Here is a 61,803-nt window from a genome sequence, read left to right on the forward strand (position 1 = left end):
GCAGAAAGCAGCTTCACTCCTGAATCCTGCAGGTTGTTGTTGCTCAGGTCCAGCTCTCTCAGACTAGAGGACTGGGAGCTGAGAACTGAGGCCAGAGCTGCACAGCTTCTCTCTGACAGATTACAGCCACTCAGCCTGAGGAGGAAGTAAAGATGAACCCATTATTTACTTAGATATTTTTTGTATACAAAACACCAGGTTATGTCTTAAATATATCCAGTTCTCTATGAACCTACACAGATTTCTTGGAGGCTTTCACCAGTGGCAGCAGCCCCAGAAGAGCCTCCTCTGAAGCAGAATATTTCTTCAGGTCAAACACCTCCAGATCTTCTTCTGATGTCAATAAGATGAAGACCAGAGCTGACCACTGAGCAGGGGACAGTTTGTCTGTGGAGAGACGTCCTGATCTCAGGTACTGTTGGATCTCCTCCACTAGAGAATGGTCATTCAGCTCATTCAGACAGTGGAACAGGTTGATGCTTCTCTCTGGAGAGGGATTGTCCCTGATCTTCTCCTTGATGAGCTGGACTGTTTCCTGATTGGTCTGTGAGCTACTTCCTGTCTGTGTCAGCAGGCCTCGTATGTGAGTCTGATTGGTCTGCAGTGAAAGACCCAGGAGGAAGCGCAGGAACAAGTCCAGGTGTCCATTTGGACTCTGTAAGGCCTTGTCCACAGCACTCTGGTAGAGGTGTTTTAGTTGGGAGGTTGATTGTCCTTCTGACAGCAGATTGACTCCAGAGTTGATGAATGTCACAAAGACATGAACAGCAGCCAGAAACTCCTGAACGCTCAGATGGACGAAGCAGAAAACCTTGTCCTGGTACAGCCCACGCTCCTCTTTAAAGATCTGTGTGAACACTCCTGAGTACACTGAGGCTGCTCTGATATCAATGCCACACTCTGCCAGGTCTGCTTCATAGAAGATCAGGTTGCCTTTCTCCAGCTCCTCAAAAGCCAGTTTTCCCAGAGACAGGATCATCTCCCTGGTCTCTGGAGTCCAGTGTGGATCTGTCTCAGCTCTCCCATGATACTTGATGTTCTGCACTTTGGATTGAACCACCAGGAAGTGGATGTACATCTCAGTCAGGGTCTTGGGCAGGTCTCCTCCCTCACTGGTTTTCAACACGTCATCCAGAACTGTAGCAGTGATCCAGCAGAAGACTGGGATGTGGCACATGATGTGGAGGCTTCGTGATGTCTTGATGTGGGAGATGATTCTGCTGGCCTGCTCCTCATCTCTGAATCTCTTCCTGAAGTATTCCTCCTTCTGTGGGTCAGTGAAGCCTCTCACCTCTGTCACCATGCCAACGCACTCAGGAAGGATCTGATTGGCTGCTGCGGGTCGTGTGGTTATCCAGAGGCGAGCAGAGGGAAGCAGGTTCCCCTTGATGAGGTTTGTCAGCAGAACGTCCAATGAGGTGGACTCTGTAACATCAGTCAGGATCTGGTTGTTGTTGAAGTCCAGAGGAAGTCGACACTCATCCAGACCGTCAAAGATCAACACAACCTGGAACTGCTCAAACCTGCTGATTCCTGCTTCTTTGGTCTCAGTGAAGAAATGATGAAGAAGTTCCACCAAGCTCAACTTTTTCCCTTTCAGCAGATTCAGCTCTCTGAAAGTGAATGGAAATGTGAAGTGGACATGCTGGTTGGCTTTGTGTTCAGCCCAGTCCAGAGTGAACTTCTGTGTTAAGACTGTTTTCCCAATGCCAGCCACTCCCTTTGTCATCACTGCTCTGATTGGTTGATCTCTTCCAGGTAAAGGTTTAAAGATGTCCTCACATCTGATTGGTGTTTCTGGTCTGGCTGGTTTCCTGGATGCTGTTTCAATCTGTCTGACCTCATGTTCCTCATTGAGCTCTCCACTCTCTCCCTCTGTGATGTACAGCTCTGTGTAGATCTGATTCAGAGGTGTTGGGTTTCCTGCTTTAGCAATCCCCTCAAACAAACACTCAAACTTCTTCTTCAGGTTAGATTTGAGTTCATGTTGGCACCCTGCGAGAGTTCCTGAGTGAACAAACAGTAAAAAAACATCAACAAATGGATGTTGTATTAAATGTGAGATGTGAATATATCCTCATAAATGTATCTATTGGCCTCCTTGACTATAATAACATGGCATGCCCTGAAAGCTATTTCAGTTGTTCTGTAATAATTTCCATTCCAATTTCCTGCTTGAAACCTGATGTGGACCCTTCTCAGAAGGTCATACTAAAACCTGAGTTCCAGAAACTTTTAGGAAGAGCTAAGAGGGCTGCCCATCTTGATTTGTCTAAGTGTTTCCTTGACAACACTCCTGTAAACATGAGCTGTCAGAGGACGACAACACAAAGCAGCCGGCGCCAAACAACAGACTGCAGAAACAAAACAGGAGCCTGTTTTTTGTGAGGCAAGCACAACAAGGAAAAGCTGCCCCCTGCTGGCTGGGAGAGAGATGTTCATGTGTCAAAAGTGTCAGGATTTGATGTAATTTAATTGAAGGTCTATGGTACTCTGTGCAGCTTAGGAGAGCTGGGCATCGAGTGCACAGCCAAACAGAGGGACAATTAAGCAAGACTACAAATAGTTTAACCCGTTGATTTACTAAAACTTTGTGGTGGCACTATTGGCATTGCGAATGTAAAAAGTAACAATTCTAGGGAGTAGTTACATGGCAGGGCAGAAGGCAAGACTGCTAGAACCCCTATTTTGGGAACATAACATCAATGAAACACAGGACCAAGGCTGGTGTGTTAAGCTTCGCCAAGAACCCCCCAGACAAGCTTTGGTTCTCAATCGCTATAAGGTTTGGTTCCAGAGATCCTATCCTGTAATCCTTCCTATTACTATAATTGGAGAGTCGTATGTGTATATTTGTATGTTTGTGATCACTGATCTCAGTGTTGCCTTCTGGGGGTTTCAGGGGCATGGAGTCAATCAAACTTGGTCCTGAATCAACTGGACCATGGGAAAGCTGGAACTGGGCCATGGGCTGGAACCAGAACCCATCAGTCAGGAGAAAGGAAGCTCAGAGAGACACTGGACCAAGACTGGTGTGTTTAGCTTCCTCAAGAACCCTCACATGAGCCTTGGTTCTGAGACGCCATGAGGTCTAGCTCCAAGGTTCCTGCCAATATTATTGGAGAGCAGTTTGTGTGTGTGCTACCCCTTTGTCTTTCACCCAGTGATCCCAAAGACAGCCCCCAAGGGTTTTGGGAGTCGCTGAGTGGACTGGACTCAGTCACAAGTTGATTGGACCACAGGAAGTAGTCAGAACTGGCCCATTGGCCAGAACTGGAACCCATATCTCAGGAATGGAACCTTGTAGAGACATAGGACTGAAAACCCTTCACGTTTAAATTATTTATGCTACATGAACACTAACAAGCTTTACTTTTTTTGGACATCAGAACAACTGTAACTCGGACTCATTCTAACTGCAACTGTTTTCTACTGTACCACCATCTTGGCTGATCATGTGGCATGCAAATGCATTGAGGGATTGTTTTGGGAACAAACAGTGAGACAGCAGTTTAAATGGCAGCTCTGCTATTCTAATTGGCAAATTGTATCAGAACTGCAGCAGAGCTCATTATAATATCAGATGTTAGTAAATCACTGGCTAAACTGGTACCAGTTATTTTGTAGCTCAGGCAGCTGGTTTGCACCTGCCTTAGTAAATCAGGAGGTAAGACTAAGATTTTTTTATGAAGCACTTCCTGTCCTTCACGGTTGGTTCTTCATGAAGTGGAAAAGGAAACAAAAGGCAGAACCTGAACTTGACGGGTTCTGAAGAGTCCCAGGTTGTGGAAAGTTCCAGGTTTCCCTTGACAGTGGAAAAGGGCCACATGACAATTTAATTCAATTTATCTCATAACTGCTGGTGGAAAAACGAGTCCTGACTGTGTGCAGCCAAATGTGAAAGGCAACAGCATTCATGTGAACTTTGTGTTCAGCTTTTTACACAAATATTACAAATCAACACTTTAACCAGGTTATCTGTGGGGATTGTGCTCATTTCACTTCCAATCTGGAATGATGAGATCTTGTTTTAGAAATGTCCGTATTTACAGCAGAGGGTAGAAATGCAAACATTTCCATTTTCCCATCATTCCTCCTTTCCATCCTGTTAAAGGAGTTGAAAGCCTCTTACTGCTCTGCAGACGCTCAGCCAGCTCCTCCTGCTTCATTCTCCTCAGGAAGTGCAGTGTGATCTGCAGAAAAGCCTCTCTGCTGCTCCTCCTCTGCTCTTCCTCCTCACCGTCCAACACCTCCTCATCCTCCCTCTGCATCTCTAAGCATTCTGGGTAATCTGGCCTCAGAGACCTCTGGAGGTTTTTCAGCTCCTTCTTCACAAAGGTGACCATGTTCTCCTCCAGCAGCTGCAACAGAAAAATCAAAGAATCAGACTTCCACATTAAAATCTGGACACAAAACACCAAATCAAATCCAGGTCAAAGAGGCTGAAAGATGTAAAGAGAGCAGCACGGAGACGATTCTGAGCAGAATGGTTGTTTTTCAGTTGGTATGTTGTTGTACATTTACACACCATAAATATGGAGGCCAGGTCTGTTTGATGCTGCTGGGCAGACTGAGCACTGGGAACCTCTGAGCTCTGCTGGTGGACTCTGTGGAGGACACTGTCAAGAAGGAGTGAGATCCCAAAACAGCCTCATCATGGTGATACAGGAACAGTCAGGTACTTTCCATCAGGACAGAGGTAAAGTTTGGGACTTTCCAATGAACTGCCAGCACTGAGAATGGAGCTGTAGTGATTCATGCTATGCTATGTGATGCTGTAATGTCAGAAGTAATGTAACAATGATTGATCATGATTAATGTAACAATGGTCAATAATGACATTGGATGTAACCAGGAGAAGTAATCATAATGTAATATGGTCTGAAACAAGATGAGGCAAGTCAGTGTTTTACTGTGCTGCCAAGGCCTGGGAGAGGATATGAGTTTGTGGTGGCAAGTTGGCTCGTATGAAGCAATGTTCATCCTAGAAAGAGCCGTCCAGGAAATGGGAGAGACAGAGCGTATAAAAAGGGATGTTTTAGAACTATGTAAGGTCTTTCCTCGTGGTCAGATCTTGGAGGCGAAGTTTGTGGACTACATCACCATCAGAGGGACTTCTGAGGATCAGCAGTGGAAACCAGTGACCACACAACGGAGAATTAACCATTTCTTTCCAAGCAGCTGAGGATTACAAATTGGACTTTGGATTTACCTACGTGGGACTTAACCGCTGAATGGAGCTGGGAACTTTGTACCGAGTCGTGAGTTTTTCCAGGGTTTCAGACTTTGGCAGACTCTGCTTCTCCCTTGTCCCTCTCCTCTGTCCCTTCCTCAAAACTTGTCAAAACTTATCATTTTAATCTGCATAACCAGGGTGTTGTGATTAAATTTGGACTTTAAAGGTTTTATAGATTTATAGCTGTGCTGCTACATGCAACTACATGTTGAATGTTTTGCAAGAGGGTCTGAAGGTTGGAACCAATTCTGTATCTCATGACTGTGAATCTGAAAACAGAAAAAAACATCTGTTTTATCATCAGTTTGATACAATTACCCATAATCCACAGAGTGCTGTCCGTCTTTGAACTCATCAAATCGCTGTATAGACGCGTCGTCCCTCATGGACACACAGCTGGACTCAGGGGAGTCTGCTCTCTGCTGCTGGATCCTGATAGAAACATCAGCAACACAGTGAAGAAGATCTGTGAAGAACACTGTTTTACTTTCTTAGTGACACCATGATACTCAGATTGTAATAACTTACTTATTTTCATGTTTATTTTAAATTGTACAGGTCGATCCATAGACCAGTCGCTCCTCATGGACCCACAGCTGGGCTCAGGGGAGTCTGCTCTCTGCTGCTGGATCCTAATAGAAACATCAGCAACACAGTGAAGAAGATCTGTGAAGAACACTGTTTTACTTTCTTAGTGACTCCAAGATCCTCAGATTGTAATAACTTACTTATTTTCAGAGGCATGTTTATTTTTAAATTGTACAGGTCGATCCATAGACCAGTTGCTCCTCATGGACACACAGCTGGGCTCAGGGGAGTCTGCTCTCTGCTGCTGGATCCTGATAGAAACATCAGGAACACAGTGAAGCTCATGTGGGTTTATAAAGAACAACATTTTACTCTCTTAGTGATGCTGACATGCTGAGATGATAATGACTTACGTTTTCTCAGTAGCATCTTGAAATTGTACAGGTCGATCCATAGACCAGTCGCTCTTCATGGACTCACAGCTGGGCTCAGATTCAGGTTCAGGTTCATGTTCATGTTCTCCAGACAGAGTGGTTCTAGAGGCAGGGAACCTCCTCTTTCTCTTCCCAGCCGGTTCCATAGCAGAGCCAACACCTTGACACAAACACAGCGGCTGATTGATGACGTCAGACTGGTTCTGCAACTTGCTGAGTGTATCATGGATGACGTGTTGAGATTACAGATTACAGTGTACATGGCACTGACACAAAAAATATAAACTGTGTAAAGCACTTTGGACAGTATTTGTTGTTGTTAAATGTTTATATATATAATCTGTATACATGATCACATACATATAGACAGAATGATAGATAGATAAAACATATATCTATATATATATATATATATATATGTATATCTATATGCATAAAAGAGTTAGTATGGAAATAGTGTCTGTGAAGATTCTCAGTCATCCAGGTCATGATATGTAGGTTCTTCAGTTCTGAAGAACTGAAGAAGCTTTTTGGAGGAGAAGCGAAACGTCTTCTGAAATCTACGTAAAGTTCAGTTGACTTGCTCTACGCTACCTACATATGGAAATATTATCTGATCATAGTGTAACAAATAATGCAAATAAAAACAGGTGAACCTGCTGCAGCTGAAGGTGTTATCCTCTCCTGGTGTGTCGACAGCAGAACAAAAGAACTTCAGTCAGGTTAATCCGAGCTGTCAGACCGGTTGTCTCTACATTTTTCACTGATGGAATGAGTTCAGATCACAGTGTACCCGACTCTGACCATGACAACAACATTTTAACACATTTTAGACAAAGCTGAGTTTGCCCTCAATGTCAGACATCAATATTTATTATTATGACACAATGATTATTTAGATGTGGAATCACAGAAATCAGGTTTGGAAAGACTTCCCAGCTCCTTGTGGTCCCAGTCTGCTCTCAGTCCTCCAGCTCTGAAACACAATGTAGGAGCCTGTTCATCAAACATCTCTAATGATCCCTGGTCGGCTCTTTACCTGCTGAGTCACATCCACATCAAATCCAAGAGACTTTCAGCTTCACCTGGAGAGGAAACCCAGAGAGAGAAGACGCTGCTGACTCTCTGCTAACAATCTGGAGTGTGTGTGTGTGTGTGTGTGTGTGTGTGTGTGTGTGTGTGTGTGTGTGTGTGTGTGTGTGTGTGTGTGTGGCTGATCTAAGGGTGACGTCACTTTGTCTCAAATGACCGCACATGCGCACTTGATTCGGCACAATGGCGCTTACTCTGCACGGACGGTAACCTTGGTACCGTGAGCGGAGACAGTTTCGCAAATCTAGGGTTACCGTCCGGACAGGCGAGAGAGAGTGAGGGAGGGGCAGTGAGAGAGAGATGGTCGAGCGAGGTAGACAGTGAACAGAGAGAGCGAAAGTAGAGAAACAAACGTCTTGCAACCAGGAGAGGTTCACACACACACACACACACACACACACACACACACACACACACACACCCCGAGCGGCCTGTCCTCACCTGCAGTGAGAGCGGGGAGTCCAGTGGAGTCCAGCTGCTTCACAGTCTCTGCTCTGCTCTCCTGTTCACTTTCTGACTGCTGAGCACTTTCACACAACTCCCATTAAAAAGAGTCAACTTCCTGTTTCCACACAGCGGCTGCTAACACAGGACACTTTGGAGTCAACTGGACAATCTGCACTTTGAGCACAGAGGGAGCGGCACGGCGGATTCAGAGCAGGATGAGGCTCTGCTTTCACTTCCCCATTCTGTTTACGGAGCAGGAGCGCCACCAAGTGGACATGAAAGGAACTTCTCTCAATCCTTTCCATCAGTCCAGACAATATAAACCTGAACACCACGCCTCTCACCTGGGTACGACGGTGTCCCGGAGTCATTGTAAGGGGACAAAATGAAGCCGGTGGGGTGGGGGCTAATATTTATAAAATTGTGAAGCTAGAAAAACTAAAAAAAATTGTAAGATTATAAAGTCTCAAATTTACAAGAAAAGATATTTTTCTGTCCACAGCAGAATCAACAGATTGTTTTCCTCTGAAAGGAGAAGAAAAGAACAAACAGCTTTCACTCGTTTTTTTTATTTTATTTATTTATTTTTTTATCATAACTGTCTGACTTTATGATGTCTGAATTTCCATGTTTTTGTGTCATGAATCTGATTTTTTTGTTTTGTTTTGTTTTTTTTTTAAATAATTTTTTAATAGATTTTTCTCTTAAATTTCAAATTTCCACATGTAGGCCACCCAGTCCTGCAGAAAGTTTGGTGTGTGTGTGTGTGTGTGTGTGTGTGTTGGTGAACTACACACGTGCTAGTATGTGCCAAGGCCAGGCAAATGTGTCTCTCTGTGTTCCCAGTTCTCTGGCAGCAGACAGTACTGACCCGGCTGGGACGTCCTGTAAGCTGTGCCTGGGAGTGTTCCCCTGGAGCAGGTGGCCACCGTCAGGCTGTGCTCTACAACAGTCTATCAGGGCCACCGTACAGTCCTCACCTCAGTGCTGAACTGGACAAAGACGTTTAACTCAGCGGAGTTCATTTCTCTCTCTGCACAAAACTGTAAACGGAAATATATCTTTGGAGGTTTTGTCTCTCTCTCTCCATTTATTTAACGAACGAAGTTACACTGTTCCAACATACTCAGATCGAACAGAAAGTGCAACATTATTTAAGCAATAAGCCCCGAGAAGCCGTGGATTACAGTGATTTTACAACGGCTGAGGGGCGTTCTTATCTAAGGCACGACGCCCAGCGGAGCTGTAAAATCACTGAAACTCACGGCTTCAAGGGACTTATTGCTTTTATAAATCGGTTACCCCAATATAGCCCATAAAAAACACACAAGAAAAACTGAGAACTATTCATTCTTCCACCAAGCAAGATAGAGTGGACAGAACGGTTGCCAAGCAACACAGACGCTAAGATTGCTTTTTCATCTAGCGCCATCATCATGTCACATCAGGCTCTTTGGGCTCGTTAATGTTGAATTAGATATTCCCATTAATAGTGCAATTGTTAAAATAGTGCTTAATTATGTTTGGACTCCTCTTTGCAGGGACGGTGGTGTGCGTTTCGAGCCAGGTGCGTTTTTGCGCAGCCGTATGCCTAACGTCGGATGTAACAATAACAATTATAATAAAAGTATAGCCTACTGTTTATTTAGGCCTACCATACATCGGCGCTGTCACACTGTGTCTGCTTTGGGTGGAGATAAAAGGCAGGTTTTCGGCATCATCTTTGTGATTTTTTGTGCATTCAGGGTGACATATTTTAGGTAATTTCGTCGTGGCGAATGCTGAAGGAGTTGGCCTTTAATTAGCGGTTGCCCTCGTCGCCCTGCGTCCCATATGAAGCTGCACATCAAACCAGACTTTACAGACAAGCCCCCAAGGTGTGTTTGAACTTCGTGCCTGAAAGTGCTTCATCTTCTGGCAGTCTGCCTCGGTTATGGCTTGGTGGTGGGAAGATTTGTCACGTCCTTCTTGGCGGAGTTTCTTTACCACACCGGCGAAAACATTGTTACTGGTGGTGAATTCAGCGTCTTTTAACAGACACCAAGCAGCTCCTCCAACCACTCATCCAGGCTCAGGCCACCCAGCAAATCAAAATTCACCACCAAGTCTGACATTTTGTTTACAAAAGTCTTGAAACAAATGTGACCAAACGAGGAAGTGGAGCGCAGAGTAGTTGGTTGCTAGGCAACAGTAGCGGTTTTAGACATGGGCGAAGCGGGCAGCCGCCTGGGGCGGCATTTTTTCATGTCACGTGGGGGGGCGGCACCAGCGCATAAAAAAAAAAAAATCATCAGCGCTGCAAAGCAGTTTTCTATCACCGTATTCATCTGAATATAAGACGATATTTTTTTCCATTGAAAATGCCCTGAAAAAACGCCCTCCTCTAATATTCGGGGTCTAAGCAAATAGCCTACACATGTATTGTACTTGCACATGTAAACCAGAAGGTAGGCTCTCCTATGCCGCAATTACCGACGAATGGCCGCATTGCGCAGTCAATAATCAACCATGTTGAGCCCTTCTGTAACACAGAAGGGCGCAAGGCAATAGTTTCGCCCAGGGCGGCAACATGGGCAGAACCGCCACTGCTAGGCAACGCTATGTCCGTTTACACTGGCGCAGGGATATTTTGTGCTGCGGTCTGCCAGTGGGTTACACTGATTTTATAACGGCATGGAACGCGGCTCAGCCAATCACATTTAAGGATGGGAAGCACCCGTTTATAATAAAACGCACACACAGCCGGCGCCCCTCTGGCCGCTAGCGGTGCCCCTCCAGCAGATGGCGCCCTTAGCATTTGCCTATACTGCCTATGCCACGGCCGGCCCTGATTCTGAGAAAAAAAACTTGGATATTCTGTGAGAGTAAAGTCGGAAATTTATTATGGAAAACCTTGCAAATTTATGAGAAAAAAAAAAACTCAAAAATTCTGAGATTTAAAAGTGAGAAATTTTGCAAGAAAAAAAAAAAAAACCAAAAAAACATTGAAAACAGTTTGTTCTCCTCCTGTTGGATCCAGTCTGAAGGAAATCCTGCTGGTCTGAGTCCAGAACCCCAACCTCCTCCTCAGCATCTGGACTCTGAAGAGATGTTGCTGTGACTTGGGCCGATTCAGAAGAAAACAATCTGCTGATTCTGGGCTCAGATCAGCAGGATCTCCTTGTTCCTGAATCCCATGTCAGAGTAGAATCTGCTGAGGGGATCAGCTGCAGGCCTGAGACACGGCCAGCAGGGGGCAGCACAGGTGGAGCCTCGGACAGGAAAATTACCTACCTCTGGGGAAACTGGGATATGAAACACTGAAGCCTCTGTTGTTTCAGTCCATGGTGTGTGTGTGTGTGTGTGTGTGTGTGTGTGTGTGTGTGTCACACACACACACACACACACCAGCAGGGGGCAGCACACACACACACACACACAGTGTGTGTGTGTGTGTCTGTGTGTGTGTCGCCACAGCCCGCTGCCCAGCTGGCTGCCGTAACCCGTGGCAACAGCGTCTCTCAGGCGTCCCGAGAGAGCAGCACTGAGCGGCATACTGACAGTTTGGGTCTGACGTCCCGATGCTGATGGGCAGTGAAAGTGGACGGTGCCTGGCGGCTGAGGGGCGTGGTGTCATCCGGGCGGGGTGTCCTGCTGGCAGAACTTCTTCAATGCCTCCATATTTGTTGTCTGTCTTCTGTGTATGGCTCTTTTCAAGTCAATCCACAATCCGGTTTAGCACCGGTGTGACACACACACACACACACACACACACACCAGCAGGGGGCAGCACACACACACACACACACAGTGTGTGTGTGTGTGTCTGTGTGTGTGTCGCCACAGCCCGCTGCCCAGCTGGCTGCCGTAACCCGTGGCAACAGCGTCTCTCAGGCGTCCCGAGAGAGCAGCACTGAGCGGCATACTGACAGTTTGGGTCTGACGTCCCGATGCTGATGGGCAGTGAAAGTGGACGGTGCCTGGCGGCTGAGGGGCGTGGTGTCATCCGGGCGGGGTGTCCTGCTGGCAGAACTTCTTCAATGCCTCCATATTTGTTGTCTGTCTTCTGTGTATGGCTCTTTTCAAGTCAATCCACAATCCGGTTTAGCTCCGGATTCTGACAAGACAAGATGGCGGCGCATAGTGGTGCAGCGGCTTCTCGAGCTCCCGGGATTAAGCCTTGTTTACCTACCTTTGAGGCCACTTTTAGATACTTATATATCTTATTTTTTAATATTTACACTTGTTTTTGTTTGTTTTTACCTTGCTTTATTTATTTATTTAGGCTTATACCAGGACCTGAGTCCTAATTTCGTACCACTAACATGTAAATGTGAGCTGGTATGACAATAAAGTTCCTTGAATCCTTACTTTTTTTTTCAAGCTTTTCTTCAAGCTCTGTCTCTGAAACCATGATTGTTTTTCTGATTTCTTAAGCACTATCTGTGAAACTCAAGGCTATTTTTGCAAAACTCTACACACTAAACCACAAAACCACACACCAAACCTGCAAAACATAACACATCTCTTGCAGAAGCTGTTCATGTGTGCAATCATTTATTCCTGTAGAGTCCTAATGACAACAGTCCAGCAGTGCAGTGCCCCTCACACAGGAGTCCAACAACAAAGCACCACTCAGGTTAAGATCAGGCAGGCTGTTCCTTCAAGCTCCGGCTCCTTCCCCCCCAGAGAGGTGACATTCCACGTACCAAAAGCCAGTTTCTGCACCGTAGGTCCTGTCTGTCAGGGGCTCCACCCCAACCCACGTCCTCTCACAGGTGGTGACCCGTGGGAGGGCGCTCCCCCGGAACGTCTTGGGGCTGAGCTTTGCCGGACTGCATGGCCAACCAGCATCCAGACGTGAGCGCATGGTGGTGCACATCCATCCATCGGCTATGCATGTTTTCAAACTGGCTGCCAAGAACTTAAGAGAAACAATCTCAAGTCTTCACGAATCATGTGACGATCAAGTGTTTTGAACTTCCGCTGACACGACTCTCTCTTTACATGGCTCTGCTCTGAACAAATGCTTCTCTGGACGAATGCTGGAAATAGACATACGGCTCAGAGGGAACGCAAGCAGAAAAATATTGTGAGGTAACACAAAACTATTACTAGAGGATGTAAAATTTAATGTGAGAGAACCCAAAACATATTGCGAGTCTGCACAGCGTCTGCCTCCAGGAGTCAAACCTCTCTGGGTGATCAGGATATGGCTGCTGCTCTCTCACTGCTGTCACCTTCCTGTTGTCCTCAGACAGGACGAGGTTTCTGTTTGCTGTGTTTGTGTCCAGTTTGAGTTTACTCACTTGGAAGTGCAGCTCACAGGGCACCTTCTGAGTTTTCCTCATCTGAAAGGCACTGAAGGAACCTCTGTAAATCCCACTGTAAGGGCTCCTGTCCTGTAGTACAACATCATATTTTCTCCACTGGAGGCTCATCCATTCAGAAACTTCACACACACAGAGGGACACCCTTTACACCCCCACCCCACCCCCCACCAAATGTTTCTCTGTTTGTTTGCTTGAATGTGATTGTGTGAATTATACTATTTTATTTCTGTTTGTATTGTAGAAAATATTTTTTTTTTAAAAAGTACTTCTCCTCCTTGTACCATTATCCTAGCATTTCCGCTGATTGGTAGAGCTAGCGTCTCTTTCCACCCTTTTGATTCAAATATCTAGTCCCTCAGCTGATTTAACACATAAGACTCACATTCCATTCATGCATCCCATTCATACATTGCTAGCACACACAGTTTCTGGCCAGAGACGCCATCCTTAAAGGCCACTTAGCGACTGACCCTAGTTTGCCATCCCAGAGGTCCCTTAACAAACTTTTAGTTAAATTCTCTGTAGAGCCATAACTTTCCTTGTTCCCTAAAGCAGAAAAAGCTCTCTTATCCTCAAAGAGACCTCTTATGATTCACTTCCTCTGCTACAAAAGAGCGGTAAACAACAACAACCACAACTCTGCATACCTGAGAGGAATATGTCGGCACCAATCAGATAAATTCTTCAAAAAACACAATACATCAGATTTACCTTTTATTAACTTCTAGGTTCTCCGTAGGCTGAGGTATACAGTTTCTCATCTGTGGGCGGATACACTCAGTCTCCTGGATTCAACTGTCATGTGCAGATTTTAAAAGGCCCTGCTTACTTTATTACAGTGGCCACCGTTAGTTCAAGAGTCAGAGGTACAGTTCAAGCATTTGGCACCCCAACTCCTGGCTGGCTCGCCAACAAATGTGTTTGAAAATCCACCACTTAGGCAAGATGAGTGATGGTCCCCTTTACCCATTCAGTTCTTCAATAACTCTGTGAAATAACTCCAAGTGAACTCAAATCTGAAGCAGTGAAGTGGTTTATTATATCATTTTAATAAACTCTCACCCCTCAAATGTCACACAGAGACACTGAGGAATCGGGCCCAAACCTAATCCTAAACCCCAGGTACAGAGGCTCAGTGAAAGTGCTGTTGAAGGTGTGGAGGTGGATCAGTGTGTCAGAGGAGACGCTGTAGAAGGACAGAGAGCCAGCAGGCCAGTCCAGATACACTGCCACTCTGTTAGAGGAAGGACGAACAGGGATGACTTTTGTTCTGTTATTGTGTCTGACAGAGAAACCATCTTCAGAGCAGTAAAGACTCCATGACTTGTCATTATATCCAAGAACACAGTCATCTCTGTTTCCTTTCCTGCTGATTCCTCTGTAAGTCACTGCCATAGAAACACCTCCTTCCCTCTCAACCTCCCAGTAGCAGCGACCAGTCAGACCATCACTACACAGGATCTGCCTCCAGGAGTCAAACCTCTCTGGGTGATCAGGATATGGCTGTTCCTCTGTCACTGCTGTCACCTTCCTGTTGTCCTCAGACAGGACGAGTTCTCTGTGAGTTGTGTTTGTGTCCAGTTTGAGTTCACAGGAATCTGATGGAGAGAACAAGACACAACAGACCTGCTGTGGTTATGCATAAATATTAAAGGAATAAAAGATTGTTGTTGTCGGTCATTTTGTTTGGTTCAACAGGTAAAAGCAGCCGAGAAGAAACAGCATAAACTGCAGCTGCAGCATCTAAACAGCTGAATGTTTGCTGCTTTGTGTTCAGGAGTCAAACTAAATCCACACTTACACTTCCTCAGACCTGGTTTCAACCACTGCTCTCCACCATGGTCCACCCTGGAGGAAGAAACAGAGTCAGAGCAGCAGATTCTCTTTGAGGATGGAAACATGGGCAGTAAATAACCTTCCCTATGGAGGATTAACCAGACCCCATGACTTATATCCACCATTAAACATGAAGCAATATTCCTCAGCCTTCTGTAATGGCCCTTTTCCACGAGTACCTACTCGGCTCGACTCGGCTCGACTCTACTCGGTTTGAGAGCTTTTCTATCAGTTGGTAGTACCTGGTAGCAGGTCCCATTTTAGTACCTACTCGGCCGGGGTTCCAAGCGAGCTGAGTCGAGCCGAAATGTGAAGTAAACCTCGTGCAGGCAACTGATTGGACAGGGAGTGACGACACATGAGAGCGACTTCTGCATGAAAACCAAACCTGACATTTAAAAAAATAAAAACAAAACAAAAAAAAAAAACGCTAACTCTAACCCTAACCGTGCGCATTGATCATCACTGAAGTTGGCAAAGTTGGAAAATGGCAAGCAAACCGGTACCGTGGTCAAATGAAGAGGTGGAGACTTTTCTGTGCTTGGTGGCGGCCCAAAGAATCCAGAGGGAGCTGGACGGTGCGCCGCCTTTCTATGACGACTCCACCCACGGCGAGGTAGTACTCAATTACAATGGAAAACCACCGAAACCGTGTCGAGGCAAGTAGAGTCGAGCTGAGTAGGTACTAGTCAAAAAGAGCCAATAAGACATTGTGTGTCTCTCCATACCTGAGAGCCTCCAGTCTCCAGGTTGGATCCTCCAGTCCAGCAGAGAGAAGCTTCACTCCTGAGTCTCCTGGATGATTGTAGCTCAGGTCCAGCTCTCTCAGATGGGAGGGGTTGGAGCTCAGAGCTGAGGCCAGAGAAGCACAGCCTTCCTGTGTGAGCAGACAGCCTGACAGCCTGCACACCATCACAAACACAATCAGTCCACCACATCATCTGCTTTGTGTTTTCACAAAAACCTACACAGGTTAGGAATCTGATCAGTGACATGAAGCTGCATGTAAAGTGAGATTTAAACATTTAACCCTCATGTTATGTTCACATTTTTGAACATCTTTTATGTTTGGGGTCAATTTGACCCCTGCAGTTTAAATTTCCACAAAATTATTATAACTAAAATTGTTACCAAAGTTTATGTGTCAGGTACTTTATTTTTCTTTGTTGACGACCTAAATAGCCCTGTAAATAAAACATAACTCCACCCCACCCCCACTTAAACATCAAGTATTCCTATTACGCGAATACGGAAGAATATGCAAATCACCATAAAATCTCACTGATTGATCTAAAATTGGAAAGAAATATTAATTTTTGGTGTTTTGATGGCTTTATATTATTTCTATGTACAGATTTTTGTTATTTATAACCGATGTGTTACAAAGTGTGTACAGGACATTGAAAACATATCATCATGTCAATTTCATCTTTACCCAGTAGTGCCCATTACATTAGGAAAAGTCATTAAATATGAAACAAAAAAAAAAAAAAAGATGTTAATCATTTATTTAGAGATGGTAAACATTGGCTGGGGTCAAATTGACAGCAAACATAATAAGACGGTTAAGTAATATGTATTATTTTCCTTGGTGGTGCAAATGATCGTAACTCAGTAGTGGGGGCTCAAGTGCAGTTGATCAATAGCAGCGGCTGCTGAGATTTCAGCTTTGAAAACAGCCAATCTGATTTAGCACTTTATTTTGTTTTGGAGAATTAGAACAGACACTTTTGGAAACATTTTCCTGCTATCACAAAAACTAGGACATTTTTATTTTATTGACAACATGAATGTTGTCACCAAGTTCCATGGTGATCCACCTTAAAGCTTTGAAGATTTGCTGCTCTGGACCTAAGTGCTGAGCGACCGACACGGTGATGTACAGGCCTCTGTTTCACAGCAGGGCAAGAAGGGATGAAGAAAAAAACACTAAACAGATAATCCTGATAAGGATCTTACATGGTTACACTTTGCAGATTCAGGATTACTGAGCTGAAAGAAACTGCTTTGAGTGAATGGACCTTAGTGTGAAATGTGACAAACCAGTCAATCACTGTAAATGGACATTACCTGACAGTCTCCAGTCTACAGTGTGGACTCTCCAGTCCAGCAGAGAGCAGCTTCACTCCTGAATCCTGCAGCTGGTTGTCACTCAGGTCCAGCTCTCTCACACTAGAGGACTGGGAGCAGAGAACTGAGGCCAGAGCTGCACAGCTTCTCTCTGACAGATTACACACACTCAGCCTGAAAAAGAGGTAGAGATGAACACATTATTTACTTACTTATTCTTATGTATACAAAACACCAGGTTATGTCTTAAATATGTCCAGTTATCTATGGACCTACACAGATTTCTTGGAGGCTTTGACCAGTGGCAGCAGCCCCAGAAGAGCCTCCTCTGAAGCAGAGTATTTCTTCAGGTCAAACACCTCCAGATCTTCTTCTGATGTCAATAAGATGAAGACCAGAGCTGACCACTGAGCAGGGGACAGTTTGTCTGTGGAGAGACGTCCTGAACTCAGGTACTGTTGGATCTCCTCCACCAGAGAATGGTCATTCAGCTCATTCAGACAGTGGAACAGGTTGATGCTTCTCTGTGGAGAGGGACTGTCCCTGATCTTCTCCTTGATGAACTGGACTGTTTCCTGATTGGTCTGTGAGCCACGTCCTGTCTGTGTCAGCAGGCCTCGTAGGAGAGTCTGATTTGTTGGCAGTGAAAGACCTAAGAGGAAGCGCAGGAACAAGTCCAGGTGTCCATTTGGACTCTGTAAGGCCTTGTCCACAGCACTCTGGTAGAGGTGTTTTAGTTGGGAGGTTGATTGTCCTTCTGACAGCAGATTGACTCCAGAGTTGATGAATGTCACAAAGACATGAACAGCAGCCAGAAACTCCTGAACGCTCAGATGGACGAAGCAGAAAACCTTCTCCTGGTACAGCCCACGCTCCTCTTTAAAGATCTGTGTGAACACTCCTGAGTACACTGAGGCTGCTCTGATATCAATGCCAAACTCTGCCAGGTCTGCTTCATAGAAGATCAGGTTGCCTTTCTCCAGCTGCTCAAAAGCCAGTTTTCCCAGAGACAGGATCATCTCCCTGGTCTCTGGAGTCCAGTGTGGATCTGTCTCAGCTCTCCCATGATACTTGATGTTCTGCAATTTGGACTGAACCAACAGGAAGTGGATGTACATCTCAGTCAGGGTCTTGGGCAGGTCTCCTCCCTCACTGGTTTTCAACACGTCATCCAGAACTGTAGCAGTGATCCAGCAGAAGACTGGGATGTGGCACATGATGTGGAGGCTTCGTGACGTCTTGATGTGGGAGATGATTCTGCTGGCCTGCTTCTTATCTCTGAATCTCTTCCTGAAGTATTCCTCCTTCTGTGGGTCAGTGAAGCCTCTCACCTCTGTCACCATGTCAACACACTCAGGAGGGATCTGATTGGCTGCTGCGGGTCGTGAGGTTATCCAGAGGCGAGCAGAGGGAAGCAGGTTCCCCTTGATGAGGTTTGTCAGCAGAACGTCCACTGAGGTGGACTCTGTGACATCAGTCAGGATCTGGTTGTTCTTGAAGTCCAGAGGAAGTCGACACTCATCCAGACCGTCAAAGATCAACACAACCTGGAACTGCTCAAACCTGCTGATTCCTGCTTCTTTGGTCTCAGTGAAGAAGTGATGAAGAAGTTCCACCAAGCTCAACTTTTTCCCTCTCAGCAGATTCAGCTCTCTGAAAGAGAATGGAAATGTGAAGTGGACATGCTGGTTGGCTTTGTGTTCAGCCCAGTCCAGAGTGAACTTCTGTGTTAAGACTGTTTTCCCAATGCCAGCCACTCCCTTTGTCATCACTGTTCTGATTGGTCGATCTCTTCCAGGTAAAGGTTTAAAGATGTCTTCACATTTGATTGGTGTTTCTGGTCTGGCTGGTTTCCTGGATGCTCTTTCAATCTGTCTGACCTCATGTTCCTCATTGAGATCTCCACTCTCTCCCTCTGTGATGTACAGCTCTGTGTAGATCTGATTCAGAGGTGTTGGGTTTCCTGCTTTAGCAATCCCCTCAAACACACACTCACACTTCTTCTTCAGGTTAGATCTGAGTTCACGTTGGCACCCTGCGAGAGTTCCTGAAAAAAAAAAAAATGAGACAAATCATGAACAAAATGGATTCTCTACTAAATGTGAGAAATGTGAATATTTCATGGTAAATGTGTATATATACCATTTTCAATTGTTGGCAAAGGCTATTTTAATTGTTCTGCATTAACTTCCATACCAACAATTCAATGACATGGTTACAGATTAATTCTGGTATTTTTAAACGTGGGCTCTATTTTCCAGCTTTTGTGGTCCCAGTGGCAAATGGAGGATAATTTTTTTGGAATTGAGGAGACACTATTTAGCAATGAGTCGGAGGGTTGCGCTCCCCAGTAGCTCCTGTAAATTTTCATTACATTTGGCATTAATTTAACATTTTGCCAATTCCCAGTACATGTCAGGCCACTATATATCATAGGGAACAGCCCAGACATCATTTATGCACACGAGGCCAGGATGAAGGCAAGTTTGAGGATGCATTCCTCAAAGGACAAGAAGCTGAGAGAAAGGGACCCTGCCGCCCTGGACTCTCCTGAAGATAGCTATGAAACAGCTGATGCCACTATTCTAGAGGCCATCACTGCACTACCTGCTGATCTGCAAACCACCAAGATCAAGATTTGACATAAATTTGATACTCTCCATGATTAGAGGAGAACTGTCTGCTCTTAAGACTGAAACTCAGAGCCCCATCCAGGCCTTGTAAACATCCAGTGACCAACACGGCTTCACCATTACAGAGCTGGAACGTGCAGCCATGCACTTTTCAAATACAATAACCAAGCTGCAATCAGAGGGGAAACATTTATGCACAGAGTTGACTCAACTCACAGACAAGAGTACGGCTCTTGAAAGGCAGTCTAGAGTACAAAATGTGCACATTACAATGCTGCAGAAAAGGACTGAGAAAGGTCCTTAGACAAATATATTTGTGTCACAGCTTCTCAAAGATGTGCTGTCACTCCTGAGGTCACAAAATGCAGAGCAGCATTTAACAGAGCACAGGGATGCCTCAGGACAAGCCAGGAGTTTGGTATCTTGTATGCAGTGAAGCTGAGAGTGACATTCAAAGGCACTGAGACTGTGTTTACTGACCGAAGGAAAGCCTGCAAGTTCCCCAAGCTTCATTGTGGCACAGGCAAAGAGGATACAGAAGATCCTTTGATGACAATGCTGCAAATGCTGGGATTAGAATTTGGTGGTAAAATAGTGCAAGGTACTCTGGATAATGCCATAGCATTTAGTCACTTAATGTGTATATATTTTTTATTTATTTATTGTTTAACCGTCTAACATAACATGTCTTGTTAATGGAGAGACTAATGACGATGTCTTGTAGACAGCCAATGGTAGACCTATAGCTCATTGTTTTTTCATTCTTAGAGGGGTCGCACATAGGGGTCGGCAGAGGGAGATAGTAGGGCAAATGTTCTCTTTGCCCATGGATTTGCCCTTATTTTACAAACATGTTCTAGTTCAGATTCCTGACATTTCACAGACCAGTTTAATAAGAAAAGAAATCTTGTTGAAGACCCACATCTGGACCATTCGTCATCTTGTAGAGCACCAACCTCCAACTCTAGCATTTTCATGAGGGAATACTTTAAAAACATTCCAATTTTGTTGAAATCTTGAGGATTTTCCACCCACAAGAAAAAGCCTAATGTGTACACTCGAATTGACTACTCCTTGATGGATGCCAAATTGTTGCCATAGACTGGTAACATAAAATATTACAATATAGTAATTTCAGACCTTCTTTAAATTTAGATAATTTGACTTAGCCTGAAAAAACATGGAGACTTGATCCACAACTGCTAAAGGAGCCAGAGTTCAATATGTATATTAAAGAACAAATCTCATTTTTCTTGGAAATGAAGAACCTTTCTGAAACATCTCCCTCAATATTATGGGAAGTTCTGATCTGATTATTTGAGAGGATGCATTGTATCTTTCCATGCTGTGAGGAAGAAAAGAAAACAGTTGTGGATGATACATTAAACACTTCAACTAATTAAAGCTAGGGATGTGGTGTTCAGGTCTGGGGACACCAATGCCTACAGCACAGCCAGGTCTGCCCTGAGGAAAGGCATCAAATCTGCCAAGGACAGCTACAGGAGCTGCACTGAAGCCAAATTTATTGACTCTACAAACCCCAGGCAGGTGTGGGAGGGCATCAAGGCAGTCACAGAATATAAGAGAACTACATCTCCCTCAGAAACCTGCTGTGCCACCTTGGCTGAGGAGCTAAATCTCTTCTATGCCCGTTTTGACACGGATAACACAGATCCAGTCCCAGCCAGCTGAAAACAGCTACAATAACAACAATACAAGACACCTTTTCAATAAAATTTACTCAGAACAAGAGGACAAATGATCAGCCTGTCCTCTCTCTAGACACAGAGAATGCTTTCAAGCAATTGGAATGGCCTTATCTCTTTGCAGCCCCGAGAAGATATGATGATGGCGAACAATTTGAAAAATGGCTAAAAATGCTCCATCATGAGCCTTGTGCTAGAGTCGTCACTAATATAAGATTCTTTCTCAATCATTTCAACTTCACAGATGCATGAGAATAAGGCTGTTCCTTATCTCCTTATCAATGATTTTTGCTTTGGCCCTTGAGCCTCTTGCTCAAGTCATTACCGATCCCCACGTACATGGATACAGTACAAAAGATATAATAAGAAAAATCTCACTACATGCAGATGACATCCTGCTGTACATAGGAAGTTTATTGTCATTGTCATTTCTACAAGGAAATTGAGTTTGACACTAAAACTCATAAAAGCAGCAAGGCACAAGATTAAAAGACTAAAAGTATGAACAACAAAAGACAATTAGGTCTATAGGATGGTGTCATTATCAGAGAGATGTAGTCTGACAAGCCAAGGTATGCCCAAATGGCAAACCAATAGGGGGTGCCACTGACATAACATGTTAGAACTACAAAACCTATGGCGCAGGACACCTCTGTGTGTTGCAACTCTGCACAAATTGTAGTTCTGGTACCCCTCTTCTGGGTTAGGCTAAAAGTTTTGAAATTAGGTTTAGAAAACATACATACGGTAGTTTTTCAACAGCAAAAGCATAACCTTAACCTATGTAGCCTATGTTTATATCACGAGTAAAGATGTGTTATGAAAAAAAAAATATATATATAAATCTTTAGTGCTATTTTGACGTGTTTCCACGGTTTTTCCACCCGCTCTGTTTCGCTGACTGAAAGGGTTGTATTCAATGGTGTAACATATCAGCATATTATCAACTTTCATGCACTTTATTAGATTTTATTGACTTTATTGATGAAAGCTGTCGATTCAGACACGTCGCTGATAAACACTAGGATTATGGGTAATTTAGTGCTTCTCCGTGATATGATATCACAAATAAAACGTGTTTTCTTAAAATAAAGTTGATATTATACGGGACTTGTGGACTCGGTTGAAGCACATGCCATCGTTACACATCCTCATAGCTCGTGGTAAGTCTGCCTTGGATGGTTACAACGTTATGGCTAATAATCAGATCTTTTTTTCAGAATATCGATTAAATTTGCACTTCCGGGATCTATGAACCACCACCCACGGTGTGACTTCTTTGAGGCCGAGAACCCGGGAGTCATCAGGTTGCATGAAGCGCGTTGCCTTGGTAACGCCGGTGTTTTTCAGATTAAAATAAAATGTCATTCATTGATTTCAAAATGGCTTAAAATGTGATTTTTGTGAACTAGAAAAATATGAAAATGATGAAAATGCACTTTATTGATGAATTTTAACAATATAGCACCGCTTTATTCAATGTTGAAAACAAAAAAGCTGTTAAGACCTTTTAGTATTCAAACAAGATTTTGTCCATATAAAAAGTAGCCTATTTTTTTTAAAAAAAAAAAAAAGGTCTTGAAAAAGAGGGGTCATCTTAAAATCATCGATTTAGCTCATAACTGCTGGTGGAAAAACGAGTCCTGACTGTGTGCAGCCAAATGTGAGAAGCAACAGTTTTCATGTGAACTTTGTGTTCAGCTTTTTACACAAATATTACAAATCAATACTTTAACCAGGTTATCTGTGGGGATTGAGCTCATTTCCCTTCTTGTTTTAGAAATGTCTGTATTTACAGCAGAGGGTAGAAATACAAACATTTCCATTTTCCCATCATTCCTCCTTTCCATCCTGTTAAAGGAGTTGAAAGCCTCTTACTGCTCTGCAGACGCTCAGCCAGCTCCTCCTGCTTCATTCTCCTCAGGAAGTGCAGTGTGATCTGCAGAAAAGCCTCTCTGCTGCTCCACCTCTGCTCTTCCTCCTCACCGTCCAACACCTCCTCATCCTCCCTCTGCCTCTCTGAGCATTCTGGGTAATCTGGCCTCAGAGACCTCTGGAGGTTTTTCAGCTCCTTCTTCACAAAGGTGACCATGTTCTCCTCCAGCAGCTGCAACAGAAAAATCAAAGAATCAGACTTCCACATTAAAATCTGGACACAAAACAAAAAATCAAATCCACGTCAAAGAGGCTGAAAGATGTAAAGAGAGCAGCACGGAGACGATTCTGAGCAGAATGGTTGTTTTTCAGTTGGTATGTTGTTGTACATTTACACACCATAAATATGGAGGCCAGGTCTGTTTGATGCTGCTGGGCAGACTGAGCACTGGGAACCTCTGAGCTCTGCTGGTGGACTCTGTGGAGGACACACACACACACACACACACACACACACACACACACACACACACACACACACACGCGCGCGCGCAACACAGTGACGCTCGTGGGTTTATAAAGAACATTTTACTCTCTTAGTGATGGTGACATGCTGAGATGATAATGACTTACGTTTTCTCAGAAGCATCTTTACTTGTAAATTTTATATGGCGATCCAAAGACCAGTCACTTGTCATGGACACACAGCTGGGCTCAGGTCCAGGTTCAGGTCCAGGTCCAGGTTCAGGTTCAGGTTCAGTCCTTCAACACAACACACACAGAGCTTTTCCTGTGAATAATGCTGCTGTGCTGATTTGCCTGCTGAGCTCTGAGATGGAGAACAGTCATGGACAGTCAGAGATCCTCGTCTTACCTCTGAGCTTTGGTCTGGCTGTCATGTTCTCCAGACAGAGTGGTTCTAGAGGCGGGGAACCTCCTCTCTCTCTTCCCAGCCGGTTCCATAGCAGAGCCAACACCTTGACACAAACACAGCGGCTGATTGATGACAACAAGCTTTCCATGACAGGATGTGTGCTGTCTTCCTGTCAGCACCATGTCACATATACAGAGTGGACGTAACACTCAGAGCAGCCGCCCTTTACATCAAACCCACTGAGCAGCTTCATCTACAGAGGACTTTGAATCCTCTGGGACTCTTCACACATGGACTGACAACAACTGACAGGCAGAAAAGTTTCATTTCATCAACTAAAAAAAAATCCCTGTCATTTTCTTGTCATTTGATTTTACATGTGCATCTATAATAAATATAAATTGTTGTCTTGTACCTTTTGCTAATAATTCCCTGATGATTGTTCTTTTCATTTTCTGATTTCTTTGTGTACAACATTTTAAACCAGTTTTCAAAGATATGTTTCATTTAACTGAGTACTGATTTTTTTCTAATCAACCTTTTTATCCCTTGTTATTATTATTATTTTTTTTTAAGATGCAGATGCTCAGGATACAAACAGTTAGTACTGAAACAGTAGGTGATCGTTGGGTAAAAAATAATATATCAGGTGAAACAACAGGTCATAATATTTCCTCTCTTGGAGTGTCGACAGCAGAAAAAAGGAACTTCAGCCAAGTTGATGCAAGCTGTCAGACCGGCCGTTTGCTGCATTTTTCATCAGTGAAATGAGTTCAGATCACAATCTGCCTGACTGTGACTCTGTTCACCACTAAAACATGACAACTACAACAGTTTAGACAAAGCTGATTTTGTTCTCAGTGTCAGAGATCAGAGGTGAAGTGAGCCAGATGCAGCATCATTCTCTTCCATTTTTCTGTTCACAGGCAAAAATAAGAGAAGTCGCCTCCAGATTCACCAAACCTTCCCAGCCAGAATGATGAAGCCCAGCAGGATGTAAAGTGGAGGTGTGTGTCTGAGCCTGTCAGCAGCAGAAGGAAACGCCTCCTGAACACAATTTAACGGCAGCTGTTGCTCCGTGTGCAAACCCCCCTGGCACATGGCCAGGAACTAGAGACTGCAGGAACTCAGAGCCAGGTCACATTTCACATTTAGGGATGTTATGACGAGACACTTTTCACATTCTAACGTGATAAATCATATATTGTTATAACAAGAAAAGTGTCTCGCTAAAACATGAAAATATCTTGTTATAACGCGACAAACATCAATAAACTTTTCATATAATAACGTGGTACTAATACGTTTTTCTTTTTCTGGCGTGGCAGCGATACGCTTCTGTAATAAATCACTGGATCACTGACAAAAAATTAAAACTGTAGATAGGAAAAGAAAACTAGGAAGAAATGTGTTGGTATGTCGCTTCCTGTATCAGGTTCAGTTAGCGGGGCTTTTTTAAATGTTTCCACGTTTCCTCTGTACATAGAAATCCGGTTTTGACAGATCTTGTGGTCCCAGTCTGCTCTCAGTCGTCCAGCTCTGAAACACAATGTAGGAGCCTGTTCATCAAACATCTCTAATGATCCCTGGTCGGCTCTTTACCTGCTGAGTCACATCCACATCAAATCCAAGAGACTTTCAGCTTCACCTGGAGAGGAAACACAGAGAGAGAAGACACTGCTGACTCTCCTGCGACAGTCCTGAGCGTGTGTGTATGTGTATGTGTATGTGTGTGTGTGTGTGTGTGTGTGTATGTGTGTGTGTGTCTGTGTGTACTTCTGATCTATGACATCACTTCCTCATAACTTCAGCCTCAAACCTTCACACATGCGTACTTGATTCAGCACAGTAGCCCTTGCTGTGCTCTGATGGTAACCTTGGTACGGTGAGCAGAGACAGTTAGTATGGTGGCTGGCTCAGGTGTGACCAGGTGAGTCTCTGTGGTGTCGCTCAGGACGAAGAACGCAGCTCTTTTTCTTTCCCTTTACTCAACAAACTTGTGCATCCTTGGCAGGTGTGGTCTATGGAACAAATAAGGATATATGTTTGTCTTCAAATCTCTGTAATAACAAGGCCATTTAAATTACAGGCCATATTTGCATAATACTAACAGTACAACAGTAAGATAATAAAAAATGTTACTGTTGGATTGAGTTCATTATGTCTTCTCTTACTGAGATCTTTTATATGTTTTCTTTTTTCACAGACATATATGGTTTATTTACCTGACATGTTTCGGTGTTTGACTTCCGCCTTCATCAGAGTGTCACTTGCTGTTGGTGTGTCGCATCTTTATCAGCTGTTGTTTTCTGCTGACCGTTCGCCCCCTGCAGGATGCCGCTCCAGGTGTGGGAGAGCATATATGCTCCCTCGTCCCTGTTGATGGTCCTCGGGCCTCGCTTCCTGATCTCAGTGGCCTCCCTGATCCAATGGGAATGTTACTACTTATTCTGATGACAAAATGTCAAGGATATAAATTCTCTACAGGCAGGAATAACAGGCAGTGCAGTGCACCTCAAAGCTTATAGGCATAAACAGGCAGAATTATCCAGGTCACAGTGCCCCCTTGTGGCGACACACGTAATATAAATTCCACTCCAACTTAGCAAACAGGAAGGTGTAAATCAGGGGTCCCCAAACTTTTTTAGGTGGGGGGCACATCAGCTTTCCTTTCTGTGATGGGGGGGCGGGGTCAGTCTATAACAGGAAATGATACGGGCCAGGCTGACAACCAGTATTATTGTGGAGATTATAATGATCATTTGTTGCAGCTGCCCTTCATTTGGCTTTGGCGCCACCTGTTGATTTGCAAAAAAAAGTAAAAAAAAAAAAAAAAAAAAAAAAAGTCTTCACATGTATATATTTGAAGTACCACAGATACCCCATTTATTTTATAGAAAATAACAACACAAACTGATGGCATGATATAAAATCCCATAACTAATAACATTAGTCCAGAATAACTGTATTGTTATTATTGATAATTGTAATCCTGTGAGGATGCGGATCCTGCCTCCAGGGTGGGAGCAGTCAACCACAATCTCTCCTACTTATTTCAGGGTGATCCTGGAAGCATGCAGGCCCTTCAGGGATGGCAGATAAAAACAAACAGCCCATCAGCAGATGACATACTGCAGTGTAATTTTGTCTGTGACATCACTATTCAAGGAACATGCTGCCTATAAAAAAAAAACATTACTATAATGACATTTTTTAATATTCATTGCAATTGAAATCAGCAGGCTTACCATATCAGTGTGAGCTGTGGGCTTGCTTCTGACTGGTGAGAAGATGGATGTCAGGTTCCATTCCAGTGACATCCAGTCTCAGAGACTGATGCAGGTGTTGATCTGTGAGCTTTGATCTCAGTGGGTTTTTTATCAGCTTCATGTGTGAAAAAGTTTGCTCACAGATATATGTGCTCCCAAAAACTGTGGACATCTTCATTGCGTGCTTTCTTATGTTGGGGTAGGTCTCATTTGGGAGGGCAGCATAGTACTCAATGAGACAGTTGGGGCTGAATCCGTCTTTCAGCAGATCACAGGTCTGCAACTCTGCCAGTTCAAATTGAAGAGAAAGCAGGGTGTCATTAATGTCGGCAGTAAAAGGGTTCTGGAATATTCTTATTTTAGTCCAGTCATTTTATGAAAAAACCTAGGACAAATTGCAAGAGAAAAAACTCAACTGATTCTGTATCCTCAGTTTGTCCTGAGTGAGGGGAAAAAAAGTCCCAGGAAATCCTATTGGTGGAAAGTTTTGAAAATCACCTATTTATGACCACATATTACCAAAAAACACTGTTTTTAACACACAGGGGAAAAGGATCAAAATTTTACTTTCAGATATCACTATAAAAATTCACAAGTTGATTACACACACAAAGACAAGAAAAAAAGTCAGTTACAAGTTCTTTGAATTATTCTGTTTACACAGAAAACTGTGACCTGGATAATTCTGCCTGTTTATGCCTATAAGCTTTGAGGTGCACTGCACTGTCTGTTATTCCTGCCTGTTGACCACATGCACATGCATATCACACATTATCTGATATTTAAACAGTGAATTAAATGATCACTATATATATAGTAACCTTTTAATTCACTGTTATATAGTAACCTATTCATTCAAGGTTCCTATATATATAGTAAGCTTTTAATTCACTGTTTAAATGTCTCTTCTGGCATTTATTCCTTATATTCCTTCTTTCCCTTTGTCAGGAGAAAGGCATTGGTTTCGGATAGCAGGTCACAAAAACGCTTCGGACTTTGGTGTGGTAAAGCATGTCTCCGTGGGCTGTCTGTAGCTCAGAGAGAAAGGCTTGGAACTGCCTGTGTTTCAGTCCGTTTGCTCTGATGAAGTTAAATGAGGACACAACCACCTTCATGACAGATTCCCACCTCAGAACTTTGCAGCACAGTGCTTGCTGGTGAATCAGGCAGTGGACTTGTAGTGGGAGGGCGTCCGTTGTGATGCTAGCCAGCTTAGACCAGTCTAGACCCAACTCTTCCATCGTTTGGCGTACTTTACCAAAAATATCCTCCCATTGTAGTATCTGTGAGACTGTGGAGAGCCGCCAACTTCTCGGACACTTCAAAGTTTGAACTAACTCCCTGAATAGAAATCAGCAGTTGTGATGTGTCCTGCACGTCATTGCCCTCATGTCAATGAAAAAAAAAACACAAAATCTTTAGCTTTCTCCTTCAGCTGGGCATGTACATTATCCCCCATTTCTTCTATTCGCCGGGTGACTGTAGATGTGGATAGACTCACTCAATACTGCAGAAGAACATTTACACACCATAAATATGGAGGCCAGGTCTGTTTGATGCTGCTGGGCAGACTGAGCACTGGGAACCTCTGAGCTCTGCTGGTGGACTCTGTGGAGGACACACACACACACACACACACACACACACACACACACACACACACACACACACACACACACATTAAAAGTCAACAGAGTCTGAAGGTTGGAACCAATTCTGTATGTAATGACTGTGAATCTGTTTTATCATCACTTTGATATAATTACCCATGATCCACAGAGTGCTATCCATCTTTGAAGTCAATAGGTCGATCCATAGACTGGTCACTCTTCATGGACACACAGCTCGGCTCAGGTCCAGGTCCAGGTTCAGGTTCAGGTTCAGGCCTTCAACACAACACACACAGAGCTGTTCCTGTGAATAATGCTGCTGTGCTGATTTGCCTGCTGAGCTCTGAGATGGAGAACAGTCATGGACAGTCAGAGATCCTCGTCTTACCTCTGAGCTTTGGTCTGGCTGTCATGTTCTCCAGACAGAGTGGTTCTAGAGGCGGGGAACCTCCTCTCTCTCTTCCCAGCCGGTTCCATAGCAGAGCCAACACCTTGACACAAACACAGCGGCTGATTGATGACAACAAGCTTTCCATGACAGGATGTGTGCTGTCTTCCTGTCAGCACCATGTCACATATACAGAGTGGACGTAACACTCAGAGCAGCCGCCCTTTACATCAAACCCACTGAGCAGCTTCATCTACAGAGGACTTTGAATCCTCTGGGACTCTTCACACATGGACTGACAACAACTGACAGGCAGAAAAGTTTCATTTCATCATCTCAACAAAATTCCCTGTCATTTTCTTGTCATTTAATTTTACATGTGCATCTATAATAAAAATAAATTGTTGTCTAGTACCTTTTTTTTTTTTAAATAATTCTCTGACGATTGTTCTGCTCATGTTCTGATTTCTTTGTGTACAACATTTTAAACCAGTTTTCAAAGATATGTTTCATGTAACTGAGAACTGATTTCTTGATAGTTTTCTAACAACCTCTTGTTTGTTTTTTAAGATGCAGATGCTCAGGTTACAAACGGTTAGTACTGAAACAGTAGCTGATAGTTGGGTAAAAAATAATATATCAGATGAAACAACAGGTCATAATATTTCCTCTCTTGGTGTGTCGACAGCAGAAAAAAGGAACTTCAGCCAAGTTGATGCAAGCTGTCAGACCACATTTCACATTTTGGGAATTCATAACGTGAAACTTTTCATTTTCTTACGTGATAAATCATATATTGTTATAACGCGAAAAACATTAATATACTTTTCATGTAATAACGTGATACTAATACATTTTTCTTTTTTTGGTGTGGCAGCGATACACTTCTGTAAGAAATCACTGGATCACTGGCAAAAAATTTTAATTGTAGATAGGAAAACAAAACTAGGAAGAAATGTGTTTGTATGTCGCTTCCTGTATCAGGTTCAGTTAGCGGGGCTTTAAGATGTGAAAACACGGAAATCCGTTTTTTTCAGTTTCATCTGGAGAGGAAACACAGAGAGAGAAGACGCTGCTGACTCTCCTGCAACAGTCCTGTGTGTGTGTGTGTGTGTGTGTGTGTGTGTGCGTGCGTGCGTGCGTGCGTGCGTGCGTGCGTGTGTGTGTGTGAGTGTGTACTTCTGATCTGTGACATTACTTCCTCATAAGTTCAGCCTCAAACCTTCACACATGCGTACTTGATTCAGCACACTAGCGCTTGCTGTGCTCTGCCAGTAACCTTGGTACGGTGAGCATTAGGGCTGACGAGCGTGCTGTGAATTCAGATCTAGAAGGGAGACATCCTGTGATGGATCTTTAGAGTCATTAAGATCTGAATAAGACCAGTGTGTGGAACCTGTAAGACTCTGAGTGAAGGACTCAAGAGCAAATAGTGGGCGTGCATTGGGTGTATTATTAAGGGGGATGTCTTATACACTCATTAAAAAACAGACCCAACCAATCAAATTCAAGATGGTTCAGAGCCAGGGACAAGAGATCCTAGCTGAAATCTCTGACAGAGCCAGTTTTGAAATTAAACATAAATGTTGTCTAAGAGCACTTTTTGGTGGCAGGGAGCCGCGGGGGTGATAAGGCCTATCACGCCCTGGGCCCTTGGTCGTATCGCTCAGGCAGCTATACAAATGTTCTATAGTTTAACTATAATGACTGTGTATGCAGTGCTTTTAGATGCAATGTATTGAGCAGGAACAGGAGCCTGTTTTTATTTCATGTTACTATATTTTATTATCACTATCTTTCTCAATTTCTATCTCCTATTTCTATTTCTCTAGTTTTATTGATTTAAATTGTGTCTTGTTGCTTTTAATGTCTCTGTAAAGCACTTTGAATTACCTTGTGTTGAATTGTGCTATACAAATAAACTTGCCTTGCCTTGTAGTCTGTTAGTCAACTGGTCGATTTATTGGTCGATATGTTCTTGGTCGACCAAAATCTGATTGGTCGATTATTTGCCGTGTTAATTTTATCAGGAGTAAAGCATTAGGTGCTGATGGGGGTGTTTTCAGAACTTCCTGTTTCACAGGTAACAGTCTGTCTTCAGAACACCCCCCTTGTTTTCACAGTTTTGGATTAGCCCAACCCACTGGAGACAGACAGGTAGGCCCGTATGTTCTGAACTGAAGAAAAAATTAGGCCTGGTTTTCCGAATATTTGCTTAATTAAGAACGTTTAATGAACATTTAGTCCTTTACCATGTCAAAGACGTCGTCAGTGTGGCAGCATTTTACCAAAATAGATGGAAAAAAAGTAGAATGTAAACTTTGCGTATCACGGCTCAACAACCAACATGGCATAGCACCTAAAAACGGCATGCTAACATGTCTGCATTAGGTTGCTCCGTCAGTTTGGAGTATAAACATATCAGAATTGGCACATTTCAAAGTTTTAATCTACTAATCGTTTTATAACTGCAGGCACACACACCTGCAACAACAGCAGCTTCCCCCAGTCTGTTCACGTCTCAGATGTTCAGCCTCGCTCTGTGCGAGGACACGCACCGTGCAGGCTGGAATAATAGTGGAAGGTCAATTATTATAACACATGACAAAAACAATTGTCTAAATTATGTTGCATATACCTCAACAGTTCTTGTTCTGATGTTACTAGTTGACATAGTACTATTTCTGGAAATCATAGGCTATGATGTTGCGTAGGTGCACATGATGCAGCGCTGTCAGAGCCGACCGACTCGAGTGTCATTCAGTGCAAAATAATCAGGTCAAAACAATTTAATATACTGCAAATACTAATTGTTTATGTTTATTTAGAATTCATTAAGGCGGACAAGGCTACCAGGTAGGCTACCGCCCAGTTAATTAATCTAAAAATAGTAATTTTTTTTTTTTTTTTTGTATTCCCGCCGGCCCCTGGTTAGTCGACTTTTGGTCAAAATTTCAGGACATTACTCGACCAAGATTTTCTTTGGTTGACTACAGCCCTAGTGAGCAGAGACAGTTAGTATGGTGGCTGGCTCAGGTGTGACCAGGTGAGAGTCTCTGTGGTGTTGCTCAGGACGCAGCTCTTTTTCTTTCCCTTTATTCAACAAACTTGTGCATCCTTGGCAGGTGTGGTCTATGGAACAAATAAGGATATTTGTTTGTCTTCAAATCTCTGTAATAACAAGGCCATTTAAATTACCGGCCATATTTGCATAATAGTAACAGTACAACAGTAAGATAATAAAAAATGTTACTACTTATTCTGATGACAAAATATAAAGGATATAAATTGTCTACACTCAGAATAACAACACCACTGGTCAACAGGCAGGAATAACAGACAGTGCAGTGCACCTCAAAGCTTATAGGCATAAACAGACAGAATTATCAAGGTCACAGTGCCCCCTTGTGGCGACACACGTAATATAAATTCCACTCCAACTTAGCGATGTATTTCCGTCACTAAACATTTTAAACTGTCTTAATACAGGGATTAATGCACAGTAGACTAGTAGAATAATACACAGAATAACGCAGACAGTGACTGGCGAGGTGAAAGGAGAATTATTCACTCGGCAGCAACCGACTTATAAAGTTTCCCCCGCAGCGCCGAGGTGCGCTCCTGAGGGTTTAAAGTGCGTCACAGTCACACACCTTCTGCACGAAACTAACTACATCCTCACAAACAGCATCAACATGGAGGAAAATACAACAAGGAAACATAGATTTACCTACTGCCGTCTCTATGTAATTATATTAGCAACACAGGCCGATATGTAATATCTAACATCTGAAACAACAACATTTCAGTTTTCACAGAACTAAGTAAATAAACAAGAGATTACTTACTTAAAGGTCAGGGACTCACAGCGAAGGGAAAATATGATGCACCGAAATCACCTTCACACAAACTCATTACTCTAGCGGCCCAAACGACTAATTATGTATTCAATTAAGGAAAACATGGCCTACATTATATTTTGTGAGCACTCTTTATACAGAGACAGTTTCACACATCTAGGGTTACTGTCTGTACAGGCAAGAGGGAGTGGGGGAGGGGTGGTGAGAGAGAAATGGTCGAGCGAGGTACACAGTGAACTGAGAGAGCGAAAGTAGACAAAGCAAACATCTGCCACCAAGATCATCAGAGCCTGGCCTGAGGGAGCGCTCTCTCAGCTACAAGACTGTTTTTCAGACACCATATGGGACTTATTTGAGCATCACAGACTGTATTAGGTTATATCACCCACTGCATTGACAATGTGACTGTAGAGAAATGCATCAGGGTTTTTCCTAACCAAAAACCCTGGATGACAAAGGAGGTACAGTCACTCCTCAAGGCCCGTGACACTGCCTTCAGGTCAGGGGACACCAGCATGTACAGCACTGCCTGGGCTGACCTGAAGAGAGGCATCAGGAACGCCAAACGGGCCTACAAGAAGAAGGTGGATGACCACTTCTTGGGGAACGATCCAAGAAGGGTATGGCAGGGCATCCAGCACATTTCCAACTGCAAGGGCAGCAGCGCCACACTTACCAACACAAACGCCTCACTGGTGGAAGAACTGAACTGTTTTTTCGCCCGTTTTGAGGCAAACACTTCTCAGACCCACTAACGCCACCAGCCGCTGGCTCCTGTGCACTCACTTTACAGGAACATGAAGTGAAATGTGCACTTGTTATGGTGAACCCAAGGAAGGCTGCTGGCCCCGATGGGGTACCTGGGAAGGTGCTCAAGGTATGTGCTGACCAGCTCTGCACTGTCTTCACAAACATCTTCAACCTGTCTCTAGCACAAGCCATTGTCCCACCCTGCCTAAAATCAGCAGTCATCATCCCTGTCCCAAAGAAACACACCATTGACAGTTTAAATAATTATAGGCCAGTTGCATTGACTCCCATTATCACAAAGTGCTTTGAGAGACTGGTACTGAAACACCTCCTAACCAGTCTCCCCCAGCCTTCGACCAGCATCAGTTTGCCTACAGGCAGGGCAGATCAACAGAGGATGCTATTGCCATAGCTCTCCACTCAGCGCTTGACCATCTAGAACATAGTGGGAGCTATGTGAGAATGCTATTCGTTGATTATAGCTCTGCATTCAATACGATCATCGCTAATATACTGATCAGCAAACTATCTGACTTCGGCCTGCCCACCCACACCTGCACCTGGATTAAAGACTTCTTAACAAACCGCACACAGACTGTCAAGCTTGGACCCCATCTCTCCTCCACCATCACACTCAGCATCACACTCAGCACTGGCCCAACTCTGTACTCACTAAACACCCATGACTGCACACCTGCACACTCCACAAACACTATCATAAAATTTGCAGATGACACGACAGTAGTAGGGCTCATATCAGGAGAAGACGAGTCTGCATATGCTAGGCTTAGTGCATAGGCTAGTGAGGTGGTGCTCAGCCAACAACCTAAAACTAAACACAAAAAAACTAAAGAACTCATAACTGATTTCAGGAAACGCAGCAGGGAGCATCTTCCACTATTCATAGAGGATAAATGTGTGGAAAGGGTTCAAAACTTCAAATTTCTTGGCATCCACATCTCCAATAACCTCACCTGGTCTGTCAATACCACGGCTGCGGTGAAAAAGGGCTCAACAACGTCTGCACTTCCTGAGGTTCCTGAGAAGGGATGGTCTGAACACTCAGCTGCTGGTGGTATTCTACCCTTCTGCCATTGAGAGCATACTGGTATACTGCATCACAGTTTGGCATGCTGGCTGCTCTGTGATGGACAGGAAGCCTCTGCAGAGGGTAATAAAAACTGCCCAAAAAATCATTGGCTGCTCTCTTCCCTCCCTTGATGAAATTGCCAGTAGCTGCTATCTCAGCAGAGCCTCAACCATCATCACAGACTGTACGCATCCTGGTCACCATCTGTTCCACCTGCTGCCCTCTGAGAGACGCTACAGATCACTAAAAACTCAGACTACCAGGTTCAATCACACAGTTATGTTGTGTTGTGTTACCCGTATCACCAAACAGAGCAGCACTTTTAATTTCATTGTATTGTTCACAATATAATGACAATAAAGGCACTTTGACTTTGACTTTTGACACACACACACACACACACACACACACACACACACACACCGAGCGGCCTGTCCTCACCTGCAGTGAGAGCGGGGAGTCCAGTGGAGTCCAGCTGCTTCACAGTCTCTGCTCTGCTCTCCTGTTCACTTTCTGACTGCTGAGCACTTTCACACAACTCCCATTAAAAAGAGTCAACTTCCTGTTTCCACACAGCGGCTGCTAACACAGGACACTTTGGAGTCAACTGGACAATCTGCACTTTGAGCACAGAGGGAGCGGCACGGCGGATTCAGAGCAGCACGAGGCTCTGCTTTCACTTCCCCATTCTTAGAGGCGATTCTAGAGTCTGTTGGGGCTCTATGCAAAAATTCCCAGGGGGCCCTTCCAACCAGTGTACTTCGGTAAAAACAGCCGTCGGGTCCCAAGTCTAAATATAAATAATATAATATAAACCTGAACACCACGCCTCCCACCTGGGAGACACAGATGGATTTCAAATCTACTTTTCCCTCTGTATTATTTTGGTGTATTATAACTTTGTACTAATGAACGTGCAGTCACTCCTCCTCATACAGTTCCTGTTTGAGTCAGTGATGTGAAATTATCAGCTTCTTCATGCTGTGAATTGTTTCCTCTTCTATAATTTAATGTGACTTGTTTCTCATAATTTCCTCAAGTTGTCCACGGCTCCTTGTTACACTGCAGGTGTTTTCATGTTGTGTTGTGTGTGTTGAGGTGTAACACGTTCACAAAAAATATTGGTTTTATCCTCTTCTCTTCTATCAACCTGATTGTGATTTTACCCAAAAACACAGAAATGATATTATTAAAAGAGGAGGAGGGATCCATATTTTCAATCTAAACAAAGTTAATTTTGTTTAATTTAAAAATGATTCTGTTTGCTCTGCTCTCTTGATCCCTCTTCTTTTACCTCTCATTTATTTTATATATTTTATTTATTTTGCTGAATTTTTTAAAAAAATCACATCACTTGTTTTGTTCCTTGTTCTTTTTTATAAAGTTGTAGCTGATACAGACTCAAATGACTGTGCTGTTCTTAGTTTCCTTTGCCACTTCGTGTTTTCACTGTCATCCAATAAAGAGACATTACACTCTAAATCTAATTCTTTCAGCGATGCAATATATTTTTGGCCACAGGGTGGCGGCCTGTACACTGGTGGCGCTAGTCCGACTGCTCCTCTGCACTGGTCATGCTGGGGAAATATGTTTTTTTCTTTTTTTTTTCTAGGATGGCGAAGGCATAACCTCACTGACTTTAATTTCTTCTCTTCAGCGTTTCTCCAATCTTACTCATAACAAACTTCCATCAAACCGTCACCTTAACAAAACAAAATATTGGAATATCTGAAATTCCCTCTAACAACTGGACATTTTCAGTTGATCACTACCCTCCAAATTATCAGCCTGTAGTCCACCTGAAATGGTTTACTTGTGGTTTAATGTCACAACAGGGTCAGGGTCAGGACAAGCACTTTGGTTCCCTGGCTGTCTCCAGCAGGATGACCAACAAAGTAATAAAGTGATAAATATAAAACAGAGACGAGGATCTTGCTGGGCGCTCTGGGACAGTCCAAGCAGGAGGGGTGGGGCTCCTGAGGTCTTGCAGAGTTAAAATTCAAGGGCAGCTGTCGGGCATTACAACTCACTTTTAATTGAGAATGATGCCATGGGCCAAATTTAAAACTAAACTTAAAAAAAAAAAAAAAAAAATAGAGAAAAGAAATATAAACAACTGTCTTGTAAAAAGGGCACTTATCTAGTAAGAGCCAGAAGGGCCGGTGCTTGGACACCACCTGGGTCTACCTGTGTACATGTCTGATTTGTCCATGTTACACAACAGAGTCTCCTCCCTGTTGTGTCTCTGCTGAAGCTCCATCTCTCTGATGCTGAGGGAAATATTCAAAGCCAAGATGCCGTTGGTTTGTAGAATCACATCACATAGAAAATATCTACATGTCCTGTGCACATTTTAGACACATTCCCCTGGATTTCATGTTTGGGATCTTGGGAAACCTCAGGATCTCCACTAGAACTTACAATAAAGTTTCGTGGGTTTGAGCAAAGCTGGGACACAGAGTTGATGAACCCACTGATGACAGGTCAGACCGTAAACAGCTTAAAAACATGGCCGCCTGGTTCTGAGTGTCAGGGATTTGTATGTGCGGCCTGGGGAGGGGGGCGTGTCATGGCTGAGCAGGGTGTGTGTGCAGTCCAAGGCCAGCAGGGATCCTTCACTCCTGGTTGGTTTCCTGTAGATGCTCCTGGTGGCTCCTGGTCCTGTCCAGTGATCTTGCTGCTGATCCTGTGTGAATGTTGCTCCCTGCTCCAAACCAGGCTGTTATGTTCACAGTGACGGTGGATTCAATGAGGGACCAGTAGGAAGCTGGTCGAGAACGGACTGGCTGACCTGGAGTGTTATGGTTTTCTGAGGAAGTCCAGGTGCTGTGGACATTTGGCAAGGATAGCTTCAGTGTGGGGCTTAAAGGTGAGTTTGTGGTCGATGATGACACTGAGACCGGCTGTTGACTTCCAGTGCAGGGATGGTGGTTTGTTCCCAGGGGACGTCAACAACCACCTCCAGGGTCTTGGAGGTATCAAGGACAAGCGAGCACCCCCTATTACTTTGTTGCACACCCACTCAAATAAACTAAAGACCCAAGGGCAAAGTCAACAAACAACTTTGAGACTGAAGTTATGAGGAAGGAACACACCCTCAGGTGACATCACCATCACCCAAACACACACACACCAAACGTGCTAAGGTGCTTAGAAGGTCAGTGTTGGGACTCGGCTGGGGGGAGCAGCACCATTTCCTCCAAAACAAACAAACAAACAAGCACACACACACACACACACACATACTCAGGACTGTCGCAGGAGAGACGCGGGAAGTAGGGGTGCTGAGGGTGCTTTGATTTTTGAAATTTGAATTTTTTTTTTTTTTCATAAATTCACCACTTACATCTAAGACAGCATCCAAGATTTTTCTCTTAAATTCCTCACTTTAATTTAAGAAGAAAGTTTAGATTCTGGTGAACGAGGCCCACAGCCAGAGGAGCAGCAGAGCCGCACGCCCTCCACATGTAGGCCACCCAGTCCTGCAGAAAGTTTTGTGTGTGTCTGTGTGTGTGTGTGTTTTGGTGAACTACACACATACAAGTGTGTGCTAAGGTCAGGTAAATATGTGTGTGTTGTGTCTCTCTGTGTTCCCAGCTCTGTGGCAGCAGACAGTACCGGCCCGGCTGGGACGTCCTGTAAGCTGTGCCTGGGAGAGTTCCCCAGGCTGTGTTCTACAACAGCCTATCAGGGCCGCCGTACAGAAAAAAAATACGGGGCCAAGGAAGGCAGGCAGGTAATATTCTGAGAAAAGGAACTTAGATATTCTGTCAGATTAAAGTCATAAATTTATGAGGGAAAACCTCACAAATGTATGAGAAAAAAACTCAAAAATTCTGAGATTAGAAAGTGAGAAATTTTGCAAGAAAAAAAAAAAAAAAACAGTGGAAACTGTTTGTCCTCCTCCTGTGGGATCCAGTCTGAAGGAAATCCTGCTGGTTTGAGTCCAGAACCCCGACCTCCTCCTCAGCATCTGGACTCTGAAGAGACGTTGCTGTGACTTGGGCCGATTCAGAAGAAAACAATCTGCTGATTCTGGGCTCAGATCAGCACGATCTCCTTGTTCCTGAATCCCATGTCAGAGTAGAATCTGCTGAGGGGATCAGCTGCAGGCCTGAGACACGGCCAGCAGGGGGCAGCACAGGTGGAGCCTCGGACAGGAAATTGATCTTTTCTTCTGGAAAAATTAATCGTCACTCTGGGAAACTGGGATTTGAAACATTGAAACCTCTGTTGTTTCAGTCATGTACATGGTGTGTGTGTGTGTGTGTGTGTGTGTGTGTGTGTGTGTGTGTGTGTGTGTGTGTGTGTGTGTCCTGCAGGTCGTGGGGATCTTGACCAGCTTCAGCCTCGCTCCTCCTCCTCCGCGCCACGGCCCGCTGCCCAGCTGGCTGCCGTAACCCATGGCAACAGCGTCTCGAGACATTAAATCAGTTAATTAAATAATAGACTCATTAATAACTGATAACATTATCGCATTAATAACAAGAACAAAGTTATAGCTGCACATCTCCATGGAAAATCGTACAGGTACTGTCCGTGGTGCTGAATCTGCCTCAGCAGGTACTGTCCGTGGTGCTGAATCCGCCTCAGCAGGTACTGTCCGTGGTGCTGACTCCTGAGGCATCTCATTCTCTTTATTATAGAAATTAAAGCTCCATAAAATTCACAGAGATCTTGTTCAGCTCTTCTTTCCTTACAGGTGAGAAATCAGCTGTTTGCCCGGTGTTTGTCAGGTAGTGTTGTAGACATTTGACGGCCCAAGACGTTGATCGGGCCGTACCGGCTTCATTTCCTGACTCTCCAGCTGATCCAGCTCTTCACTCGTCACTCTCGCGTATCTCTCCTTTTTCTCTTCTGTCTTGTCTTCCTCGTTCAGCCGTTTATCCAAACTTAGGTCGCCAAAGAAATCAAAATTGACAAACCGGTCCATTATACAGACTAACAAAGTTAACAGCGGCTTTTCAGTGATTGATTCAGTATTTTTTTTTTTTTATTTGCGCACGGCTAGCCGTGCTGTCATGCTCATTTGAGCACATTCTAAACGTCTGATTGATCAATCAGATTGCTTGGTCGGATCTACGTATTGTATAATTTTTAAAAATCTCACGTACCCCCTGGAGTTCCTCCACGTACCTCCAGGGGTAAGCGTACCCCCATTTGAGAAACTGTGAAAGAGAACCTTTTTTCCCACCTAAGGATCCCTCCACTAAATAAAATGGTTGTTTAGAAGTTGATGGTTCTTCATGGAACCGTCAAACAGCCATGAGTTCTCTCAGGATTCTGCACAGAAGACAGAAGAGAAAAGGTTCATGAAAACAGCAGCTAATTCTCGTTTCTTAAAGGAGAGAGGGCCGCTCGGCCACTCTGCCTGCACTGTGACGAGGGTAGCAAAGTATTAAAAAAAAAAAAAAAAACAACACCTGTGGGATTAGATAATCCAACAATAACCAAACTGTTACCAGAATTTTCTTGAATCAAGTGTTTTCTTGGTTCTTCTCGTTCTGCCTCGTCTCAACAGTGACTCCTGAAGCTCTGTCTCTGAAACCTTTAACAGTTTTAGCTGCTACATTTAACAAGAGAGTCACACACACTTTAATGCACACACACACAGACCAAACTGTAAACACCACAGGGAAACATCTGGAATGAAGAACGGAGGCCAGAGGACAGAGGAAGAGGAGAGAGAGGGATAGAGGAGGAAGATGAAGTGGCCAGACCCACAAAAAAAGATTTTGCCTAATTTTTATTTTTTCTCTTCTTTTTTCTTGTACAAATGTTCTTCTTCTGTGTGTGTGTTGATGCAAAAACACAAGTTTTTAAAAAGGGTTTGCAGAGTTCTTCAGGAGGTGCTTGTTTTGGCAGATATATCATGTGTAGCTGGTTTGCTGTGAGGTTTTGTGTTTTCCTGTAAAAATAGCAGCCAGATTCAGAAATAGCGCCTGAGAAAAAAGAAACAAATGTAAAATATGGGTTTTGACTTCTACTCACTCTTCATCCACCCCAGTCCTCCTCCTCTCGTCTCCTCCACTCTTCCTGACCACGTATCTGTCGTCAGTCCTGTGTCGCCCTCTGCTGGGGACAGCTGTAACACACCGCTTACACCTCCCAGCATTCATTATTTCATTGTCAGTGAATCTTGAAGCTCTGTCTCTGAAACCATGATTGTTTTTCTGATGGCTTAGGCACTATCTGTGAAATTCAAGGCTATTTTTGCAAAACTCTACACACTAAACCACAAAAACACACACTAAACCTGCAAAACATAACACATCTCTTGTAGAAGCTGCTCATGTGTGCAATCATTTATTCCTATAGAATCCTAATGACAACAGTCCAGCAGTGCAGTGCCCCTCACACAGGAGTCCAACAACAAAGCACCACTCAGGTTCAGATCAGGCAGGCTGTTCCTCCCAATCACCCCCCTCCAACTTTCCCCAACATTGCCAGCATGAGCACTGAAGTCGTCCAGTAATACCAGAGTCCCATGATGGTGCCCACAGGACACTTCCCAGCGCTTATAGGAAAGCTGCGTGCTCTGAGCTGCCCATCCAGGAGTTTGGTTCCAGAGCCAAGGCTGTGTGCAGAAGTGAGCCCGACTATATCTAGTCAGTAAGGCTCCACCTCCCGCACAAGCTCCGGCTCCTTCCCCCCCAGAGAGGTGACATTCCACGTACCAAAAGTCAGTTTCTGCACCGTAGGTCCGGTCTGTCAGGGGCTCCACCCCAACCCATGTCCTCTCACAGGTGGTGACCCGTGGGAGGACGCTCCCCCAGAATGTCTTGGGGCTGAGCCCCGCCGGACTGTGGAGCTCAGCCCCAAGACATTCCAAAGACATTCAAATATCTAGTCCCTCAGCTGATTTAACACATAAGACTCACATTCCATTCATGCATCCCATTCATACATTGCTAGCACACACAGTTTCTGGCCAGAGTCACCATCCTTAAAGGCCACTTAGCGACTGACCCTAGTTCGCCATCCTAGAGGCCCCTTAGCAAACTTTTAGTTAAATTCTCTGTCGAGCCATAACTTTCCTTGTTCCGTAAAGCAGATAAAGCGCTCTTATCCTCAAAGAGACCTCTAATGATTCACTTCCTCTGCTACAAAAGAGCAGTAAACAACAACAACCATAACTCTGCATACCTGAGAGGAATATGTCGGCACCAATCAGATAAATTCTTCAAAAAACACAATACATCAGATTTACCTTTTATTAACTTCTAGGTTCTCTGTAGGCTGAGGTATACAGTTTCTCATCTGTGGGTGGATACACTCAGTCTCCTGGATTCAACTGTAATGTGCAGATTTTAAAAGGCCCTGTTTACTTTATAATGGAGGCCACCGTTAGTTCAAGAGTCAGAGGTAAAGTTCAAGCATTTGGCACCACCTCCTGGCTGGCTCGGCAACAAATGTGGCTGAAAATCCACCACTTAGGCAAGATGAGTGATGGCCCCCTTTACCCATTCAGTTCTTCAATAACTCTGTGAAATAACTCTGAATAAACTTAAATCTGAAGCAGTGAAGTGGTTTATTATATCATTTCAGTTATTAGTCAGAGTCCAATACACCGAGTTGGTCCATGGAGCAGCTGATTCAAATCTGCTTTACACCTGCTGTCACACCTTTCATTCACTCTCCAATTGTGGGGCCAAGATCAATTTTTTTTTTTTTTTTTTTTTTTTTTTTTTTTTTTTTACAGTCAATATGAGTTTTTACATCATTAAAAGGTCTTAATCAATATTGGAGTTATGTAAGACATTTGATTTACACAATGGTGTCTAGGAATTGAACCCCCTACTAAAAAAAATAAAAATATATATTTAATAACGTGAATAAATCATTAGGTTACATATCATGAGTACTATGTGAATAATTACATACTTTAGTGAAATTGTTTTCCACAATATGGGGACTGACAAAAAAGGTAAGGCTTAATATATTACTGCGGCACAAAAAGACAACCAGTAATGCAAGAAACACCATTAATGTATAGACCCTCCAGAAAAACGCGATTATGCGATTTATGGGATTCCCGCATAAATCACCAAAATGTCGCTGATTATGCGGGGGTCAATTATTTTCCAAAAGGGCGCATAATTCCCGCATATTTTGCGAAATATGCGGGTCTCGCTTGATTTCACAATTTCCGCATAAAATGAGAAAACTATAACTAAAGTAAATAAATGGGGTTGTGATGTTAATTTATATGCGACGCCCGGCCCGACGTCATCAGCTCGCGCATTCACACAACACAACAACGAGCTAATGGAAGAACGACGCCCACAGGAGAGAGAAAAGATGATATTGCACTGAACAAGGTTCCCACAAATGGTGCAGTAAGGCTCTTAAACTATTTAGACCTCAGGTTTGGCTCATTGAGAGCTGTTATTTTTAGAGTTTAGAGTTGATGTTCAACAGTTGAGTTTAAACTGTTTTTGAAAACATTGTAGCAGGGGTCCGTTTCACAAAGCAAACTCTGAGTCTGTTAAACCTGAAATGAGGGAAACTGAGTTTTCCGTTTCACAAAGGGAGGTAACACAAAGCAGAGAAAGAGGGGTAACTAGCCTGTTTCACAGAGGGAGGTAACTTAAGCTCTCGGTCAGTTACCGCAGTAACAGACTCCATGAAACTAACCTGGTTGGGACCAGGTTTTTCTCATGAAACCTCGAGTTTCTCTTTGTGTCCGCCCTCTTTCAGCCACACACCATATTTAACTTCCTCATTCATTCAGTCAGCAGGCGAGTTTTGGTGTGGCATATTAGTTCTGCCGTCTGTTATTAATAATTAAAAAAAACAGTCAGTAGGCCTTTATTAGAAGTCCATTAGTAGTTAGGTGGTGACATTTTTTCACGAACATGGCATGTCCCTTCGACAATGATCCCGTGGATGAAGGTGCAGTGTTACTGCGCAGAGAATTAAATATTCGTCGGAAGATAAGACCGCACATAGATGTTTTACCTGTTTGAACAATGTTTTTATATTTCATCTTAAGCTGCTGCCAAGTGCGCTTCTTCCCCGCGGCATTGCACCTAAATGAAATAAATTAATAGGCAACCATTCAAGCAGTTTTCCCCTGTAATATTATTGTGATTGCAACGGACTACATTTAAACTTACGCATTGACCCAAGCAGCAGTGTTCTCCCACGCCGTCTCCCTCTCCTTTGCCGCTGCAGCGGTGTTGCAGTAAAAAACATGTTCAGACTCGCTGTATGAATACTTTAAGATTTCCAATTCAACTGGGATGAAAAACGCAGCCCGACGCTTCCCCGTTGCCATGGTGACTCGTCAAATCGGGGCTACATCGACGCTGTCTTTTTACAGCTGTGGTGCACGCGCTTAACTCCAGGTGAAACTACTCCGAGTTGATCAAACTGACTCAAATCAGCTGTTCTGGAACCAAAAAATCTGAGTTTCCTCTCTCAGAGTAGATCAACTCAGTTCGGGGTAAGATTCGGAGTTTGTTGAACCTGCTTCGTGAAACGGACCCCAGATGGTTTGTTCTACCGCAATTTATACCTCAGCAGGAAGCATGTTTTATATTTGACAAATTTGTGATTGAGGAATGTTTAAGCCATGCTTAAGTTGATAAAATAAAATAAATTAAACATCACCAGCACTTTTTGTGGTGTAGCTTGCTTCTAGTATGCCTGTTTATCATAGGATATCTTTAAAATCGGTCTTTTTCATTCAGTAGTAGCCTAGTAACAGGGTGTGGGAGAAGAATCACCTTTTTCCAGTTCCCGCATATTTCGCATCTTTTCGCATATTTCACATCAATTCGCATACTTCGCAACTTCCCGCAATTTCACCGCATAAAATGACATAAAAAACCCGCATATTTAATCGCATAATCAAGGATTTTAGCCCGCGGAATCACGGATTTTAGTCCGCATAATCAAGGATTTTTGGCCGCATTTTTCTGGAGGGTCTAGTATCAAACAAAACAAAAAGGAATTGTAATGAAGTATGGGTGTCACTGGTCCAATAATTCAGTTCATGTGGGAACAGAGGTTTTAAGGTGTGTATCCAGTACGCTTCACCTCTTTTTAGAGGCAGTTCATGATTTTGGCCTCTAGGTGGCAGGCTAACCTGTTCAATGCCAATGTAACCTAGACTAGAAATATGACTGGAGTCAGTGAGGTGGACAGCTACTGGATCCTCCTGCCATTCATACAGACACTACTTTTGTGTTCACTGCTTCCCTGTTTGAACTTTGTAGATGTTTCAGCGACATGTACCAGGCCACAAGGAGCAGCAGAAAACAGAATACAAATCAATACATGATCAAGTAAAAGATTCTATTTTAGAATCTTTTATTTAATTCCAGATTTTATAACAAATGTTTTCCATCAGGCTGAACCAAGTCTCTGCCACCCAGCGCCGGGCTCGAGTGTGGACACCTGACCTGAGGCCGACAGGACCTATTGGAGCCCGTCGGGTCAGGCTGGGTTTGGACAAAAAATTAGAAATTATGTTCAGGTTCAGGTCAGGTTCGGTCATGTCTGTGCTGTTTTAGTGAAACTTGAGTTTAAAATAAAAACTTCCTGTGTAGTTCTGGATTTTACGTGATGACAGTGAAGGCAACATGTAGGCTGTTTAAGGCTTTGAATGTAGCCTAGTGATGGAGGACGACCAAAGCATCTCGGGCTCAGGATCTGCACTCTATACTGGGCATCAGGGACTGCCCCATGGAAATTGTTCTAAAAATTATACTTTTGAGTATGCATCTATATTTTACATGTACGTATTCTATTCTAATGATATTTTGCAGATTTACTTCATTATACATATAGTCTATGCTGAAGGATCAAAAGGCAAAAGGTCCATAGGTATTCTATTGATATATTTTAGTATATTTTATTTTTTAAAACTCTCATAGAGTATGCAAAGGTTTTCCTTTATCTTATATTTTTTATTGATTGAGTGTTGTTAGGTATATTTTGTGTAGTTCTACTATTGTTGCTGTGCAAAGGCTGGACAAGCTGCTGCTGGAACACAAGAGTTTCCCAAGTTGGGATCAATCAAGTACATCTGTATCTAAAAGCAGAGACATTGAGGAGTCATGTGACCCAAACCAAAAGCCCGGGTACAGAGGCTCAGTGAAGGTGCTGTTGAAGGTGTGGAGGTGGATCAGTGTGTCAGAGGAGACGCTGTAGAAGGACAGAGAGCCAGCAGGCCAGTCCAGATAAACTACCACTCTCTTGGAGGAGGAGCGGATAGGAATGGCTGTGGCCCGGTTATTGTGCCAGGCGGTGAAACCATCATCATAGCAGGTCAGAGTCCAGGACTTCTCATTCCTGCCAAGAACACAGTCATAACTGTCTCCTCTCCGGCTGATTTCTCTGTAAGTCACTGCTATGGCCACCCATCCTTTCCATTCAAACTGCCAGTAGCAGCGACCAGTCAGACCATCTCTACACAGGATCTGCCACTTGATGAGAAATCTGTCTGGGTGATCAGGATATGGCTGCTCCTCTCTCATCAGTGTTGCCTTCCTGTCGTCATCACACAGGACAAGGTTTCTGTTTGCTGTTTGAGTCCAGTTTCAGTTCACAGGAATCTGATGGAGAGAACACAACAGAGCTGCTGTGTTTATTATCTGTTGGTTTGATTATTGATTTGTTAACACTTCGATGATTAATAGTTTGCTAAATCTGTATTTACAGTATCTGTCTGTACACAGACAAATTTTTCTCAATCTGATTATTTCCCATTAAAACGAGACACTCGCGAAGGCAGTCCATTACCCCTGCTTCTTTTTGCAATCACAACTGAGTCTCTTTCTATTGCACTTAAGGCAACCACATTATTCCATGGAATGGGGAGAGGGGCTGTAGAACAGTGTGTTTATGCAATGTAAATGAATGTATTCCACTGTAATTATATGTGGTCCTATGCCTTGGAAAAACAGATGTATGGCTGTGAAAATGTGAACTTGAATTTGTGAAATGTTTTGGGAACACATCAGCTGGCCAGGTGTGTTCGGGTAGCGAGAGAGAGGAAAATCTTGTTTAGAGGACAGAAAGGTGGAGGGAGAAAGGACTGTTGACTGTTCTAACTGTTTTCAAGGTATGGACCTCAGTTTGGAGACAATATTAAAGGAATAAAAGATTGTCTTTGTGATGGAGCATCTAAAAGCAGCTGAGAACAAGCAGCAGAAACTGCAGCTGCAGCATCTAAACAGCTGAATGTTTGCTGCTTTGTGTTCAGGAGTCAAACTAAATCCACACTTACACTTCCTCAGACCTGGTTTCAACCACTGCTCTCCACCATGGTCCATCCTGGAGGAAGAAACAGAGTCAGAGCAGCAGATTCTCTTTGAGGATGGAAACATGGGCAGTAAATAACCTTCCCTATGAAGGATTTAGCAGACCACATCACTCATATCCACCATTCAACATGAAACAATAGTCCTCAGCCCTCTGTAAGACATTGTGTGTGTCTCTCCATACCTGAGAGCCTCCAGTCTCCAGGTTGGATCCTCCAGTCCAGCAGAGAGCAGCTTCACTCCTGAGTCTCCTGGATGATTGTAGCTCAGGTCCAGCTCTCTCAGATGGGAGGGGTTGGAGCTCAGAGCTGAGGCCAGAGAAGCACAGCCTTCCTGTGTGAGCAGACAGCCTGACAGCCTGCACACCATCACAAACACAATCAGTCCACCACATCATCTGCTTTGGGTTTTCACAAAAACCTACACAGCTTAGGAATCTGATCAGTGACATGAAGCTGCAGTAAAACAGGACTGAACTGGTCATGTGTTGAGCAGGTTGGGGAATCCTGACCTGAGAGTCTCCAGTCTGCAGTGTGGACTCTCCAGTCCAGCAGAAAGCAGCTTCACTCCTGAATCCTGCAGCTGGTTGTTACTCAGGTCCAGTTCTCTCAGACTAGAGGACTGGGAGCTGAGAACTGAGGCCAGAGCTGCACAGCTTCTCTCTGACAGATTACACACACTCAGCCTAAGGAAGAATTAAAGGTTAAAACAAAAATATTAAATGTTTTTCTCTTGTGGAGAAAACAATATGTTATGCGTCCAGGATTTTTAAAATGAGGTGGCACAGGGGGCACCAAGAACCAGTCGGGGGGGGGGCCAGGGGAAATTAAAGGGGTGATAAAAGGTCAACAGTAGATGTCACATAGGAGTGGTAAACATCATCTGAAAGCTGAGAACCTGGAAATTAATTCAAGAAGCAGCTCAGCTTAAGGTGTCTTTTTATTCTGGTGATAAATAAACATTGTTTGGTCTGGTCAGAAATAAACATTGTTTTTCTGTTTGGCGCCTATTGAAATTGATTTTAAATGTGAAAGTTTATAGGGACTTAAAACATTATGATTTTAATGTATGATGAGCATTCCCATACCTAATAATGTTTCATAAATTGCAGCAATTTTTTGGTTGATACTATTTCATTACACATTTGTGGTGCTAGATTTAACCAATTTTGAACACTCCAGAATTAAAAGAAATTGTCAAAAATCCCTCCAAAATCCCACAAGGACACCAAGACCCTGAGGAACACCACAGAAAAATTCAGGCTTTGATTTGGTGTCAGAAATTTTTGACATCTGGAGATTTCTGTAATAATAGTATTTTCCAGTAATTGGATGTTGAGTGTTGTGTTGTGTAAATGTGTCAGAAAGTTTCCCTCACTGTCAGTCCAGCTGGAGAAGCAGAGCTCCTCTGAACGGCCTCGCTCTCTAGTTTGTGTGTGTAAAGTCTGATGAGGCTGTGATTCTCCTAGAGGTCACTAGAGGTCATTTTATACTACAGTGAAATGGCTGCTATGGCTGCTCAAAGTCAACTGATGCAAGTCCAATACTGAGGATGTAGGGGGGCTCCCTTGGGCTCACTCGCCCTCAGTGCCTCTAAGACCCTGGAGGTGGTTGCTGATGTTTCATGGGAACAACCCACCATCCCTGCACTGGAGGTCAACAGCCAGACCACAGAAAGAGTTGAGGAGTAAAAGTGCCTCAGCGTCATCATCGACCACAAATTCACCTTTTAGCCCCACAGTGAGGCCAGCCAACTGTAAAACTCCAGGTAAACCAATCATTGTGTTTTTGCCTACAAGAAGATGCTAAATTAAGTGGAGATTGTCAATTTGAATATAACACATACAATAGATATAAATTCAGGTATGATGCAAATTAGTGGCATCTGCGACATCAGGCATCAGGCATTGAAAGTGAATATGTTTCTGTATTGTCCTCTGACCTTTTTGCCCATGCATCTGACCTGTGAAAAGGTGAAGACTGAAATGCACTCAATGAACCAAACCTCAGATTTACAATTACTCCCTTGCGCGCGGTCGGAGTGTAGTTTACACTCCGACCTCTAGGTGGCGGTAGAGTGCTTCCAATACAATTCTTGGTATGTGTGAAATATGCATCAACAGGCATCAGTGGGATACATACACCACCTGGGCTGCATTAAGACCGGAAGTGGTTTGTCTCGAATTCACGACAATCGTCCACAAGGGGTTAAATGATATTACAGGAAAGGTGTAAATTAATTCTGAAATATTAACACCCTTGACACATTTCTTTTAAAGATCACTAGTTAAGGCTTTGAATTACATTATGTGTTCCAGTGAGCATAACATCACATAACGTTAAATAATGATACTTTGAAAAAATGTAAAGGGCATCTACTGCAGGACAGGCAGTCCCACAGATGATGTATCATGTCTGATGAAACATTTTTAATCTGGAACAGATAACAGTATTTTGTACTAACAACTGAACATAACTGTACTGTATATAGTGCTATGTTATAAGTGTGTGACAAAAGATCACAGCGCTACCAGCTGCCCTCTGGCCTGGAACAGAATCAACTCAACATCAAGTAAACAACACGTATTGTTCTTCAGGTTAAGCATAGTTTAGTTTTTTTCTTCAATTCCTGCTATAAAACTTTAATACAAAACTAGAAAAGGCTTGAGTCCCTTTTTAATGAGCATTCTTGACTATGTTACTAATACATATGCACCAGACTCCCAGTGATGATCTAAACTAAGGCACTGCAAAACAAGCCAATACACAGCTTGCAGTGAGAGAACATCCAGCCATGCAATTCTTTTATCTTGATCTGCAGCCATACTCCTGCAGCTTTGGCCCCGTACTGACAAGCTGCCACTGGCTGCATTTTTCAGCCCCTTCTGAATCTGTTTTAGTTTTCTCTCTCTCCTTGGCAGTCTTTAACCACAGGGGAGCTAAATACTGAAGCCACTCTTAAATTAAGTGAAAAAGCATTTCATACCAAACTTTACAGTCCTACAAGCTTTTGTGCAAATTACTTTAAAATAATTCCCATAAACCTGATTTTTACAAAGTGAGATTAGAATCAGAATCAGCTGAGCTAGGTGTCTGTTCAGGTGCCTAGCTCCTCAGCTGAGCAGCTAGGCTAAAAATCTGTTTTCTGTTGAAGTAGCTGCAGTGTTCATACCTGTGTCCACACCTGGAGGATTTGTGCTGTGTGCCGCACTGCAGCAGGATGCAGACTTACAGCTCACACTGTGGGAGCTCAAGCTGAACACCTGCACAGGTGCAGTGGATGGAAGTTTTAACAGCTGACCTAAAGGCTGCTTTGAAAAAGAAACAGCAGGGACGGTGCAGATTACAGCAGAGATTACATCAAAATGCTCGCAAGAGATTAGCTTAACTTAATGCTACTGAATTGCTGAAACGTGTAGCGAACACTTTGCAGTGTGTTTGGTGGCAGCCCCAGACTGCTGTCACAGCCTCACTGTGGGACAGCCGGCCCTACAGGACGCCTTGAATTGAGGACTTTAGAGCACCACATCTCTTTTTTTCTACTGTTTTTATTTTCTTTCCATTGCAAGGGCACTTCATGGTGTTTACTCGCTTGGAAGGGCAGCTAAGAGGGCACCTTCTGAGTTTTCCTCATCTGAATGGCACCAAGGGAACCTTATGTAAATCCCACTGTAAGGGCTCCTGTCCTATAGTACAACATCACACTTTGTCCACTAGAGGCTCATCCATTAAGAAACTTCACACACACAGAGGGACACCCTTTACAAGCCCACCCCCACCCCCCACCAAATGTTTCTCTGTTTGTTTGAATGTGATTGTGTGAATTATACTATTTTATTTCTGTTTGTATTTTAGAAAATAACATTTTAAAAAGTACTTTGCCTCCTTGCTGTGTACTGTTTTCTAGGGCTGTAGTCTGTTAGTCGACTGGTCGATTTATTGGTCGATACGTTCTTGGTCGACCAAAATCTGATTGGTCGATCATTTGCCGTGTTAATTTTATCAGGAGTAAAGCACTGAGTGTTAATGGGGGTGTTTTCAGAACAAACGGTTTCACAGGTAACAGTCTGTCTTCAGAACACCCCCCTTGTTTTCACAATTTTGGATTAGCCCAACCCACTGGCAGAGACAGATAGGTAGGCCTGTATGTTCTGAATTGAAGAAAAAATTAGGTCTGGTTTTCTGACTATTTGCTTAATTAAGAACGTTTAATGAACATCTAGTCCTCTACCATGTCAAGGATGTAGTCAGTGTGGTAGCATTTTACCAAAATTGATGGAAAAAAAAGTCGAATGCAAACTTTGCAAACAACAGTTTGCGTATCACAGCTCAACAACCAACATGGCATATCACCTAAAAACGGTAAGCTAACATGTCTGCGTTAGGTTGCTCTGTCAGTTTTGAGTATAAACATATCAGAATTGGCATATTTCAAAGTTTTAGTCTAATCGTTTTATAACTGCAGGCGCACACACCCGTGACGACGGCAGCTTGACATAAACGGAAATCATAGGCTGTGATATTGAGGTGCACGTGATGCAACGCTGTCAGAGTCGACCGACTCCAGTGTGTACCTGCCAACATTTGAGTAGTAAAATCCGGGAGATTTTTGTGGTGGGGAGCAGCAAAAGATGTGCGGGGATATTAGTGCCTGCCGAGCCGGTTAAGATTTACAACACATCCAGGTTTTTAATAATTAGTCAGTAAACTCGGCATTGTATGACACAGGCTGGAAAATGTGCACTTTTATTTACAGTTCAACATTTCGCTGTGTGTTTCAGCTTCTGTTAAACTAACGGAGCTGCGGCGGCTTCCGGTCTCAGCTTTCAAAATAAAACCTTTGTTATTGTGCGTTTCTCATTATTAACAAACACAGTTGGGGCTTGTAAATTACGGGAGATTCCCGGGAGAAAAGACAAAACGGGAGGGCGGCAGGAGATGAGAAACCTGGGAAAAACGGGAGTGTTGGCAGTTATGGCCAGATACTGCGACAGATACCCCCCACAATCTGACTTGTTTCCTTCACTGTAAAATCAGGAGATTAGCGGGAGAAATTACTCACCGGGAGCATTGTGGGAGTCTCCCGCGTGAATCGGGAGAGTTGGCAAGTATGATCATTCAGTGCAAAAATAATTAGCTCAAAAACGATTTAATATACTGCAAATACTTGTTGTTTATGTTTATTTATAATTCATTTAGGCGGAGAAGGCTAGCAGGCAGGCTACTGTCCAGTTAATTGATCTAAAAATAGTATTTTTTTTTTTTTTTTTTTTTTGTATTCCCACAGATAAAGCTCTCTTATCCTCAAAGAGACCTCTAATGATTCACTTCCTCTGCTACAAAAGAGCGGTAAACAACAATAACCACAACTCTACATACCTGAGAGGAATATGTCGGCACCAATCAGATCAATTCTTCAAAAAACACAATACATCGGATTTACCTTTTATTAACTTCTAGGTTCTCCGTAGGCTGAGGTATACTGTTTCTCATCTGTGGGCGGATACACTCAGTCTCCTGGATTCAACTGTCATGTGCAGAGTTTGAAAGGCCCTGCTTACTTTATAATGGAGGCCACCATTAGTTCAAGAGTTAGAGGTAAAGTTCAAGCATTTGGCACCACCTCCTGGCTGGCTCGCCAACAAATGTGGCTGAAAATCCACCACTTGATGAAGATGAGTGATGGTCCCCTTTTACCCATTTAGTTCTTCAATAACTCTGTGAAATAACTCTGAATAAACTTAAATCTGAAGCAGTGAAGTGGTTTATTATATCATTTTAGTTATTAGTCAGAGTCCAATACACCGAGTTGGTCCATAGAGCAGCTGATTCAAATCTGCGTTACACCTGCTGTCACACCTTTCATTCACTCTCCAGTTGTGGGACCAAGATCAATTTTTATTTTTACAGTCAATATGAGTTTTTACATCATTAAAAGGTCTGAATCAACATTGGAGTTATATAAGACATTTGATTTACATAATGGTGTCTACGGATTGAACCCCCTACTAAAAAAATAAGAATGTATATTTAACAACATGAATAAATCGTCAGGTTACATATCATGAGTACTATGTGAATAATTCCATACTTCAGTGGAACTGTTTTCCACAATATGGGGACTGACAAAAAAGGTAAGGCTTAATATATTACTGTAGCACCAAAAGACAACCAGTAATGTAAGAAAAACCATTAATGAAATAACTGCCAGTAACATAACTTTTCTATTCTTACAGAAGTAAAAGGCAGTAAAGTGTTAAATGGTCAATAATGTCATAATATTTCTGAGCCAATTATGTTAACATGTTTTGTGTATATTTTAATAAGGTATTAGCCTACATCACTGGGTGGTTATTACATTATTAGCTGGGCCAAAAAAAAAAATCTAAAAAATGTTAAATGTGGAGCCAATAATGTAATAATGTACTTATGTCACTTTTTATTTACAGTGTTTCTCCACCCAGGAGGCGACTCTCACCTCTCAAATGTCACACAGAGACACTGTGGAGCCATATACCCAAACCCAAAACCCGGGGTACACAGGCTCAGTGAAGGTGTTGTTGAAGGTGTGGAGGTGGATCAGTGTGTCAGAGGAGACGCTGAAGAAGGACAGAGAGCCAGCAGGCCAGTCCAGATACACTGCCACTCTCTTAGAAGAGGAGGGGGCTCGGATGACCTTTGTTGTGTTATTGTGACTAGCATAGAAACCACCATCAGAGCAGGTCAGACTCCAGGACTTATCATTATATCCAAGAACACAGTCATCTCTGTTTCCTTTCCTGCTGATTCCTCTGTAAGTCGCTGCTATATAAAGCCTTCCATCCCACTCGACCTCCCAGTAACAGCGACCAGTCAGACCCTCTCTACACAGGATCTGTTCCCAGCAGTCAAACCTCTCTGGGTGATCAGGATATGGCTGCTCCTCTCTCACTCGTGTCACCTTCCTGCTGTCCTCAGACAGGATGAGGCTCCTGTTCGCTGTGTTTATGTCCAGTTTGAGTTCACAGGAATCTGATGGAGAGAACAAGACACAACAGACCTGCTGTGGTTATTATCTGCTGATTTATTAACAGTTTGATTATTGATTTGTTAACTCTTTGATGATGACATATTGTGTCAGCCGTCCTCTTCATTCACAGCAGGATCTGAATGAATGGATGGCACAAACTTGTGGGCCGCAGCATGAAGACAGACATCATTTTATTTGTGTTGAATTGTGCTATACAAATAAACTTGCCTTGCCTTGCCTTGCCTTTATTTGAATAAATAAATAACTTCAGTTAAAATCTAGGGGAGGAGTACAAAAAGCAAAGCAGAAAAGAAAGTGTGGTGAGAATGCAGCCAGCCTTCAGGAGACTTTCTGCCTCTTAGCCACCCCTTCTCAGGTGTGGACAGTTAATCCAGTTTAGCCCATGCACCACTCCAATGAATAATGAATAATAAAGAGATCAAAAAATAGAGATGTAATTATTTTTCTCTTGGTATTATTTATTAGTTCTCTTCACTTGGCATAACCTTTATTCTCAAAATGCTTTATGCAAAATCTCAATTGCCTGACATTAATGTTCTTCAATTATTAGAATACAGCAAAGAACTGTGATTGGCTGTCAGGTTTGTTTAATTTAGTGGAGAGAGGAAGCTGTTAAAGAGGGAAAACACCAGCTGCTGTACTGCTTCATTGTTTTGTTTTTCTGATATAATAAAATATTTTTTTCTCATTTGATTTATTTCTCCAAACTAATATTTATATTGTCAAAACCATGAACAAAGCAACTGAGGAAAATGTTCACCAATGTTACTGCTGTAATCAGTGAGTTTTTCCTCATAAAGACATTTATTTCACACAGTCCAGAGGATTTATGGCTTTACTGTTTTTATCATTTGTGTGAGAATAATAATAATAAGAAAATGAAATAATAATAATAATAATAATAATAACAATTAGAAAATTTGTTAAAGGTCCAAAAATATAGAAGCTTGGATCTAGCTTGGTCAAGTTATACAAAAGATTTCTTTATTTTATTGTGTTAAACAATGAAAATGTACAGATGGCTGAATAAAATGATCAAGGCCTCAGGTGAGTGTGTTCAATGTTTCAACAGTTGGAAAAATGTGTAAATATTAAAGGAATAAAGATTATCTTCGTGGTAGAGCGTCAAATGTGATTTTGTTTGGTTCAACAGGTAAAAGCAGCTAAGAACAAGCAGCAGAAACTGCAGCTGCAGCATCTAAGCAGCTGAATGTTTGCTGCTTTGTGTTCAGGAGCCAAACTAAATCCACACTTACACTTCCTCAGACCTGGTTTCAACCACTGCTCTCCGTGAGGGTCCAACCTGGAGGAAGAAACAGAGTCAGAGCAGCAGATTCTCTTTGAGGATGGAAACATGGGCAATAAATAACCTTCCTTATGAAGGATTTAGCAGACCACATCACTCATATCCACCATTAAACATGAAACAATACTCCTCAGCCCTCTGTAAGACACTGTGTGTGTCTCTCCATACCTGAGAGCCTCCAGTCTCCAGGTTGGATCCTCCAGTCCAGCAGAGAGCAGCTTCACTCCTGAGTCTCCTGGATGATTGTAGCTCAGGTCCAGCTCTCTCAGATGGGAGGGGTTGGAGCTCAGAGCTGAGGCCAAAGAAGCAGAGCCTTCCTGTGTGAGCAGGCAGCCTGACAGCCTGCACACCATCACAAACACAATCAGTCCACCACATCATCTGCTTTGTGTTTTCAAAAAAACCTACACAGGTTAGGAATCTGATCAGTGGCATGAAGCTGCATGTAAATCAGGTCTGAACTGGTCATGTGTTGAGCAGGTTAAGGAATCCTGACCTGAGAGCCTCCAGTCTGCAGTGTGGACTCTCCAGTCCAGCAGAGAGCAGCTTCACTCCTGAATCCTGCAGCTGGTTGTCACTCAGGTCCAGTTCTCTCAGACTAGAGGACTGAGAGCTGAGAACTGAGGCCAGAGCTGCACAGCTTCTCTCTGAGAGATTACACACACTCAACCTGAAGAGGAAGTAATGGTGACAATAGTGACTTTAAAATTATGTTTTCCTTGTGTATAAATCATTTTATGTGTGAGCTATGTCCAGTTATCAATGAACCTACACAGATTTCTTGGAGGCTTTGACCAGTGGCAGCAGCCCCAGAAGAGCCTCCTCTGAAGCAGAGTATTTCTTCAGGTCAAACACCTCCAGATCTTCTTCTGATGACAGTAAGATGAAGACCAGAGCTGACCACTGAGCAGGGGACAGTTTGTCTGTGGAGAGACGTCCTGAACTCAGGTACTGCTGGATCTCCTCCACCAGAGAATGGTCATTCAGCTCATTCAAACAGTGGAACAGGTTGATGCTTCTCTCTGGAGAGGGACTGTCCCTGATCTTCTCCTTGATGAACTGGACTGTGTCCTGATTGGTCTGTGAGCCACTTCCTGTCTGAGTGAGCAGGCCTTGTAGGAGAGTCTGATTGGTCTGCAGTGAAAGACCCAGGAGGAAGCGCAGGAACAAGTCCAGGTGTCCATTTGGACTCTTTAAGGCCTTGTCCACAGCACTCTGGTAGAGGTGTTTTAGTTGGGAGGTTGATTGTACTTCTGACAGCAGATTGACTCCAGAGTTGATGAATGTCACAAAGACATGAACAGCAGCCAGAAACTCCTGAACGCTCAGATGGACGAAGCAGAAAACCTTGTCCTGGTACAGCCCACACTCCTCTTTAAAGATCTGTGTGAACACTCCTGAGTACACTGAGGCTGCTCTGATATCAATGCCACACTCTGCCAGGTCTGCTTCATAGAAGATCAGGTTGCCTTTCTCCAGCTCCTCAAAAGCCAGTTTTCCCAAAGACAGGATCATCTCCCTGGTCTCTGGAGTCCAGACTGGATCTGTCTCAGCTCTCCCATGATACTTGACGTTCTGAACTTTGGACTGAACCACCAGGAAATGGATGTACATCTCAGTCAGGGTCTTGGGCAGGTCTCCTCCCTCACTGGTTTTCAACAACTCCTCCAGAACTGTAGCAGTGATCCAGCAGAAGACTGGGATGTGGCACATGATGTGGAGGCTTTGTGACGTCTTGATGTGGGAGATGATTCTGCTGGCCTGCTCCTCATCTCTGAATCTCTTTCTGAAGTATTCCTCCTTCTGTGGGTCAGTGAAGCCTCTCACCTCTGTTATCATGCCAACGCACTCAGGAGGGATCTGATTGGCTGCTGCAGGTCGTGTGGTTATCCAGAGGCGAGCAGCGGGAAGCAAGTTCCCCTTGATGAGGTTTGTCAGCAGAACGTCCACTGAGGTGGACTCTGTAACATCAGTCAGGATCTGGTTGTTCTTGAAGTTCAGAGGAAGTCGACACTCATCCAGACCGTCGAAGATCAACACAACCTGGAACTGCTCAAACCTGCTGATTCCTGCTTCTTTGGTCTCAGTAAAGAAGTGATGAAGAAGTTCCACCAAGCTCAACTTTTTCTCTCTCAGCAGATTCAGCTCTCTGAAAGTGAATGGAAATGTGAAGTGGATATGCTGGTTGGCTTTGTGTTCAGCCCAGTCCAGAGTGAACTTCTGTGTTAAGACTGTTTTCCCAATGCCAGCCACTCCCTTTGTCATCACCATTCTGATTGGTCGATCTCTTCCTGGTAAAGGTTTAAAGATGTCTTCACATTTGATTGGTGTTTCTGGTCTTGCTTGTTTCCTGGATGCTGTTTCAATCCGTCTGACCTCATGTTCCTCATTGAGCTCTCCACTCTCTCCCTCTGTGATGTACAGCTCTGTGTAGATCTGATTCAGAGGTGTTGGGTTTCCTGCTTTAGCAATCACCTCCAACACACACTCAAACTTCTTCTTCAGGTTAGATTTGAGTTCACGTTGGGACCCTGCAAGAGTTCCTGAACGAAAAAACAAGAAAAAACATGAACAAAAGTTAAGTACATAACTCCACATGTGTTTATTCATAGTTTTGATTCCTTCAGTTAGAATCTACAATGTAAATCGTCATGAAAATAAAGAAAACGCATTGAATGAGAAGGTGTGTCCAAACTTTTGGCCTATACTGTATATATATATATACATATTATATATTATATTATATGCGAGTTAATTCGGGACGTGGAGCCACATGTGTCCAAGTGGACGTGTCACAAGGTTGTACTGATTGAGTAAAATCCCCGGGTCACACCACACACACACAAGAGGCAGAGGTGGAATCATGTGTAAACTAATTTATTGACAAGGTAGATTGGGCAAATAAAATATTAAAAATAAAAATATAGCACAGCTGCTGGCTTATGATAAAACAATATAACCTGCTGGCGTAAGTGTCCAATTAAAACAGTCTTTCCTCTAAACAGTCTATATGAGTAATATACTCAGTCCATTCCGGCGGTGTCCCGGTATCAGTCCGACCGTGTGTGTGGCGAGGCTCCATCGGGGCGTGCATTGAAGCCGCCTGGGCACGCTCTCCTAACAGCCCAAACTTTACGGATAGCGGATAGCGGGTGGTCCGGACCACCCGCTATCTGCTTTCCCTAAAGTGTGTGCGCAAGATAGCAATTTTAGGGATAGCGCATGAAACACGCCCACGGACACACCTCCAGGCGCTAATGACGGAGTTGGCATAAAGGATAGCGGGTAGCGTGGGCACAAGATACCGTGTAGGGATAGCGGAACTTCCTAAATCCGCAATTTGCGGGTAGCGGGTAGTGGCAGCGGGTAGCGGGTGGCACAAGATAGGGCCCATAATCTCCACACTGGCCTAGTGTGGCCTGCCCCACTGGCCACACTCCTCCCAGCTGGACATGCCAGGAATACCTCCCTTGGGAGGCGCCCTGGTGGCATCCTTACCAGATACACAAACCACCTAAACTGGCTCCTTTCCAGAGGAGCAGCGGCTCTACTCTGAGTCTCTCATGGATGACTGAACTTCTCACCTTATCCCTAATGGAGACACCAGCCACCCTCCTGAGAAAACCCATTTCGGCCACTTGTATCCGAAACCTTGTTCTTTTGGTCATGACCCATCACTCATGACCGTAGGTGAGGGCAGGAATGAAGACTGGTAGATCGAGATCCCTCACTCGTGAACAAGACCCCGAGATACTTGAACTCCTTCACTTGGGGTAAGAACTCATTCCTGACCTGCAGTAGGCAATCCGTTGATTTCCTACTGAGAACCATGGCCTCAGATATAGAGGTGCTGATCTTCATCTCAGCTGCTTCACACTTGGCCGTGAACTGGTCCAGTGAGTGCTGAAGGTCACACACCAATGATGCCATTAGGACCACATAATTTGCAAAAAGCAGCGATGCAATCCTCAGCCCACCAAACTACAACTCATATCCTCCATGACTACACCTCAATATCCTGTCCATGAAATTCACGGGATTGGTGACAAGGCACAGCCCTGGCATAGTCCCAGGCTGCTTCCAGAATACCTGCGAGAGAGAAGAGCTGGTCTATTGTTCCACGACCAGGACGGAAACTGCATTGTTCCTTTTCAATCTCAGGTTTGACTATTGGTTGAACCCTCCTCTCCAGCACCTTAGAGTAAACTTTCTCAGGGAGGCTGAGGAGTGTGATGCCTCTATAATTGGCACACACCCTCTGGTCCCACTTTTTAAACAGGGGAACCACCACCCCGGTCCGCCACTCCTTTGGCACTGCCCCAACCTTCCACACAATGTTGAAGAGGCATGTCATCCATGACAGCCCCTCAACAACCACAGCCTTCAGCATTTCTGGACGGATCTCATCAATCCCTGGGGCCTTGCCCCTGCGGAGTTGTTTAACTACCTCAGTGACTTCCTCCCTAGAGATTGACATTGATCCCCCATCATCCTCCAGCTCTGCCTTGAACCTAGAGGGCAGGTTGATTGGGTTGAGGAGTTCTTCAAAGTGCTCTTTCCACCGCTCAACAACGTCCTCAGTTGAGCTCAACAGTGTCCCATCCCTGCTCCCCGAAAGTCCTTCTCCATGTCTTTTCCGAATGTCTCCCACACATGCTACTTTGCCTCCAGCACAGCTGAAGCTACCACCCTTCTGGCCTGTCAGTACCTTGCAACTGCCTCGGGAGTCCCCTGGGATAACATATCCTGGAAGGCCTCCTTTTTCAGTCAGACAGCTTCCCTGACCACCGGTGTCCACCACGATGTTCGAAGGGTACTGCCCATTGAGCCACCGAAGACCTTCTGACCACAGCTCACAACTGCAGCTTCAGCAATGTAAGCTTTGAATATTGCCCACTCTGGTTCAATGTCCCCAGCCTCCACAGGGATATGGGAGAAGCCCCGCTGGAGGTGGCAGATGAAGGTTTCTCTGACCAAGGCCTCATCCAGATGTTCCCAGTTCATCCTCACTATATACTTGGGCTTGCCAGGTCTTTCCAAAGGCTTCCCCTGCCATCGAACCCAACTCACCACCAGATGGTGATCAGTTGAGAGCTCTGCCCCTCTCTTCACCTGAGTGTCCAGAGCAAATGGCCACAGGTCAGATGATACGATTACAAAATCGATCATTGACCTTTGGCCGAGAGTGCTCTGGTACCAAGTACACTTATGAGCATCCCTATGTTTGAACATGGTGTTCTTTATGGACAATCCATGACAACTAATCGGGTTCAGGACTACAGAGTCCCCTACTGGAGTCCCACGAAGGACTCCATTCAGGGTCTCCAAGAAGGCTGAATACTCTGAACTGCTGGCACCTCACCCCCTGGGCAACTCCAGAAAAGATAATAATATGTACACATTACCCCTTACTCCTGGATAGGGGTAATGTGTACATATTTTTGTTTATTTCTTGTTTAACTGTCTATAAACATAACATGTCTTGTTAATGGAGGAACTGATGGCCTGTAGACAGCCAATGGTAGACCTATAGCCTGTTGTACTTGTAGTAGTGTGGCAGGGTCTAAGCTGCAGGCCAGGTCATGTACTTGTTTGGGCACCGGGAAAAGGGTAAGAACCAGGCCATCGTGACCTTCGTGAAGGTGTGATTGCCAAGCCATTGTGATCAGTACTGACACCAAAACAAGGCAAGTATAGGCTAAGAACATGAGTAGGAAACATCTGGAGATTCTGGGAAATAGGCAAGCACACCACACACACACACACACTCATGATGTGGAGTAATCAGAGGAAGCTGGTTGGAGTCCAAGTTAAGCGAGGTCGGGAAATGTTTCCCCATTAATGGGAAGTTAGGTCTGCCAAAACGTCATGAGATACTGTCCAAAACAACGCATAACCAATACACACCCAGGGTATAAAAAGTGATGGCATGATCTGTAATGTGGGCTTTTGGAAGAATTGTCTCTGATCTATGTTGTTAGTAGGGCTGCTGTGAATAAAGAGAACTCCCCATCTGACACCTGTGTCTCGACCATTTGATTCCTTTGTTGAACCACCACTTTCTGCCACGACATAATTGGTGACCCCGACGTGATCAAGTCTGGATCCTGAGCTGTGAGGGAGGTCGGCACATCCCGCACCGAGGTCGCTGAACAAGCTGCAGCATAAGGTAGGTTAAAATTAAAC

The 61,803-nt window shown here is 43.8% G+C and overlaps 1 protein-coding gene across 1 annotated transcript; it reads right to left on the reverse strand.

The window, feature by feature from the left end:
- Positions 1-14,081: 14,081 nt before the first annotated feature.
- On the reverse strand, positions 14,082-18,073 carry LOC115356554 (neoverrucotoxin subunit beta-like). The gene is made up of 5 exons (XM_030047768.1): positions 18,027-18,073; positions 16,956-17,129; positions 15,614-15,787; positions 14,851-14,897; positions 14,082-14,647 (listed from the first exon to the last, which is right to left on the reverse strand). The coding sequence occupies exons 1-5, from the start codon at positions 18,071-18,073 to the stop codon at positions 14,115-14,117; spliced, it is 975 nt and encodes a 324-aa protein (XP_029903628.1). The 3' UTR covers positions 14,082-14,114.
- Between the last annotated feature and the right edge of the window lie 43,730 nt (positions 18,074-61,803).

The sequence above is a fragment of the Myripristis murdjan genome, chromosome 24 (genome assembly GCF_902150065.1).
Source record: "Myripristis murdjan chromosome 24, fMyrMur1.1, whole genome shotgun sequence".
NCBI classification, from domain to species: domain Eukaryota; kingdom Metazoa; phylum Chordata; class Actinopteri; order Holocentriformes; family Holocentridae; genus Myripristis; species Myripristis murdjan.

What these genes read in the sequence shown, in the direction of transcription:
- LOC115356554 (XM_030047768.1), bottom strand. Translation starts at nt 18,073, where the DNA reads ATGTACATCCACTTCCTGTTGGTTCAGTCCAAATTGCAGAACATCAA. An exon ending in TCCAAATTGCAGAACATCAA is followed by an intron (nt 17,130 to 18,026) that starts GTATCATGGGAG and finishes CCTCTTTTTCAG; the next exon opens with GCTGAGTGTGTGTAATCTGT. An exon ending in GAAACCAGGTCTGAGGAAGT is followed by an intron (nt 14,648 to 14,850) that starts GTAAGTGTGGAT and finishes TCTCTCCATCAG; the next exon opens with ATTCCTGTGAACTCAAACTG.